Genomic DNA, 60047 nt, shown 5'->3' with positions numbered 1-60047 from the left:
GTGCTGCGTGTACCCACATATCACAGCTTGGGATGCTTTTGATGCTCGGATTACTTCCGCAGCACTGTTCAGGTGGCACAGGTGTCTTTTCCGATTCTTGAATTTCTCACCTTCTTTGTTTTTGCTCTACGGCAGGAAGGCAGGATTGACTAGGCTTGGCTCGGCTGCAGGCCTGATCCCCCAACCCCCCCACTCCCTCCTCTATCACACTCTCCTTGGAGAGCTGAAGCTCTTGTTTTAGGACAAAAATAGCACTTAATAATCAAAGATTTATGGCAATGTGTTGCTGAGAACCAGCACTATCCAGCTACATCAGCTACTAAAAGACAAGGAAACTGTTTTCAAAGGCTGACCTAGTTTGATGTCTGTCCTTAACATACGTTTGTTTTCTTTTTAATTCTTTAGTTTGACACTGGCACAGGTAGACTTGCCACCTTCCTTGAAGCTTATATTTTAGAGCAATAGTCCTTGAATTCAAAATGTAAAGCCATAAATGTTCTACACTAATAGAGGAGCCGTTGTTTATCTAATCAGTGTCCTGTAACAAAATATTGCAATGCTGAATATACCTCAAGACAAGTTCAAAGGTTAAATGTCAGACAAACATTGGGAACATGACTGAATACTTTTACATCACTATCTCTGAACATCCAGTGGTGACACATTAAAAATAACTCAATTACACTATTCCTACCCAGAAGGTAAATGCTGGAGCTTTTTCTTGACAGTTGTATGAAAAGGTTAGGTCACTGTTTTGGTGAAGAAACCAATTAGTGACTGGAACTGCTGAACTTGCCATCGGCAGCATGGAATCTAACAAAGTTTAAAGAATTAAGTGTCTCCCTCGACGGGGCCAGGGTTTGTTTCAACGCAGACCTAATCCGTCTCGGATAATGTGCTGTAGTCCCTCACCTGAACAAACAGTATAGAGTCCGAGAGGAAAGCGAGTCACAGCAATGGAATGCACACGTCCCAGCAGATGCCTTTGTACACGTCACGGAACGCCATTCATGGCATGCAGAACGATTTCAAATACCGCCTGTTGTCTTACGCGGGCCCTGCAAACACACTGATTGACGTTTTTTTTTTGCTGCTGTAATAAAACGAGGAATGACACGCTCAGTAATAATAATGTGTGCTTGTGCGTGGGAGTCTTTGAAGTGCATTGGGATGTACCATTCCATTAATGAACGTTGAGACCAACCATAACTTTATACATTTATCTCAGATACTTTGCTTCCAGATTAAACAGTCTGACTTCCATCCCATGTTATTATGGCTGATGTTTTTTTTTCCCCCTTTACTTTTATTTACATTCATATTTAATTTGAATAGGACTTTTTGCTTTGTTAAAACATCAATGTATCTGATATATACACTACTGTAGACCTGAAATGCAACACTGTTTCTTTAAAGCCAAAAGGTTTTGCATAAACCACACTTAAATCACTACCAGTCTCTACTGGGTGATTCATGTTGCACAAAACATTAGAGAGATTTGTTATGAACATTAAGGTTGGGTTGGGTTAAGAGTATCCGTTGATAGCTAACCCACAAGAAATCAGAAGCAGAGAAACTGTTGTAAACACAGCATAGAGAGAGTAAGCAGTCATTTTATGACCCTCAGCTTTCCACTGTTTGCAAGCCGGGCAAAGAATTATGTACCTGCCAACTGGGGAAGAGCTTCACCACATAATGTAGACCTGTTCCTATGAAAACAGTTACATTGGCCCATGGTAATGTACTTTATATGGTTAGTTAATTTCATTGTATATAAACACTAATGAGTGATATGTGAACCATGCCTTAACTTTGCAATAATCAAATGCTGGACAGATATTTACACACACACACACATTTCAGAAGTATTTAGAAATGGCCCATTGTTGGGTTTGAGCTGAACGTTGCCTTACTGTGTACTACAAGACTCTGGCGAAACAGGTTTTGAAGTGGTGCACTTGGTTCAATGTTTTCTGGATTCTGGATTCACCTGTGTAACAGCATGGCTTCCTGAGTAAGAAGCACCAGCCCTTGACTATTTGGTAGACAGTATTAGAACTATTAGCAGGCCAGCAATGGCAACACAATGTTTTTGGAAATACTGTGCTGTGGATCTCTTATAAACGCACACTGTCCAGTGTACCAGATTATTGGTTCGTTCCAATGTGACATCACTAGTGTTCCAAAACGTGACAGTGGTGCCATTCTGCCAATGGCTCAAGACCATTGAGATCCTTAAAAACCTGATTGTAATTATGCAGTAGAGTAGTAAAAAGAATTATGGAAACACCACGAAGCACTGCATTCCAGCTCTCATACTCCATCTCCAAGTCGTTTCTAAGCATATTAGCAGAATGTTTAAGGCCCTTGACCTGCTGCTGATTGAGAACCTGTCCAGTGAGGCATATTCAAGATAGAATACCAGTATAATATAATATTCACTTCTGCTTGGGAGCTGTCAGGGTACCATCCATTTCCACCAAATCAGCCTTCCCAGCTGGGGAGCTCCTGCCCCAATCCGATCCTCATGCATCACTGTACCGTGGCTCTGATGCCTGGCTCGTCATCCATTGTTCTACAGCTCCACTGCCCTTCTTCAGATATGCAAGGCATTTATTTGTTACTGAAACCTTCAAACAATAAAAATGCATGAATAAAACCAACAAACAAATATTTAAAACATAACTAACAAAAATTTTAATTTTTTTACTGATTTACATGCTGTGGTATTTAGAAACATGCGTAATTTGCATACATTTTTCAAAACAAACAAATAAAAATAAAACAGGTAACTATCGATTCATTCATTTATACTGTATAATACATGAAAATGCTCAGCTATCATAAAGAGTAATATTCTCATATCCACCCTCTGTTCTGTTTTCATAACCTTTTCATACAGTGCATTAAAAAAATTACCTTGGAAAGCACTTCTGATATTTTCCCTATGCTTGTGCTTTGTCTTAAACAAATGTTTGCATTAGCTAGAGGCTTAATCATGGATAGGAAGCCAGCTGATGGCCTGAAAGTGGGAATTATATAATGGCAATACCCATAATCTAAAGCAATCTATCCGTCTGATTTTCTCTGTGCTGAAAACGAGATCCTTGTTTCACATAGCATCTGTGATAAGTCTGAAAATACTTTATACATATTATATAGTTGCAAAAAAAACATTTTAACAATGCAATAAAAAAAAAAAAAAAAAAAAAAAAAAAAAAGACCTGGGCAATCTTTTAAAAAAACACGGTTCTCATGCTTTGATGTCGGGTACTTTGGGCAGTCTGTCAGTGCTCACACTGGGAAGAGGATGTTTGGTCCTCTCTGTGTGACAATTGAACTGTGGCCAAAGAGCATAACTCTAAAAAAAGCTGTTAAACTAAAAAGGAGCTTCGTTTTTTTAATATATATTTTTTTTATTAGCCCCTATGAAAACAATTCTCTCAATATTTTCCGGGCTCGTAATATACCCTTGTTTGTTTGAAGGCGTCTTGCTCCAATTCAAGCCTCCTTCTTCATCACCCTGGAGAACAGACTAGAAATGGCTCTGGGCATTTTGAAGTGTGCTTACCATCACGAGAAACATCAGACTTAATGAATACATAGAGGCTAGTGAAGGAGATTAACATTATAGCCCACAGGTGGAGAGCTATCTTATTAACAATGGAGTGTTAGAAAATTACAGCTATGTGAGCAACTTTAAACCTGTAATGTGGTGTTGCACTGATGAGACACGAGAGGTGTGCAAACCTCACTCACGTCTGTTCAATACACAGGGGTGTCACTGTTTGGCAATAAACTGACCATCTAATTAGGGTCTTGCATTGCTGTTCTGATGTTGCAGATTAATTATTGCGATGATGCTCTCCTGAGATGGGCTTGGTAAATATTAAATGCCACGCACTGCAGTTCAGGCACGATTACAGATTTAAAAATCCGATTTTCTACATTTCTGCTGTTCTATTTGAGTGCACGGAAGTAACAATAAAAAGGATGCATCTGTCAACAAAACAATGACATAAGAAAAGGAATATCAAACAAACAATGCGAACCCTTAGACAGGGTCTCAGCCCTCACTAATCTCTTTCTCTATGCAGTGCACCACCGCCCTGTGATGTGCTGGACTATAGTACCACAGGCGGAATGCTGACCACATCCAATTGTGACCAACTAGATGATCTGCATTTCCCCCTGCAATACCTGTCGAGTCTCACAGAGGGCGCTGTGTCACAAGTCTTGTTCTCCACTGCAGCATCCACAACATGGATATACCACAGTGGTCACATTTACTAATAAGCCAAAACACTGTCTGGATTTATAGTAAGAAAAGTGGGGTATTTCCCCTTTGGCATTTCTATTTCAGGACTAGACTCATCGCAAGCAAGTTGTATATTGTTAACCAGTATGTCAATTAGTTTTAATAATAACGGGAGTGGCTATATGTGACCCACGGGCTGTCTATTCAACTAGGGATCGGTAGTGCATTATGCTTTAAATAATTAGATTTTTTTTTTTTTTTTACAACCTGGTTGGGCTTAAGATTTTTTCTTTCAAATATGCAAAAATGTCACTAAGCTCATTTTCTAAACCATGGCTTTAGAGCTTGAGATATTCTCAGATTAAAAAGTTTTCAGGCTGCAGGGGGAAAACATTTGTGTTGCTGAGCCCAGGATTAGGGAGATCTGGTTGTCATGTGTTTCTTTAAGCACTATTTTACTACAGTGCTTTTATTCTTTTAGATGTCAACAGCCAATGACAACACTGGCATATTGATATTTTAGTACCTAAATAATAAATGTTATTCATTTGGAGCATTGCTGTTTTCTACCCAAGGCGGCTTGTGACGGCGGAGAAGAAAAGAGAGAACTTCTCAGTAGCGTGGCCGCATCCTGAAGCGTGACTACATCCTGGAGGGCGGTATGCAGAGTTCCTTCCCATCCAGGAAGCTGCTTTTGAAAACATGTGGCACCGGTAGTCTCCTATGGGATAGTACCCACAACAAACAGTTTTTCGGTCAAGGGGTCACATTTTTATGACCGATTCAAAGGTGAAAGCAGGAAAAGTTTTCGGTCAATTCATTTAAAAAAAGCCAGACATTGTTTACTCTATGCACCTCACTCACCTCAGCATGTTGAAATAACAACCAGCTTGCAAGCAAATCTGAATCAAAGGTTGGTTGCAGTTCATTGAAATTAAATTTTCTACATAAAGTACAATCGCAAAACCGTGTCGGGGGTTTATAGTCTTCACTCTACATTTGCATCGAGTCTGTTTGCATGTTTGAGTCGATCTGCCTGTCTATTCAAGTGTTCTTATGTAAGTAAGCATGTCTATTAGCTGTGAAAATGAGAACCCAGCCCCCCTAATGTTGAGTGTTCAGATCCTTCATGTCCATCAGCTGTTTAGTATTTAAAAAGCAAACCCAGTTACTACTAGAAACAGAAAAAACTCTACTGTACAGGGGGGGTGTCTTATTTTATTTTTTGTGTCTACTTGAACAAAACATTTCATTTGGAAGAAGATATGTTTTTGTAAAGAAAAATCTAAATCTGCTTCCAAGCACCATGTTGGTACTTGGAATACATGGGGACTTCCTGTGTCTGTGTGAGTTCCATTGAGCAATTCAAACTGACAAAATGAAGGATTGATAATAGTCTTGAGCTTGGAAATGCCAAGACTGAAATATCTCTGAAACAGACACTTCTGAAAGCCTGCCACTATGGTATATTTTAAAAGTGCACATTGCTTTCCCTTCAGCCATCTTTTCCAATGCTTTGCCCCATGTACTATATCAGGGATTTATCAGGCATGTCTGCTCTTTACCCTAAACATGAATTAGCTTTACTGCAATAAACCCCCAAACCATTTATTTTCTAGAAAATAACTTTTACCTTCCTTGACAATTCAAAGTATGCAGGTGTATTAGCAAGAATAAACCTTACTGCATTCTCACCGAGCTCAAATGGGTCAATAATGCCTCTGCCTAAGTAGCAATAAGCCCCTCTGGAGAGTAAAGCACCACCCTTGCCTCTGTCTTTACATTTCTAAGTGTACAGGTCCTGTGCTTAGCAGATAATGTTATATATCCCCATTAGGCATGATTAGATGCATTTAGGAATCGAATCCATGTATTATGAACAAAGACAAAGCTCACAGTGATGAGGACGGCTAACGATATATAACTAACTCCAGAGTGTACAGTATAACTCTTCATTTGTTTTTGTGCGTACATCACTGTGATCGTTTGATCTTGGTTTTGTTGCTCAGCAGATTTCCCTGGTAGTCAAACGCATAGAAACACAATTCACAAGCAGACACCCTGACAAAATCACCCACTCGCCCACACAGACACCTTGTTATCTCCCCACACAGAACAGGGCCACATGGCTACTGTGTCACCGTGTAGGGGAACACATCTGCTGAAGACCTACTTTAATAGACCTTGCTGCCTGTTTCTGCTCCATTAAGTCTCATTAGCAGAATAATGTAGGGGTCTGGGTTAATAGTAAAACAACAGAGGACTGAGAAAGCTGGAAAGAATGCTGAGGCAATGTTCCCAGGTTGCCATGGAAATAAGGTTGAAGTGGGACAATGCGTTTTAACTCTTTCCTCTCCGTGACCCTGGAAGAAATATGCATGGTGTGCTGCTCCCTCTGGTATAGTAACAAGTGTGTATGAGTGCCCACCAGATCCTACAGCTACTGCAATTATCTTTAAAATACAGCAACTTCTCAAAGGGCAATGAAGTGGGGATCCTCCCAAAGATTGTCATTAGAAATCACATAGTGAAACGGATCAAAGCTCTGAACATCTGACCTCTTTAGGCACAGCGGTCACAGAACAGCAATTCTCAACAGCAAGTGTCAACTTGAGAATGTGTTTGGCTGTCATTCCTTTAAATTAGAAAAGCCCAAACCTACTGATCTACTGTAGGCTAAAAGCAATAACTTTTATAATATTTTCAGAAACCTTTACACTAAAGGATGTGTAATTTATTGGTTTAATTTAGACTTTGTTAGAGCACAGTGGTCCGCTTCGCAGATTTCCTGAAACCTGTGCGTGTGCCACTTTAGGACACTTCACAACATGAGGTCACTGCTTTTAACCAACTTTCTTTCCTTGTCAGTCACTCCCAACTGGAAGACCTGTGATTTGCCAGAGTGTGACCCCTGACCTTCAAAGTTCAAAATGCAATGTTTTCAAAACTGTCAAGTTTGAGACATAATATAGGAGTCATATCACACTCATTTGCGAGGTTAGATTCACATGTTTGTGCTTTGCAAATCCTGATCTGCCTTCAGTTCCAGTAAGTAATGTTCTAATCGTATTGGTCAGCATTGGCTGTGTATGCCGACTGTCTTCGTTTGGATCTCCTTGCTACCTAGTTCCGTACACACAGAGCAGAAAACACCACATTCTGCAAGTTGAAAACAAAAAAGAGAGACGTCTTCCAATCACTACACACCCAATCATTCAATTAGCTGATTACCATAGTCAGGGGGCCTGAAGGCCTTCGTAAAATGTATTAATCCTGAAACCACAGCTAACATGCAGACAGAGCTCATTAGTACTACAGCACTGTGGAGCTCTACAACGCAAGCAAAATTAAAAAAAAAAAAAACCTTTCATTTGAAAGAATATGCATACGTAAAGCAGATAGATTCTTGACCTGACCATAACCATAACCCCTCCATCTCCTTCTAATTAGAAATTAGAGTTATCATACTTCAAGACCTATCCAAGTCCATGTATTTATTTATTTTTAGATTCCTTAACCTAGCATTAACATTCATTATGTTAGCCTCATATGAAGGACCTATCATGAACTGCTCATTGCAGCATTAAATCTGTAATAAGAAAATGGCACAATGCAAATAGCAAATATGACTTTCTTGAGCAGAGGCTGGTTAATGACACAGGACATCTGGATACAAATATCAAAGCAACCACCATTGTGTTCTTGCAACAATACAAACTATACAATGAGCTGTGTCACTAGTTGTATTGGGAACGTTATAAAAAGTCCAGTGGTGCTCTCTAACACTTTAACCTAATTGTCAAATGTGCTTAATATGGAAAAAGAGAAACAGAAGGCAGGGCAAATAACAAGATACCGATGTGTTTGTATTATTGCGCTAGAGAAGAAGTCGGTGCCAAGTTATTAAGAGATTGGACAAGTCGAATAAGGATGACATTAATAGTTTAACACTAGCCCGATGACAGCCCACTGTATTGAATTATTTTTTCAGTTTCTTTTCCCCAATCGTTCATTAAAATTAACTCAACCTGACTTGTTTCAGAGCTCCGCAAACAAACAGGAGGAAATTAGCAAGGGTCAGCTTGTGATCCCTTTTAGCAGTGATGTAACTTACTGTGGCTGCTGGTTTACTAGACGTGGTTAGATCAAGGCTTCATGATTAATCGACTTGCAAAAGGACCTGATCTGCAGGTTTAGAACTTTTAAACCTTTATAGGACTCACTCTCCCGTTTAATAAAAATAAACACTAACTGTTCTGTTTTTGAAATAATGTCCCATGTTAACATAGAATATCCCTCTGTGGCTAAATGAATGTCAACATTGGAGACTCTTAAATTTCCCTGGTTTCAGTCTAAATGCCTTTCAGAGTCATCATAGCTGATGTACAGGATATAAAATTGCTCTGTAAAATGCTAAACCATGAATGTGCGCTTAACCATTATTCTGCTGAAGATGTGGGCTTGTTTCTTTTTAGTCTGTAACAAGCAATGTTGTGTGATACACTGCTTTTCTTTTGACTGTCATTACATGACAATATTAAAAGGAATCTACATTGCAGATTATTACAGTCCATTGTATACTGCAAGGTATGCATTTCAGTACAGTGTGTTGCCTGTTTTGCAGGGACTCCTGAAACGATGTACTGTACACGTGATCTATTTTTAATTCCTGATATTTGTATTAATTAAAACTTACTGTAAACATTGCCCGTTAAACTGATAAGCTAAATCTGTGAGCGCTTTCCATTTCAAGCACTGGGTACTGTGCTTGTGGTTTTACTATATGAAGCAAGGGAGAGAGTGTTATTGACACTCGCAGAATTTCATTGCTGTTGTTAGATATCAATACAAGAGTTTAAACAATCCTCAGATCATTTATCACTCCTCAGTCACCATATTTTACTGTCAAATATCTCAGATCCCACCTGGCTGACTTCCAGTGATGGATGGCTTCAATTTGCATGCTGTGTCTTTGCTGGAGTCGCAATCTGATTTTCCTGTGGTGCAGTCAGATTTGCAGATTGAAAGATTCAGGTGCTCTGTTTCGGCAGTAAGGACACACTGTGAAGAATCTGGATTACATTACATCATTACCGATTGTGAGCAGTGATTGTGGCAGCTTGTGAGCCACAGAACGAGTTCCTTACCCGTGCCATCTCCTGCCCACATATCTACCCGAAAGTATACTTTCAATCATCTTGATATTTTATTCATGTCCCTTAACTGCAGAATGCCACAATCCTGATGAATGGTCCCCCATTGCAGCAGTGGTATTGGAGGTCTTCTATTTGGGTAGACCACTGGGCAAACGCTGTTTAGCTGGTCATGAAAAGCTGCCCCAGTTATTACAGGCTCTCACAAGTACCAATATGGACTGTGGTTCACTGAATGTTACTGTCGACTCAGAAAAAAAGACCGGAAACACAAACGTAAAAACAATGTGACGATAGAACGATGACATAAATAAAATAAATGTGCGTTTCTGCTGGGGAGGATAAGGGGGTCTGATATAAATCGCCCATTTGTTTTGCTAGCTCACCCTTGACTTTTGACTTGGAGCGTAGCCCTGCTGTGATGCGTTTTAATTAGATTCTGAAAGCTACTTCACGTAGGAAGACAGACAAACAAAGTTTATTTGAACAGGCTCTTCAAAACATGAACCCGCTATGAAATCAAAAAACAGGATAATACAATGCAGATGTACTGTGGGAAGGTTTGATGGTCAATTAATTAAAATAATAAATAGTACTGTTCTGCTGTTCCAATGAGAATGCCATTTGTAATTGAATAAGCTCCCACTTCTACATTGCCTCTTTTAATCTAATTTCTACCTGTGTGTCATTCCTGTGTGGCTCCCTGGTATAACCATGCTTTGAACTCTCTGCCTGCACTGGCTTTATCTATAGGGGGCGCTGCTAGTGAAAGTGGGAATTTAAATTCCATCAGCAAGCTAATCCATTGCTCTGTTGTTCATGCCAAACACCTGCCATAGCTGTAATATCTTAAGTGCTTCTTCATTTCCCTGACATGTGGTTAGCACACTACCAGGAGCTACCATTGTTTTTCTAATGAGATCCCAGCCACACACGCACACACACACACACACACACACACACACACACACACACACACACACACACACACACACACAAATCATTCTTTACAGGAAACACAGATGTAATATTTACAAGTGGTGATTAGAGCATTCCCCGATGAGCTTGTTGGCCTCCAATGCTACTGTCATTAAGTTTTTTGAAAAGTCAAACATCATTATCTCCACCTGGGCTGTACCTCCTCCTGGCCCAATTCACAAGAGCCATTTCAATAGTCCTTCACTTAGAACCTGCTTTCATTTTTTTTTTTTTTAAATCATATTTGCCACATAAAGCATGCTATCTTAGCACCATAAGACCAATCTCAAATTCTACCAATGCATGGAAAATACTCACTACTTGGCTGACAAAGAGCAATGCCTGTTACAGGCATTTACAAAGCATGCTGCGCTGTTCTGAAACTTAGAGGGAGCCCACACAAAAAACATGCATTTTCCAATAAACCAGAAGCCTATAAATACACCTCGGCTGCATTCCTTTCCTTGCATGTGTGTTTAGTTGCAACCAACCACCTAGGCAGCTACCCCTTAGTCTAAAGTATTGCCCAGAACAAAAAGGGAGGGGATCTAAATTACCCAATGAGGCAAAGTTTAAATGTAACTTGCACAATCAAATCATGAGTGCAATTCTCTTTCAATTAGGGGTCTAGTCCTGAACTACTGAAAGCATAGCAGACAAATGCCTCGTGAAAATGGAACGCCCTTATTTTCACATTCATAAAAGCCTAGAGCTAGGAGGCTGATGGTCCTGGAAATGGATTACTGTATGAAGCCTTTCACCTTTAGGTCACTGGCCTTTAGGCCCTGGCCAGCAGCGACCACAAGCCAATTCCCTCTAGTGGCTGTCTGGAGCTTGTGTGAAATGAGTTATGGAGGTCGCTCCACAATCACAAAGCACACTTTAATGGTCAGTACTAATTGACACTGCTGAGGACACCGCTCAAGGAAAGTCAAGGATTGGGTGGAATTGTCATTGTAGGAGGTGGATTTTCCAGATGATAATGTAAATAATCTGAAAGCAGTCTTATAAATGAAAAGTCTCAGCTTGTGCCTTCATCAGTGAACTGATAACTGTGTCTTTACAGTTTAGAAAAAGCAGGGAAAGTATTAATCTTACTATTGGTAACTACTGGTGTAATTACATGGAAAGTACATGTGCCTTGCTAATACCATATAAATACATCAGATAACAAACACACTGTTGGTTGCAAGGCTATTTCCATGCAATTATGCAGTAGCTACTGTGCAAGAGCAGGAGTAATCTGTAATTACACAGTCATTGAAATGTAATCCCACAGCTATAGCCTGTAACCTGAAGTGCCACCAAATTCTGTACATTCATTCTCATTGCTTGTAATCCTATGGTTTGTTAATGATTCAATACTACTGGTGGTTTGTGTGTGGTGGTGGTGGTGGGGGGACATTAATGCTAGCAAGGCTATTCTGAATCGGTATCTTCTCTTTACAGTGTTTTAGCATGGGATCAGGGCTTTTATGGAAATGAGCTTGCATACTTCAGAGATTGCCATGTGTCCCTTGAACGAAAATAGAAGCTGCACTCCTGAATACTCTTTGCATAATTAACCCAGTCTCTGGTATGAGTTACAGTACTAGTGTGCTTAATGTGATCATATTTACCCTTATCATAACCTAGATGGAAAAAAAAAGAATATTAAAAAAATAAATTGGTCTGATTTCTAAGAATCATCATGCCAGTTCATAAACAAATCAGCAAATACAGCCCAGACTATTTAAAGGGTTTTAAATAATTCCCTACAAACCTGCTGTGCATCTCCGTTCACACTGGCTATGCAGATCTCATGAGTGCAGTTTTGATATCTGTTGGCAGACATGGTTAAGTTAAGCTCTCTGGTTGTCTTTGTTATGCTTCGACCAAGAAAACATAAGTGAAACAGACAAGGCATGTCCCAGGCAGGCTTAATACTAGGTATAAGTGGGTCTGTGCTGAAGATAACATAAAGAACTGTACCTGAAATTTGCTGAGCAAATAGAAGTCATAAAGCAGTAAGAAGAAAAAGATCAGCACGGTGTATCAAAGAAAGAGACGCACATCCTTAAAAGAACTGACTGTGCTCTCAACACTTCAAAGGTAGGCCTATGTATCCTTGACAATGCTTACTTGAAATCTACAGTACCTGCAAGTGCATTTGATCAAAACAGTTTTCCAAGCATGAAGTCCCAGGGCATTTGGATTATGTGCAGGTCAGTGTCAGTTTCATCTCTCCACATTGAAAAACTCCACACAGATTGCGCGACATGGGAGAGTGGATTATTAGGATACTCCTGCCATATGGCAGTGGGCATGCAATCCAGCCTGCTTGCTTGCTTCCCTTTCCGTCAGTAGGCAATGCAGAACAGCGCCTAGAGATTCTTCCAATTAAGAGCCGTTCTTTATGGATTGAAATTAACAGCTAAGAGTATCAAGACACTTTCTCTGTTTTGTAACACAGCATGTTATTGTAACTATATAACCATATGTGTAATTAGTTTGTTATCAGTGTAAGGGTGGATAGGCAAGTTTCTTTTTAGCACATCCTGCACTTCCTTTCATTTTTCAATACCAGGATTGACTGACCTCCAAAGAAGTCAACAGCTGTTGATAATTTAATAGTTTTTATTTTTAAACTTACACACTTCATTAAGCTTCCTTTACATAGGCAGTTAAAAGCCCCAATTTTTTTTTCTGAAGCAATTTAAACATCTCAAAGCATCTGTTGCTAAATTGTTAATACCATGAAGAAGAAGACACATGTTTCAATCCAGATACGCTCTGTAGATCTCAAAGGCAATGTTCATTACACTAGTGGGTAACAAAAGAAAAAAAAAAAAACACACTAGTTGCTGTCATTACTTTTAAAATGGGCTGCTGATCTTGTTCAGTGGCATTCTGCTGTATGTTAAATAAATTATTAAGAATACAAAAACTAGTGGTCTTCTATATGTATGTACAGTACATAGAAAATTACGATTGTTTCTCAAGCAATGCTAATGTTCAACAGTTTAATTAGATTATGGCTTTGCAATATTCTTTCTTTAGAGGTTTGACTGTGGCATGACTGTTGCAGGGATTACAATATAAACCCTGAGAAAAACAACCCCTGAAACAGGAATCAGTGAAAGCATATTCCAAAGAGTTCTCGTCAGTTTTATCAATGGGTTGAGGTTAGGGTTTTACAGTAGCGACTGATTTGCACAAAGACTGTTCAAGAATATTTGTGGATTTTATCACATGTTTATATTTACTTTACTGGAATACAAGAAGAAATCATATTTGTGTAATTATAAATGCATTTGAATTGCAGCGACTTATTGTTCAGTGTTACTGATAATGTACTGTATTTATGAAAAGTGCGTTTAATGGCTGTAATGGCTATGACACAAGGGATATTTTTTTCCCACTACCCTTGCTGATGAAAAGAGAAAGAGAGAGACATGCTTTGCATAATTTCCATGACCTCATCTGATTTGCCAGTAAAAGCAGATTTAGGCGATGTACAGTACAGTAACAGGATGCAGGAGCAAAACGTCTGCTGAATTTCATTTCACTTTTCCCCCCTACTCTACATTTCACGCTGGCAGCTATTATGGATATTGCTTTCCATGACATGCTCAAGATGGCAACAGAAATGTATTATTCCACTGCCTCTGAATATTAATGTCAGCCTGTTTTATTTCCAAAGCGTGGACTGTCACCACTAGATCATAATCTGAACATATCTAGGGACCGATATTTTATGAGGTTTGACAAAGTAGGCAAATAATAAGTGTTGTGTTTGCAAGCTTTTTCTCATGACTTTTGGATGTCGCCACTAAACAGGCAACCTTAAATGACTTATTTTGATAAACCTACAAAACAAAAAGGCTCTAATGACTTCTCTCAGCTTTACAAGGACACCCACGGATATACAGCAGCTCCCTGCTTGTAACACAGCTGTTTGAGTTAAAGAATTGCTCCACCAACCAAGCCAGTTAATGTCGGTCCTGTCCTGTAGTGGCTGCACAGGGTGGTATATTCAGAGAAAAAAAACAAAAAAAAAACATGCACAATTTAACAGAAAAGTTCAATTGTGTTAGCCAATTAAGAAACAGAAGGTTAAAGGGTCACAGATCCACACAGACAAATATTTCATCCTAGGAGCCTCTAATAGAACATGAAGCTGCCATGCGTCTTTTAAAGAGCCCATTGTCCCTTGTGTTGGATTGTCTGCAAGGAGGTTAAGAGGGCTGATTTTAAACTTTATTTCCACAACAGTCTTCCATTTAAATGATGAAGTATTACTTTAAATATGCTTAATTTTTCCTTATTTTTTAAAGTGGGATGTTGTATTCCTATAAAATTGCCCCAGTAGTTGAATTGAGGAATCAATCATCATCAGTTTTATTTGAGTTAGTGACGTTCTATTACTTATGATTCGGCACTTTTCTTTCTGGAGACCAGTGGACTAAACTATTCTCCAACCCCAAAAGTACAGGGATACCAAACAATGTGAAGCACAGCAGACTATGCTGCACTAAAAAAAAAAAAAAAAAAAAAATGCAGCTATTGCTCAATTGGCTTCTTGAACCTAAAATCTGACTTTGAATGGAAAGTTTTACACCAGTTGCTGAGCTAGAGCCATCAACCAGAACAATAACAGTTATTCAGTCAGGCTAGTTAGCTAGGCCAGGTTTAAATCAACAAGCATATGGATTTACTAATGAATTCAATTCATACTTTACCCTAACACCAACATTAATTCACAACAGATAAGCACACATTGGCTTTAAATCACATTGATATGAATAAGTAGAAATGTTTCCTAAATCGGTGATTACTCTAATTGATTGGAGGCAGTGCATATGAGTTTTGGCTGCACGTTTAGTGGGATTCACTGGGAGTCACCAACTTTCACCTTGACCTTTGTGCTTCAAACTCTGTACAGTGCATCGGTTTGGAATACAAATGAGTCCCTCTTTTTTGTTTTATGAGTAGCATATCAGGTGGCAGTAATCTGGCACAGCCACAGGCTACTGCTCACATATGCAGACGTCCTGATAATGATCCTGGTGGGAGTAGGCAGCCAGCTGACTTGGGAAATAGGAGCTATATAGGATTCTATATAGGATATCTAGTAGGATCATCTTCCAAAATATCTTATGAGGTCAATTTTGAAGTTTATTTTGACCTAATGTCATGTAGGAGCAACGACAGGTACAAGCTCAGTAATGGATTGCTTCTTTATAAAGAAATGTGGTAGTGTAACTCTTCAGGACACAAGTGTAGTAAGGTTGCAGCACTGTGTATGGATACCCTACCGCAAGGAACTGCGTTCAAGACTGCTAGAGCTCATTCTCTAAGTTAAACACAAACGGTGTGCAGTCATGATAACGAAATCTCAAGTGCTTCAAAACTGCCAAGACCATTACAGTGCTTTTGGATGTCTGCCCTTGGATTTTAAAAGCCTCCCCAAAACATGCTTTTCTGTAGAAATGAAAGGAAACAATAAAATCGAGGGAGCTTAATGAAAAAGCTGAAATTGACATTATATAAACAGGCCTGGCCTTTTGCTGAATATCACATTGCTTGTGTTAGCAAGGGCTGGTATACAGTGGTGCATGTTTAATGTAAACCCTTTCAAAATCTATTGCTGTCTGGTCCTCACTTTTGGTTTTTCCTTTGTTCAACACTCCAAGCATTAGACTGTACTCAGACAGGGGTGCTGCCGGGGGAAAACGGGGGTACCAAGAAGGAACGTCTATACATTTCAGGCTTGGGAAATGACGGCTCTGTCGCAGCTGCATTATTGTTTTTTTAAACCATTTTCAGTGTAAGCACGAGATTTCCCAGTTTTATGTCCTTTCAATGCAGAAAACCAGAATACCCAAGAAAACTGGATGGCTCTAGCACCGACCTAAACAAAATAATAATAATAATAATAATAATAATAATAATAATGCCACTGGTACATGACCTTGTGAGAGTTTGGTACCAGGAAAACCTGATTACTTCAGAAATAAATTTCACTTTATTAAGTTTTTGTCAGAACTCTGAACTTAAAAAAATAACTTTTAAAATAACATCAAAACAAACCAGAACTCTAACTAACAAGACTAAATTCGTTGTTCCAGTAGCTGTCTGTTTCCCTCCACTGCTCAGTATTATTGGGTGAAGTTAGTGGAATAAATAGACCTGTAGAATATGGAAGTGACCCCTGTCACAGACCTCTTTACAGGTAGTTTAATTATTCCCATCCCATCAAGAGCATGCTTCAAACCCAAACTCCAGCCCTGCCTGAACTCGATGGGATATTATGAATCTGGAGTCCATAGTAACGGTCCTATGAGAGGGAGTACCAATGAATAAATTTATTGTATTACCCTGTCTCTTTTGCGCTTCGCACATCTGAAGGCCCTTTGAATTACATTCTGTTATGAATACACCTCTTTATTGCTTACTCATACCTAGTTGACCCTGAAGTGTGCAATTATTGCTTGTTATTTCCAGCAGTAATTGAATTTGACAGTGTGGGATCCCAAGAAGAACATTGCTGATGCCGTTGCTCACAGCAGCTATCTATGGGAGGCCTGTACAGTAGATGCTATGCATGAACAAAAACGGCGACAGAACACTTTCAAATAGCTATGTGTTGTAATCAGAAAGGACCAGGTATCCTTTAAAACAAGACTTTTCCTTAAATACAGCATTGCAAGTTTAGGTTAGGTTCATTTTAAAGGGGTAATGGTGCCAGTATTTGAGACTTTAAGTACTAGTTTTTTCTTGTCCTGATATATTCTATTTAATAACGTAATAAAAGAAAATACAATCATGATTCCAGTGCACGCGCTAAAGAGCGCTTATCTCGGCTGTGGCACTGTAATGAGCAAGAGGTAAACACAGGGCTCATCGTTTATTTATGAGCCAAATAGAAACTGCATTGAATGAGAAAACTGGTTGATTATTTATTTAAAGCGATTTGTTTCTGAGGCTTGAACTCATTTTTCGTTTAAATGAGACAGCTCTGTAATTTCATTATGGTAAGACCTCATTTATCTAAATGCCATTAGTGCGCGATTCTGAAGCATGCCTTGGTAGGCGACAGGAAGAGAAAACTTCAGCTAAATGCCAGTGCAAGTCTTTCTTTTTTTCTTTTTCTTTGTACTTACCATGTTTTACGGTCTCCACACAGAAAGGTTAGCAACATTGCATTGCAGTTCTTCACGTTGTCCCTCTGAATAGTTTAATGCTACAGTAATCCAAAACATGAAATGACATTTAAAAATAAGACTGCATATAGAATGCTTAAAGACAACATGGGATTAGGAAAATGTTAGCAACTTTGATGTTTGTAACATTATGTAACAGTATGTAACATTTACTAACCAATTTTGAACCACGTTTCTGCACATTTTAGAGTAAAATGCTCACCCATTCACATGTAATTGAAGATGTTGAAGGGGGTGCGAGGAATGCATCAAAGGTCATTTTACACCAAGGCGTGGCAATAATAGAAAATTTCGGTATCTAATTCACAAAACTTTTAAAAACAAAAGAAAAAGAGATACTAAAGCAAGTGCCTCTAGATGAGAACAATTTATTACAATACCAGGATATTTTGGGTATTCCTATATAATACAAAATTAATATTACTAATGGCTTCCAGGCTAAACAAAATCAAAGTCGCTTTATAAAAGGGTTATAAAAGGGTTCTTTTATGCCTGGCTTTATGCTCACCATTGAAGCCCAGACTGGTAATTGAGCCACACAGAGAGAGTACGCTACACATCCCTCGGGTTTGCTTACACAAGGCCTTTGGGTTCGTATGTTTAGACTCCTGTCACGCTGCTTTTCATCTGAGGGAAGACAAATCTCAGCTTTCCATGAATAAGGCTTTCATCAGCTGACATTACCAAGTCGCACCAGCTTAAAGAGGGGCTGTTCTCCCGGGTTTTTTTTATGCTGGATTTTAAAGCAGAATCTGTTCTGTGTTTGGAGAGAATCTCATCTCGGGTGACTTTCTTGTTTCTTGTTTCAGTTTTTGCTTTCCTGGGCACCCTGACCTCCATGCTGAGACAATGACCTTTTGTGTTTCAAACGTCAAACTGAATTGGCTGTAGCGGAGTGTTAGAAGAAAGTGTCAGGTTCTTCAGTTGACAATTCACCTGTTTCGGGTCTCTGCTCTGAGGCGATATTTGTGAGTAACACAGCCTTTTGCCATGTCTGGATAGAGGAGTGTTGAGAAGATGTTTTTTTTATATATATATGAAGGTCTTAGTTGTGATGTAATGCGTAAAACACCGTACATATAAAAAAAAAAACATTGCCTTTGGGCTTTTTAGGCATTACATCAGGCCTCTTTACAGATTGAAGGCTGGCCCATTTCTGACCATCTAACAGCAGCAATTGACAAATTAACAACACACACTTTTTGTTCCCTTTCAATTCTGGCAGCCTTGTGTCCGTGAGGGCTAGTCGGTGCACAGTAACTTCAAGGTAAAAACATACTGAATCATTTTTCATAACATTAGATGATGAAATATGTTTACGGTTGCCCTGGCACTAATCAGATTAAATGTAAATCTAAATGAAATGTACAGCACAGCATGTAGTTACTCATTTGCTACTTTGAGTTTTAAGTGCTTTTTTTCTGGACGTTTTCAAGGACAGTTACAAAGATTAAGTGGTCTTTGCAGACATCCAATACAATGTGAGCTGGGGCCACTTGAGCTCATTACACCCTTTGACCTCCTGCAGCTGAGCAGCTAGAGTCCAATAACCCCCAGGGCGCGTTAGTAAAAGATCCTGAGTCTGTCTGCTGTCTGTCCACTGCTTTGAAATGTATTAGGTGTGCGGAGATACTGTATACTGGGCTCTATCTCCCACTGTGCAGCAATGTGCATTTGATCAACTCTATAGCAACTACCTATAGCAAATAAAATAGTGTTTCTTTCTTTGGCCATGCTGCTGTGCTTCAATTCTAAAGTTTAAGATGTGAATTGTTGTTTTTTTGGCCGCTGAGCGGTTATGACCCATGCTGTTTACCTGACATGACAGAGGATCTGGGTTGAGGCCTTTGCTCCTCCACTGTGAACCTCTGTAGCAATGGAATCCACAGCATTGCCTGTCAAGCCCTGCTAAACTGCTTGATCCTGCACGTATCCAACATGAAGATACGTTTGAACTAAAGGTGTTTAGCCTGAGCTTAAACTGATCAAAACATGCAAATGCGCAGCACCCGCTGTATGAATTGTGCAATAAGGAGAATTAGGCTATTGCAGAGGAATGGTCTTATTCTCAGTTTTTTCTGCTAACTGGGATCTGTCCTGACAAGGGGACCTAAATTCAGTGATAAAAACCGGATTACCCTAAATCTTGCAGCCCACTGTTATGGATACATTAAAGGATTTTCTTTTTTAAAACGCCTCACATTCTTTCACTCAGGGGTTTGCCTGCTTACATTAATCACTCATTAACAGGAATTGCCTTTTTACTGAGAAAGAAATGATCTGCTTTGTATTATTATTATTATTATTATTATTATTATTATTATTATTATTATTATCAAATCTTGAAGTTGAGTTTATTAAAACGAAAAAAAGAAATGGAACGCTCAAAGTGCAGTGTGACGGGAATGATGTTTCAAGTAGCCATGCTGTTGAATGTTTGTGTAATAACTGGTTGGGTGTTGGTCCACAAGTCCTTAACCACATTCTCTCTGTAACAACTTAGTTTTAGCTCTATTACAGGTGGCCACCCAGCTTTGGAAATTTCATCTAAACTGTGGTAAGACTTTTCCAAGAACATGTTGCAGCTTTTCTTCTCCTTTCCTAAGTGTTCAGAAGGGCGGAGACGCTATAAAGGAGCAGAACCATAGAGATTTGTGAGATACAAAAACAAACCGAAACCCTAGTAAGCTAGAAAGCAGCAAGTGGAAAATCTTTGTTGGAAGCGGCACTGTGTTAAGGATTGAATAAATTAAAACCCGTTAATCAATATTCGGCAACATGATAGGCTGTTTTTTAACTGAAAAAATGTAAGCTACCAACCTATCTAAGATGTTGTTTTGTACCATTTCGCTGCTGGGAAATGACTTATTCCAAGGACACACAGTGATTCGGTGGTTAATCTTGTACCTAGGTGGTTTGCTGTTACAGGCAAACTTCGCTGTTTCGGTATATAATGAAACGCAGTCTACATTGTAATGATTTCCATGAACAGCAGTACACAATACAGTTCTCATTATAGGATTGTGCTGAGCCATCAAGAGGCTGTGGTTTATAAATTATACAGGAGCCTCCTATGTGGAGTTTTTACAGCCACACTTTAAAAAACTAAGAAACAAAAACCAAAGCGCTTACTCCAGAGAAATAGTTTAAGCAAGCTGCTTGCTTCTGTGAGTTGTTGGACAAAAGAGAATCATTCAGAACACACACAGTAGGATATTAAACAGGTTACACAAATGGGCCGTTAGGAACATGTAGCCTATATCAATGATCCCTTTTAGGACACTATAACAACAAAAAAAACACATGTAGACAAAGCGCAGAATAAATACCCGTTCTTTTTTTTATTAAACGTGTGCTCTCTTTTAAAACTCTTAAATTAAGTAAAAACATAATTACAGTATAACATACAGAAAATAGCACCACAAGTTTATGTAAACGCCATAATATATATATATATATATATATATATATATATATATATATATATATATATATATATATATATATATTATATTTTTTTTTTTTTTTCTCTTTTTTTTTTTGTTATAAAAAACAATTGTACAAAACAGGGAACCTTTCGAAGAACAACATTATATAACTAATATAACATACAGAAAATATATGGAGTATTTTAGCTTTATTCATAGCTTTACTTTAAATTAAGTTCCAAAAAAGAATATTATAATAATATATATCCTATCTATCTATCTATCTATCTATCTATCTATCTATCTATCTATCTATCTATCTATCTATCTATCTATCTATCTATCTATCTATCTATCTATATATATATATATATATATATATATATATATATATATATATATATATATATATATATATATGTATTTTTTATCATTTATTCTTTTCGAACACATATCGGATATGGAATTTTGTTTCTTAACAGATTTGAGAACCCATTCTTGGAGAATTTGAATGGAATTCACATTCAGTCCAACCTGCCTATGTTTACCATGGAATAAATACTATATTAAAACAGTATAGTATTAATGGCACTATTGTATTATCTTTGCTCAGCTCAAAATAATTTGAAGGCCAGTGTTTCAGCCAGTTTACTCTACATGAGCTTTCACTTGTAAAGTCTAAATAATATATATTATTGAGGGCTGTACAGAATTTGCATACCAGTAAGTGCAATATATTCATATATGTTTTGAGAATAATGCTTCATATTATGTCCTGTAGTAGTTTCCAAGGCTATTTAGTTATTTTGGTAATCTCTGTCTGAAAACATTGCTTCTGTGGAAGATCAACTGTATTTTGATCTAATCTTAATATCCCTGGCTCAGCTAAGGGAAACCAATTAGAAACCAACACATCCCAAGGGAACTAAGTATTGTAACCCCAGCATTGATACCATCAAATAGTGTTCCATTACATCCCATATATCCTAATTGTCTATGCTGGCGTTTAAATTGTCCGTTTAGTCATCCCACCCAAACAAGTGGCTGGTCATCTGGTAGAACTTCATGTTAAAAGGCCTGTAGAAGTCCCTGAGCCTCTGCACCACCTCTGGGTTTATGTTGGGATGGGTCCTGCCTTTCGTTTTGCCCAGGCAGTGGGGCTTGCTGCTGCCCTCCGCCTTCTTCAAGCACGGGAAGCCCTTGGTCTGGTTAAAGTAGAAGTGTTTGTCCGTGATGATTCTTTTGAGGCCCAGGAAGTCCTGGACCCTTCCCAGCTCTCCGGCCGGGTCGCTGATCAGCCGCTCCCCGCTCACGAAGAGGATGTGGCTCATGGGGAAGTACTGGAGCCAGTTCTCCAGGTGCTTGGCGTAGATACCGATCTGGATGGCGCTCCAGGAAGTGTCAATGAGCCCCGTAGTCCTGTTTCTGAAGGTCAGGCTCTCGAAGGTGGGAATGTCTGGCTTTTTGGATAAAGTCTGCGTGTAGTCGGAGATGGCTCTAGTGACAGGGTCCCGAACCACCACGATCAGCTTGGTGTCCCGGGACATTGCACTGATCCGGGCCGGGGCCTCGCTGGTTACAAAGTAGCTGGGGGTCTTCTCCATGGTGATCTGGCCGTCCAGGGTTTTCGGCATCAGGTCTCTGAGGGGGAGAAGAGAAGGCTGGGTTAACACAACAGGGTGTGGGGAAGAATGGGCATTGACAGGACAGGACATTGATCAAAGTGAGTTATATCAATATATTTATATAATATTGTCCTTACTTTGCCAACAACAGGCATCAAATTTAATATTTGGTATTCCTCAATGTATTTATTCATTTTGTAAGAAAATGAATAAGATTATATTCCTTTTTAATAAATCCAGTCTTGTTTACTCGATTTCTTGACAATTTTCTGATGGTTTTCCCATTGGTTTTCACGTGATCTGGTACTGATGTTGAGCCTTTGTGATGGGATCTATTATACACATGAGTACAAGAAACTAAACTGTTCTAACACTAGAGAGAAGTTCTCCACAATTAAGTCTTACATTTCAGTCCGGACACTCTGGAGGCTGTGAGTGAGGTGGTGGTGGTTGGGGAGGAGGTGATAATTTGAAAACATGGCAAGACTGAATTTGCGAAATAGGTTTATATACCTATAGGTTAATGGAAACTTGCCGGTAATAGATTTGTAGATTAACAAGTGAATTAACTAGGTACTTGTACTATATATTTGCAAACCTTGCAAGCTTTATAATATTGGCTTATATTTGTCTAAAGGGATGTAGCTGTGCACTCAATGCCCTTAGAGAACGCTATAGAGCTTGATTCATGTGGATTGTCTCCCCGGAGTTTATTCTCACAGAGACATGTTTTCTAGTCAGCATTTCTCAGCACTGTCACACGACTAAGGCGTAGCTGGGTAGAAGCAGAACAGACAGTTTAAATATACTTGAATCACCATTCAAAGCTAGGCGTTAACAAAGAGCCTTCAACTTAGCTGTGTTTTGTACCCTATTCTTCATCTTGACAGTCCCAGGGTTTATATATAATTAATCAAAGAATAATAATTATATGAGGCAACAGTGAAAAGAAAATGTCAGCGTATTATTTTTTTTTTTATCAGCTACGAGTCACAAAATAAAGAGAGAAAACAAATGTATGCGTGTATCTTGTGCATGGAACACACAAAACAATTCAAAGGTAAAAATACTTGTATAATAGTCATTCCTGAGTACAATCTTTTTTTTCTGATTATTAATACATAGTGTGTCTCTTATTATATATAATTTTTCATGGCAGCCAGAACCCAAACTGAGTAAGATGACATCTTTTATAACAACTATAAATCACATATCAGAAAACAACCAATCAGATTGAAGTATTTGCCAATATTCATCCCGTGAACACATAGTACACCACACCTAATTCAATGTTCAAAAATCAGTTTGTTTTGAGGTCCTCTCACCCAAACTGCACGAGATGACATCCTTTGTACAATAAGCAGGCAGTGTGGTCAGGTGGTTAAGTCCAGGGCTTGTAACCAGAAGGTCACCGGCTAACCCCACCTCTGCCACTGCCTGACTCACTGTGTGACCCTGAGCAAGTCACTTAACCTCCTTGTGCTCCATCCTGCGGGTGAGATGTTAAATCAATGTCCTATTGTAAGTAACTGCATATAATGCACAGTTCACAGCTTACATCTGTAATTGCGCTTTGTGATGGTGGTCCACTATGAAAGGCGCTATATAAAGATATTATTATTATTATTATTAAAAAGAAACACACAACATATTAACTTATATGAGACGGCCTACACACAAGGTATTCAATTATAATAAAAACATAAGGTGGGTATAATAGCATTTATGGAACCACCATGTAGACGAAATGTACATGATGTGGGACTATGCTGGATGAAATTAAATGTAGATGGGAGCTGTAGGGATTAGCTGAATGAGCCTCAGTAAATTATTTTATTCTTCCACATTTAGTACAGCCCAATCGTATGATCTACTAAAACCTCCCAGTAGCAGTTGATCCAAGCTATCAAGTACTGTCTCAACCATAATGACACTATTTAATGGATCATTATTTTCCCCACTCAGAGGAATAGACCCTTGAGGCCATAGGGGGCTATCTGATTATCGAAACAATAGTTGCAGTTCAATTGGGAAATCCCTTACAGCTATAGATTTGATGTCACAGATCTGTTCAATCTTGGAGATATAATTACACATCAAGGTAAACAGACCAATGTGAAATAGCCAACAGGACCTGCTTTTTGGCTGTTATATTTTTCCAGCACTATAAACAGAGAAGTGGAATTTGTAAATCTGACAGATTTGTAAAGGTTTCAAGGTATGCCTTTGTGCACCATTTTGCACAAAGCCATACCTCAAATTTGTGTAAATTGTTTTAAGTCTTTTTATATTCCCAATTATATCACAGAATTTTTTTTTTTTTTTTCATTTCTAAAAATTACAAATTTGTGACTGAAGGGAATATAAAAAAGACTTAAAACAATTTAAACAAATTTGAATTTCAATTAAAATTTGAAAATAATAATAATAAAAAGAAACTACTGCAAAAGGGAAATTTAGCTACAGTTTGTTTTCTGCATCCCTAGAGGTCCGCTGGACTTTTCCAGCAGAAAGAGACAGCAGGAAAGAGGCTAATTCAAACTGTACATACCAACTTTTCAGGACAGTGACCTGCGTCAAGTGGATAAAAGCAGCTTCTGAATGATTTACGTCAGTATTCTGCCATTTAGTTCCCCCAAAGTCTTGGGCATTAAAATCCAAACACTACAGAACATGTCTTTCAATTATTCATACAACTGCTCATAACGATTACAGCAAGGAAGTGACAAACTGACAGCACCCTTTACAATGCATGCGCCTGGGTGTCCAGCTTCAGGGTTTTTTCTGATTAAAAAAAAAAGTCTGGAATGTAGATGTGCGGCCAACTAGAATTCCAGTCAAATAACAAATAATTGTTTAATTTTAGGGTTTCACACCATAACAGATGGAATTTTTTTTTTTTTAAATGTGGATTAATGTATAGTGTAGTTATATTATTATTATATTATTATTATTATTATTATTATTATTATTATTATTATTATTATTATTATTATTATTATTATTAAATATAATTTTCTTGTACATACACATGCATAATATATTTTACATAGATGTGTGGGTTTTCTTTGTGTGCATATATATGTGCTTTTAGCATCAAAGAAAGATACTGGTATATTAAAATAAGAAAAATGATAAAGACAATTGATTTATACCAAAAAAAAACATACTGACATATTTTTGAGACAACAGCAGCCCATATAAATAATGACTTTGCATGAAGAAATATATTGCTTTTAAGCTGTAAGAGTGTAGCTAGCTATGGGAAATTGCATAGTTAATAACCTAAAGCCTGAATTGATACTGTGGAGACATTATAATGCTATAGTACTACTGCTCTGACGGCAGCCAGAGCTGCCCTTACTGGCTGTCTGTGGACCCCAGGGTACAGGGCTACATACAAAACCAAAAGCCTATACAGTCCTTACCACCCCGGTCCCTTCACTCGCTCTCTGTCTCCCTGTCATTGTCTCACATGCAGAAGCTGCTGGTTTGCTAAATGCACAGCTTCTACACCAGGTTTTCAGGACTCTCAGATGACCAGACACAGAGGTCACACAAGGTCAACATGTGCGTGGTCAGCAGATGCTCATAGTGAGCCAGAGAAGTCAAGCGTTGACCCCTGTTACACTCTTGCCCACACAGTGTCAACTGGTCATTCCAGCCCCATGCTAACTACTGCAACAAAATGAGGCTCCCTGTTCACATTGCAAGAGCTAACAATAAAGAACGGCAGTCAAATTCCTGTGACGCCTGCTTTGTATAACAGCCAGATTGTAATTGTAGATTGAGTATAAGGTTCAAACCTGATAAAATGATAAACTTAATTTTAATACTCACTTAACATGCAATTACCTGCCATTTGTTTAACTGCCTTCTTACATAGTTTAGAATTCTCTACCATTTTTGAAGATCTTGCAGGTGTTTCTGATTCATCAGTAATCATATTGAATGAAAACAGATTTCTACAAATACATGCATCCTGTATTAGATGCACAGGCCATTTTGTACATATGGTGTGTGGGTGTGTTTTTGTAAACACAGTTCTGTTTATTTGAATTTAAGTTTGGCAGGGACGAGGTAAAAATCCAACACCTACAAATACAGGTGTGGAATTTTGGCCATTCACCAAATGGGTTAATTGATTGCACGCTCCCGTTCATAGATGTTAACTTTCAATACAACCACATTTGACATCAAATTTCTCTAGGTTTAAAAGTTGCATTGTTTTTTATTAACTGATGCCAGTTGTCATCGAACAGTTTCTCGTTTCTTTCACTGTTCAAGGCAGCCAATCAAATTTGTTCTCACACCTTTAAACTGCGCAGATGAGCAAATGAAATGAAATAAAATTCATTAGAATACTATTAATCAAGCCAGACTATTTGCATGCAGGCCTTTACATCAAAAACACAGAAGCAAAAGGTTAAGGATCAACAGCCCTGGCTTATAGTTTCAAATGCATGCCATTGACACTGCTATAAATAAAAGAATGGTCATTCCGATGGCCTAATAATCCTTTAATTGGCTCAATATGTCTTTGCAGAGAAAACAGAATTGCTTCCAGCAATGAAGAATGCACTTTGCAGCCATTTTTCAGGTCACTGGCTCAAGTTCGGGTCAACATCCCAGGGGCGGGCCGCAATGATTTGGGATAATGACTGCAGGGTCTATAATGGCATGCCTGTGGGGTTGCATTATTAGCTTGTCAGTTTGTAACACTGTAATGCTTCACCTGGCCAGGACCATCACATCAACTGGCTCAAGGTATCACTGTAGGGTAATGGTGTTTGAGCACATTACTGCCTTGCTCGGGTATTTCCAGGCAGGCAGTGGTTAGTCGCCTTTGACTCACTGGAGAACAGGTGAATGTAAGCTGTGAAGACCTGTGGGTCTGTTGTGGTTGCCTCCCAGCTGTTCACACATTGCTCCACACACTGATGGCACCAATGGAGATCAATGGAAAGTGAGTGAGCATGCACTGATTCCCAACCCTTCACTCTCACAATGAGCTAATGGTTGTTATCTATAATTGTAATGAGTCATTTCTATGGTTTCTGTCATTTGATTTTTTTTTTTAAAACCACTATTCCGCGAACATTATCCCTCAAGCCTCTTAGGCCTGATTTTTTTTCTGTTTGATCGTGCTGATGAAAAACAGCGCTGTTTAATTTTTTTCGTTAAGATGTTACTGGAAAAACAAACTTGTTTCGCCCTACTCTACAGAACAGGGGTGGGGAACCTTTTTCCTATCAAGGACCACACACAACTTAAAAAAAAAACTTAATTTAGTTAAAAACAGCACAGAAATAGAGACTTTTTTTAGAATAAAACAAAACTTTAACTCACCCGCTGTTTGAGCTGTGTTAGTATAATGGATGAGGGGTTTTCCTTGGGCTTTGTGATATCAGCTGGCACTGAAGATGTTGCCCCTTGCAAATTGTCATCTGTTAATCTGGTGCGCCAGCGATTCTTTGCCTGTCTAAGCTTGGAAAAGAACCGTTAACAACAATATGTGGTACCAAATAGCGAAGCAATTTTCAGTGCACGTCTCCAAGTTAGGAAATTCATTGGCAGTGTCAGGGTTTGAGTGGTGTGTGAACGGGTGAATGTCCACAAACGTACTACAGTTCTACAGTCCTGTTTATTTAGGAAACTATCCCCTCCACCATCAATGGTATCAGAGAAGAAACAGTGGGCTTGCAGTCCCAAACAAAAAGGTTTACAAAACAATAAACAATACAGCGCATCCACTGGTGCACACAGGTTGGGGCAAGGGGTTGGGGGTGCAAGGGAAGGTTCTCCAAGTGTACGTACAGGTTGCAGTGGGGTGACAGGGCAGGTGCTCTGGGTGAAAGTGCTGGCTCCATGGTTTCAGCTTCCGTATATGTTTCCGTCACAAAGGTTATATTCCTGTAGCAATGGACACACTGCATCCTCTTTAATTCTTTTGTTTGTAGTAGCCATTTTTCAGCCAAAAAAATTAATAATACATGGAGCATGGATAAAGTTTATTTATTTTTTTTTTACAATACTCAAAGCTACGCACGATACAACTGTAACTTACAACATGGCTGCTTAGGCGTGTGGAATGTGGTGCACATGTCCTCTGAAAGGAAACTACCCTGCCTAGCAAGTGCTATTCTCATATATTTACACATTTTTTCAGTGGCACTGATGCAGAACAAACACTGAAGAAAATATAAAATATAACAACAAAAAAATAAGCACATTACAACATGAAGTACCGGAAGTGCTGGAACAGTTTTTGCCGTTCTCATTTTAGGTAGTAATGTAATGTTGTATACAGAGCAAGCTTTGCTGTGCGATATAGTACACTGGTTAAATGTATCAGCATTTTTTTCATGTAGCATGCACATTACACAGAAGAGTACCAGTCCCAGGGTTAGGAAGAGCAAGCAGTATCTTTGTAGTAAACAGCTTGTGAATTATTTACCCCCTCTTAACAGGACAAGCAGAAAAGCACAAGAGGAAAGGGTTCATCAATGGGGCTGTGTGAAAAGCCGAGAAGGATCAACCTTTTGCCTTGCGCTTCAGTGCTGAAATATGGTTCAGGTTTGTGGAAACAGGATCGTAGCATAATGCATGCTTGATCTGTTCTTCCATAACCATAGCTGTCTCCTTACTCAAACCCTTGGGATTATCCAAATGGGATTTAAGAGAGAGATTTAAGAGAGTTTTTTTCAGCTCCTGTTTTCACTATGCACGCACACCATGGTAAACTGCAGTAACGACACGTCAATTTTTTGCAATTATATAATGTTTTATGTTTTTCCCTGGTTCAGTTAGATTTTCAGCAGAAATGCTCTGTCTAAATTGATCAGATTTTTAGCCTGCCCTACTTGTTTGGTTTGGAGATGGCACAAGAAGTTCATCCCATGGACACAATCTCCGAAGGTAGATCTGAAACATATGTTATGAATCCCTCTCCAGTTTTAGCATGTTTTTTTTTTTTTTTTTATTGTCATTTAATGGGTAAACTGTTTGTTTGTAGTGTTTTTTTATTGTCATTTAATGCCTTTATATGCTCTTGAACATTAAGCTGTCTTGGTAATGCAGAAGCATATGGATGTTTTAAAAGGAAGGCAATGAATAAAATGGATAGGGAAGGGGTAAATAAAACATCTGCTCAAGAAATTAAATTCCCTTCCCTCTCTTGAGCTTCCAAACATGTTTCTATACCTTTCTCCCCATGCTGTTCATTATAACTGCTAGTAGCTATGTTTGATTTTTAGCTTTAGCTTTGCTGAGTTTGTGTGTTGTGTGTTTACTGAGCTTTCTTATGGTTTCTTAGGCTTTTCTGGAATTTTCTGTGCCATACCAATGCTTTAAATGCGGTTTTACTATGCTTTACTGCAGTTTGCTTTTCTTTATTCATTGTATACCACAGAAAACATGTAGAAACACCAATGTTATTTTCCTGCAGTTCAAATTGCACCTGCTTTTCATATGTGAGTGCTCAACATGTGCTGGACCAAGGCAAGGCTTTCAAAGTCTATGTACAGGTTATGAAAAACGCTAGTAAAAGAAGAGAAAAACTCTGCTTATCAGCTCATTTTCTGGAAGACAAACAAATTATTTACTTTGGCTGGTCCAGAGAAAACTGTTCCTGTCATCTCCAATCAATGTGTGCTTAGCTGAAAAAGGACCACAGCGATGTCATTCTAATGCATTTTATTAACGCTCTGCAAAGAGGATACAGTGCAATGCTCCTGTTGGTGTATAATCCTTTTAAGAGAGTAGTGTTATAAATTAAGCTCTAAACCATGCTTTATCTGCAGGCAGCATATGGGTTATTGCTTTGACACAAATATATTGTTTTCAAGAGGCATAATGCGAGTTATCACTTCCAATAATCAAGCAGATTCTAATGGGAACAAAACCATGTTTATATAAAACATGAACTAAAAACAATGCACTAGCCTATTGTATTGAGTATCTGGGCTCGGCACTGGCTTGCTTCAGCAAATTACAAATCTTTTGAGTATTACTAAGATCTGTATTTGTAGAGTTTGTGATCGTACATGTCTATCAGTAAGCGCTTTGGATGTCTTCGCTGAAAACAAATTCTGAAACCTTTTCTTCTTATATATTTCATGGGATGCTGCCCCTTCACAGTAATATTTGTATTTATTTTTATACTAAAATATAAAGCGCCAACAATGTTTTTCCCCTGTAAAGATGACACAAGTCGTACAGCAAACCACAGGTGCACTGTTATCTCCCTGGAGGAAATATCTAAAGGGTATGAACAAAAACAGCACTTTTAAATGTTAAAGCTTTCCCAAACTGTCTTACAGAGACCTGCTCTGAAGATCTGGAGCAACTTAATAAAGGTAATAAACCTTTCAAATGTGTTCAATGCAACATGTTCAACACCATTCGGGGGCAGGGGTGGGGGTGGGGGTATCATATAGGATACCAAGACATATCAAATCTGAAACCAAACTATCTGGAATTGATCATGAAGAAAAGACTGCTCAACTGTTTTTTTAGACCTTATTTAGAGTCAGATTCAATTAACCTCTAGTTGAGAAAAAGGACTTCAGGAAAGCCCATATAAACAGAGTGCATGTTTTTGATCGATAACCGAATCAAAATAACAAATTGCTCCACACTCTTTACTGTATTTAAACTGTCTCTGTAATTATTTCTAGTTATCCAATGGTATTATTACCCTGTTTCAAGTGCTTTGTTCTGACAGTTGGAAAAATGTCACACGGCCACGTCATTCAAGATGTGAAATAAACATCAGCTTTGCGAGGCTAAGAGAAATGTCTTTCTTCACAATTGAGGAGAAGCAGTCCTTTTGGCTTCTGAACACATTCACATTCTCATGCCTGTTTCTGTATGACACCAAAAATCTTAAAAAAAAACAAAAAAAAGCCATAAAAGCTTTTCCTGAAGAGCCCTCGAGTAACAAACCTCTCACTTCCGAACGATTTTCTGCTGCCACACCTCAGAAATCTACCAAAACTGAAAAATGTTAATGTTATACAAAACAAATGATTAGTGTGTCAAAAACACTTACAGAGCCTGCTTCTACATAACCCCATTACTCAAAGCAGGAAATATTTTATAATCCTTTATTACAAAAGATCAATAAATCGTAATCGTAAAAGATCATAATCGTGCCTAACCTATTTTTTAATATTTAACAAGCAATCTGACACATATTACTTACTGTTATATATTGAGCGTAACAGCAGTTGCTCGGTAAATGAGTGGTCGAGTTATTTATTTATTTATGTGTGTTGTTAATTACATTAGGATGTTGTACACGATTTGTATTGCAGTTCTTTCCATTATACATTATAGAAACAGCTTATTTTCAGTGACTGAAACTATTTTTGTTGTGAATCCCAGAGAAGCAACAATTAGCAATTGATTGATTAATCGATCATTGATCGGCATGGCTTTTGCGATTCTCAATTAAACATTCATCAGCTCATTGCCACGGACCAATCAGGCGTCTTCATCTTCTCAACAAACAAGCTCAGTTCCTCCGAACAACATCCTAGTTGACTTCGTCAAAACTGATTGGCAGAGGAGGTTGCAGTCCATGAAGATAACTACCGATCCTGAGGGCCTAACAAAGCAACTTTCAGAGCTGTCATGTCTGAGGTGGAAGATTTGTTTTTTGCAGCTGTTTCAAAGGGTTAGAATAAAAAGGAGAAGGAAAACAGCTTTTCAACATTCTCTCTGTAGACCTCTCCTATCTACAAGAAGGATGTCTCTTCATTTTCACATTTTTACACGCAAGCTGGGGTATTTTGTATCTTGTTATGGAAGGGCGTCCCTAGCATCTGTTTTCCTGCATTATCTGTCAGCTAACGTCCTAATTCTGTAGAGCCTATCCATTATTCACCCAGCGCTCGCACCACATTTCAGATAAGAAGGTGATTAGAACCAAGCTGTTCCAATATCACAGAGGGAAAGTAAATGGAAAATACACATGATTCACGTAAGCAATCATGGGATTATTTTTCACCTTGATGCAATGGTCTAAAAAACACATTAACGGAACGAGAGCGCTGATTAAACAGGGGATGCAGAGAGGGAGGATCAAATCTACTGTACTTCAACTGGAACTGCGTGGGGCACATTACAAAAAAAATACCAAGACATGGGTACAATCCAAAGTGAAGTGGCAGTGGGCAGAGCTGGATGGAGACACTAAAATAAAATACAAAATCTGATAAGAAAATAAAAACTGTTACTCCCAAACAAACAAATCTAAGTAGTATTAAAAAAATAAGAAAAAAGAATGTCAATACAGTAATGCCTTTATAGTTTAAAAACCATGAAATCTCTGCAAAGTAGACAGGACATTCACTTATAACAGTTTTCTGTGGCAAACAGTCCATTAAAGCATAGCAAAGCACAGGAAATCATAATGAAAACATGGTAAAGCACATACAAGCATGGGAAATCATTGGGAACCATGGCAAATTATTGGGAACCATGGGAAAGCATGGTACAAGCATGGGAAATCATGGTTAAACACAAAATTACTGTGAAAATATACCATGAGAAATTTTAAAGGGTTAAGTTGGCGTTTTAACCATGGCAAGGCAGATTCTCCTCCCTGGGTTTTAGCCCAAAGCCAGCTTCATACACCAAAGCACAGCTGGGTCCCCTTGGAGGTCTATCACCCAAGTGCTGACAAGGCCATATCCAGCATGGCTCATGAGACGAATTTCCATACAGGTTTGAACTGTTCTTATGAATGGAGGTTTCGATAAGCAGCTGCCTCCTGTCAGGCTGACAGGCTCGGTAGGGTAGCTCCACTAGGATTCTTGCGGTCAGTACCCTGAGATTGGCTTTGTTGCTTGAGAAGCTGTAATGGCCCTTTGGCAAGTTGTGGCTTTTAAAAAATGTCCCCGGGGAAGCAAGTCAATCAATAATTTTGCACAGCATATGTCTTTTTGAGAAGCACGTCAAAAGGGGAAAGCTGCTTAGGGACCAGATCAAATCAGTTTTGAATTTCTGTTCAATAGAATAGTAAAAGCTATCGTAAGCTTTTTTTATTACAAAATCACTCAGAAATAAAGAAATGAATGTGGTGATTCTGACATACAGTCAGTGCTTCTAACAGAAAGTCCCTTGTAACAGCTTCTCATAGCAAAGTGTAATACAACACAGCGAAAGCATGGTAAAGGTAAGCATTTCAAAGAATAGCGAGGTATGGTAAAGCACATGCATTAAACATGTTATTGAACTATGGTAAGTGCATAGTATAACCATGGGGAAATCATGGTAAAACTGCAAAATACCGTGGTAAACTTTCAGAGGGGCTATTATAATTTTTATTTTTTGTTATAGAAAAAAAAAAGAAAATACTTACACGAGGTCTAAAGCAAAGCTTACATTTCTCACTAAACATTGTACCTGCACCCAGAAAACCAACTGTATCTCTGTTAATGTGAACTATTTTGACAGAGGGTCCTGCCTCTTTAGACAATTTTTTCACACAGCATTTCTCTGAATGGTACACATTACCCCCAGTTGTCACCAAAAATACTTTTTTTCTTCTTCTTTTGTACATAACCACTATCAATAACCAAAAGACCTCTGCAGGCTGGCAATGCCAACCCGCCAGATCCCAGGCACTGCAAAGGGAAACCTTAAATCATGCGCCTGAGCAGTGATTTGTGTTAATAAATGTCTCTAAATTGTTTATGTAATGAAATTATGGTCGCCAGGGGGTGGTGGGCGAGGGTAGCATTAATTATGCGATAAGCAAATGAAAATAAATCAATCTGATTGAATCCACTGCCTTCCTCTGCACACAGTAAACAGTGGAGCGGAAACAGGAAGTTATTACAATGACTAGTTTGAGGGCCTATAAATCCCAATCACTCGGAGCAGCTCTTTATTGGGCTGACCCATCGCAGACCACAGGGAATAGAAAAATGCCCTTTCCACGATCCTGCTTGTGGCTTCTGATTTATTTAAGTGTTTGTAGTATTTTGAGCCTATGCCTCAAGGTTACTGTTCCGCAAGGCTAACCTTTTATCCCTGCACCCTTGATAATCCATGTTAATAGTTTATGAATGCAGCACTAGAGAGCTGCAGTATCTGTATGTGTTAGACAGCCAGCAAGTCAGCCCAGGGATCCTGTCTTTAGTTGGGCAATGATTCCAATACAAAAACCTTCCTTAAAGGCTCTGCTATTAATTTAGCTTAGTGTGGCAGCAATGGATTGTCCTCTTTGTATATTCAGGTTTTGAGTAATAACACAAAAAACACACAGTACAAAACTCATGCATTTTTGGGATAGAAATCTAATAGATTGAAGGTTATTTTGGGTAGCAATTCCAATAAGGTCCATTCATACATATCTTGTAATGGATATCACTAAAATTGAAGTATTCTGAAGAAGAAAATCTAATACAATGAGAAACCCTAACAGTCCTTCTATAAAAATATTGTGTATTCACTTCCGTGCACAGCCAGAGATGTACCTGCGTGGGTCAGTGGCAAGCCTTTTAAATGTATATACTGAACCTGAGGGGATGTGATCACAGAAGGGAACAGATTTCTTAATGGAGGGGATCCCAACTCACTGTGAATAATGCAGCTCCTCTAATAGGGCTGATTAATTATTAATCGTGGCCACTCCGCGCTTTGCGGCGATTTTCAAACTTACTGCATCAAGAAAGACCAATAATCCCCTATTTAATGATTTAAGGAATTAGCATCAGCTTCTGAGGATCTGTGGGGCAAATTTTGCCTGTCGTTGCAAATCTATGGAAGGAATGCTACTGCAGAGATTAAAGGACCTCTCTCCTTTTGGAAGTGTCGATGGGCTGATACAATAGAAAGTAGACCCTCTTGCATTACTGGTCTAGGCCTCAGAATCAGACACTGCAACGCTGCAAGGGTCTTGAATATACTGCTCCTCTTGCAGAACACCCTGCAAAGTTTACAAGCAATGCATTACATGTTCCCTTTGCTGTGTCCCGTGTAATCTGCATCACAACATTATATTTCTAAACACATATTGTCGACCTTTCTTTTTGAATTTTTGAATAATGCGTCATGGATCTGGGCAATACATTTTTCAGGATTTACTCGACTGTGTTAGAATTGCAGTGTATCCAGATCACACTCCTTTCTGCAAAAATGAGGGAAGCATGAGCTGGATATGCTGGGATGATTAGAAGAAAGAAATTTCTTACTCCTGGCAAACTGAGTAAAAGTCGAAAAAAAGTGTTTCCCAAGTTGATTTACCTATGATGTGTGAATAAAACGATATGAAAACGATGGGGAATATGTTTTAAAAACAATGCTGCGAGCAAAGGACACAGCAAAGGCAAAGCCATGTGTTTCTGGTAAACACTGCAGGTGGCTCTGGAGCACTGTCTTATAAAACAGCAGTTGCGTTCAGCTGTGAAATGCTGTCGATGCAGGGTGCTTTGTACAGCTCCAAAAAGGTTAATGCTGTAATTGTGAGACAGACCCCTTTCGGTTCAGGTGGAGAATAACCCAGCAGGCCTCCTCCACTCTGTAGATAACAATGGAACTTCATGCACGCTGAACACTAATGTTCTCTTTCCAATCTACTACAGATCTAGTACCCTTCCCCTAAGAGACTTGTCTCTACTAGTTAGTTAATTTAAAGCAATTTATCTTTCACTTAATCGAACAAAAAAAAACTTTAATTGGAATTGATTCAGTGGCACAATACTGAGGCTTGTATTTAACGAGTACCAACCTGAAACGGTGAAAATGCTCACCTTGTGTTTAATTCCCGTTTTGCATTTTAGATCACTCTTCTTGTCTGAAGGATTCCGATTGCCTCGGCAGACTGAGTATACAATCCCATTATGGGAAATGTCTCTCCCCGGACCTCATTGTTGATAAATTAGGTGCAGGTTCATTATTTCTCAATCTATCTCTCCTGCTGTTTTATTATACATCCCTGAAACATTAAAGCCAATCAGTCTGAACAGCTGCCATTAATATGCAAATCCGTCTTTCGAAAAGCATGGATCCATAAAAATAAAATTAAATAACATGAATAAACCCCACAGACTTTCACTTGAAAGGTAGCTTTGCTCAAACATGAGGCAGTCCCTCTGCTGCTGAATCAACACAGTTAAAATTTTAGAATACTTTGATTGCAAAGCCCATAATAATAATAATGATCTATCCTAACATACAATGAACTGATGAAAACAAAGGGTTTATAAATGCTGTGTATTGTAATCCTGTCATATCAATATACTCTGTAGTCAATGATGACTGACATGCAAATGATAATATTTCTTGAATAAAAACACAGTTTTACGTAAATGTAAAGAATGTCTTGATAGTGAAAATTCAGATCAATGGAATTTCACAAACAATCTACAACCCATATCAGATTACTTTTCAACATGAAATCATTCTGCACAAAGTTGCAATGAAAGACAATGGACTTCTCCGTGGACATTATCGTTTCTGGACACATGACTTTTCACACTCTTGACTCGTCAATGCTGAGCAGCAGTGAGCATGCTCAGTATTAGGATCAACACACAAAGGATCAACTTAAAGTAGTACAGTAGCTGATTACTCTGTATTATCTTATCTCACCAGCAGGGGTCAGGCTTATGTCTGATAGACTGGTTCTGCAACACATTCTATTGAGGTACAGTACACAGGTTGCATTACATACTGAACTGTGGGTTGTGCCAAGGGCAGTAATAAAATAATATTATAAGTGACAAGATATTATTATTATTATTATTACATGGGGAGAGCTGGCCAAACAAATAACCATTTTCTCTTCCAGACTGCATCCTATTAATTCAAAGCAGTCTGCAGAGCAGGACTCTGGACACACCCTTATGAAAATCCACTGAGGCGAACAATTTAGCTCATTGGAAATCATGATATAAACATGCCATATATACTCATAACCCATCATGGTTTTCCTGTGTACAATATCATGGTTTTGGCTCAGGGGTCTCTGTTATGCTGATCTCTTTTGCATAAACATGTGGAAAATTGTTATTGTCCAAAAAAAAAAAAATCCGTAATAGAACCATGATGTTTCACACAGACTGAAGCCAAGGCACCCCAGCTCCACGCCAGAGGTGTAAAAGTGTTTGACTTTGGTGAATACTTCAGTACTCTAGAATATAATTAAAATAGCATGTGCACACTAGAGCATGTTTTCATCTAGGTTTGGCTAGAGCTCCACAGACAATAAATACCCCTGCTTCAGAAAACAGACAGCATTTTGGCATCTTCCAACAGCTCTACCAGAGTCTGTTTGTCATGATGGGCTCATAGTATGTGCTCAGTAGGCTTCTGTATCTAAGACTGCACTCATTACTAACTGTGCAAGAGGGATAGACTACACCAAGGAGGCTGAATTAAAAACCTTATCCGTTTACAGTACAAATGCAGCTTTTAGGTTATTGCACAAGACCAGAACACTAATTACTGCTTCCAGAATAAGGATGACAAAGTCGGGCAGCGGGGAGAGGTGCTGAAGCTGTTCACTGCCATCCCGACATTGTTTGCTTATCAGCTCGTCCCCTCCCTGATACAGAAGATTACCATCTAAGGACCTACTCATGGATTTGCCTTCAATTCTGGAAGCTGATTGGAGACAGGAGGAGATTACAGTACCTCTATGCCAGCAGGTGTGCCCTGCTTCAACGGGATGGTCTAATAATAAACAATGACCCTTTCACTCGTGATGAACCCAAGCTAACCCAATTAGCACCCGCCATTAGAACAGTCGTTAAACACGTGGCGCAACTCCCTGGGATTCATAAGGGCAAAAAAACCCCGAAAAACGATACTTGCTTTCTCTTTTCACCCTACCAAGGGGGTTTCCAGCATGCTGACGACAGCTAGTGCCACGATGTTGTCAAAACCTGATGCTAAAGCAAAGCCCTGTCTAGGTCACATTCGTGCAGAGGTTTGCACATTCTTTGAAAAGGAAGTGAGAAACTAATGGATCCAGCAGATTCTCTTTAGAATAATATCCATGATAATCACTTTGGCACACAAAGGCGACATGCACGTGCTCTCACTCGGGTATCATGTTATTTTGTAATTGCAAGGGAGCCCCGTTTTCTTTCTAAGTGCATATCCTCTGAAGAATAGGGCCGAGGGTTGTTCAGTGTGATTCGAAAATAAATATCCCAAACCTCTAAGCCAAACAGAACTAAGGGTCTTCTTTGAGTTCGGTTCATCCTTATCACCGTTCCAGCAAATGACATGTTGTCAGAGTAATTCACAGCTAATAAAATGAAACGACAGATTAAATCAGTCCTGGCTGATAGGCACAACCTTTTTTTTTTTATCAACTGACAAAACTTAACAGGAGTTTTCTCTTCTTTTTCTTTTTTTTTTTCAAAACTTTTGAGTGAAAACTAAAGTTGCCGCAAAGCCAGTAAACTTTGATTCCCAGCGCCAGCTCTGTTTGAAACAATAGAAAATATTATCCTAGAACTCCCTGCTGGGACAGATCAAAAGGCGTCATTTGCAGCCAGCCTGTGCTGGTGGTTTGTACAGGGAGCCCTTTGTTTACCGCTGTACTGCACTGTAGGTCTCGTTGAGAAGCAGAAGGTCTACACACACACACACACACACACACACACACACACACACACACACACACACACACACACACAGACACACGCACACACACACAGTGAATGAAATCCTGTGCTGGGTTGTTATCTGTACCTGTCAGATACAGAAAGAATGACCCTGTGTTCCAGCAGAGGAGAATAACTTGAAGTGCACAGTGAGCTCAGTGTGTGTGCGTGTGTACGTGTGCGCATGTGTGTACAGGATGTGATGTCATTGGTTGTAAGCATGAACACTTAGTAGAAATTACAGTGTGATCTTTATGAGTATATTTTCAGCAGGTGAAGAACCCATTTCACCTACTTTTCAAACACGTATGATAAGAGGTTTGGCAATCAGATAATCAGTATGCTGAAACTGACAGCAATAGCCTCACTTGATGGAGTTATATTAAAAAAAACATATACAGCTTATTACAATAACATCACTATTGTAATCCTCCCGTTACAAAGTAATTACAAGGATCCTTAAAAAATGCCTTAGATGCATGTTGCTATAACACTATACTATACAGATAATAGTAATGAGCAACTGAATCCTTAAAACTCAAATAGAAATGTTCAGTGTTTGGCGTGAGGAATGTGCTAGTGGTGAGAGGGTCATTAATTGGGCTGTTCAGCTCACACAAACACAAGCTCACATGAAGAGATGAGTTTTGCACCATTTCGTATGAATCACAAGAGGTACATTCTTTATTACTATGAACCCCCTTGGTGTCGTTTTTTGGATTTCCTCAAAACTACTTCCCTGGTTTCATAAACACAGAGCCCCCTAATTGAACACCATGTCTGCATTAATCCCAGCAGGACTGAGCATAAAGAGTCGTTGTTTTCCATGCTATAAGGTGACACATTGAAAACGTTAAATACCTCTAACTAACATCTTGTTTCGAGTTGCCACTGAATCTGTGGTTCCTGGACACAGAGATGCACTGAAATATCAGTGGTCCTGGGGGACCACAGTTACATTTTTTCACACAATCTACAATTTCTGACTAACTACTAGAGTCATCCTAGACTATGGATTCCAGCCACAGCTGGAGTCTTTTTGTTTTGTCAGCACTACGGTTATCCAGGATTTACACCTGAAGAAAGCATGATGCAATCCAGATAGATTACCTGGTTCTGTAAAATGCTCTAAAAATATCAGGCTGTGACTTATCCTGGTGGAGATAAGGGGGATCAAATGTACCCCTAGAAACTAGTTTAATTAGTAACATTGTACAAAACACGCTTTACCCTCGCACATTATTCAAGTTTGTACTAAAAAAGCTGAAGCATCTAGCAGTGCTGAAAAGACAGAAAAACGAAAAAATTTACACTCGCACATCTTGTAAAATCAGAATTTGTATTCTTTTTTTTCTGTTTGTTTTTTACTGGGACAATAGCGGCTGTTTTTTTTATTTTTTATTTCAAGGTCCTGTGATGCGAGAGCCCAGGGTGCAGGGATCGGATGGGACCCCTTTCTCCAGAGGTCACATGTGCTTTCACATGAGCAATTATCCCATTAGCTGGTTTCGCTTGGACTAATCCAGCCGGCCCGACAGCATCAAACAAAAACTCCAGGGCACAACAGGTGAGGAGAAGCCTGTAACATTAGTAGGGCAGCACATAATGTGGACTTTATAGACCTTTCATTACATCAGATGAAATGTATATGCTGGGCACAGTTCAAATTGACCAAATATTTGCACAACAAAAGCTCTTTGGGGGTGAAGAAATATGTCTTACTGAAAAAAAAAAAAAACCCTTTTAAAAATGGGATTGCTTATCAGACAAAATGCAGGCAGCTATCAGATTACTGGATTTTATGTTGTTGTCACATATACGTAGGCTGTCGTTTGAAATTGTATTATATTTCAAACATCCTTAGTTGAGGTACTGTACCATTGTTTTTGTATTAAAATGGAATCTAGCTAGTTTCAAAAAGTTTTTCAGTCTTAAAGAACAGAATTTTGGAATAAGATACAGAGCCTTAGCCACCAGTTCAGTCACACCAAGTGGACCTGAGTCATTTCCTTTTTTTTTTTGGCCAGCTGTTTGGGGTCACTAAGTGAAGTTCAGGTGGTCTCTGCAAGGTTGTGAGCACTAGAAAACCACAACACCAACACAGCACAGAACGGCCCTCAGAGGATGGTCCCCTGGGGAAGGAGAAACACTGCACTTGTCTATGACTGCTTCACTGTGGAGAGAGCAGATTTCAGCATATGGGACTTTAATGAGTCTGATCTTCTAGCCCATATCAAGGATAAAAGTTGCTGAGAGAAAGATTAGAATCTCTAATGATTTGGTAAAAACCAAACAGTTTAACCATCTAAAGAGCCAAACTTCTAGATTTTGAGTTTTATTAGTGCTTGCTGAAAAGACCCAAATTTGACTCCAGGACTATTTACTGAACTTAAAACAAGTGCCGCTGTACGGGCTGTCCAGTTCAGACCGAAGTGACTATCCCCTATTATTGCAGCCTGCAGACCCGTGAACTCATTCTCCTCCAAAAAATCCTTGATCCCTTCACTCAGCACCCACTGGAAAGAAAAAAGAAGCACAAGTTGAAAGGGACATAAAAAGGCCCCACCACAAGGAGCGTTATTGGCTTTAATTAAGCAGACCCACGTAGAGGTCAGGCAACAGTTACTGCTACCAGACACGGTGTATCCTGACACAAGCTCTCCGCTGGACTGAAGCTGGACCCCACTGGCTGGTATTCCTGTGATTAAGCAGCAGCGTGGAAGACTGATCGGGAAGCTGAGAATGAAAGGGAGGGGGTGGGGGGCGATCACAGATACTGTACTTCTACAGACAGTCTAAAGCACAATCTGCCCAGGTCCGATTCCACTGAAAAAAAGTTCTGTTAAATTGGTGTTAAATTAGCAGAGTATTAGGGAAATTAAGTGGAACTTCTGTGAATCTGATCTGTTAACTTAAAACCTAATCATTTATTAAGAGAAATGGAAAATGTGATAAACACTTATCATGCTTTTTTTAAATTACTGTTTATATATATATATATATATATATATATATATATATATATATATATATATATATATATATATACCACCAATTTCTCCTCTGCAAATGTCTCAATTTCTCAATTTGCAGTTTCAGTGAACTGCATTCCAGTACAGCTTTGCAGCTGCAATCATAGTGCAGGCCATTAAATAACGCTGTGCTCTCAAAGAAATTAAATTAGCACCATACCTTTATGGATGCTGATTCTAACCACCTTGATTAAACATACTCAAATACAATTATATATAATATTTGTATATGGATACTGGTACATGCAGCAGATTTATAGCTCAATTAGTAAATAGCACACTTATCTGATTTTATGAGTACCCAGAGGTTGTTTCACTGCTTTCATTTACTGTAATTAATAAAATGTACAGATCATGCAGGTAATCGTTTTTCAGTACTGTACATGCCACGCTTGTTCACAGCTCTTTAGTGTGTAAAACACTTCTCTAGTTGTGTTAACACCATTCAAGCTATAGGGGCTGCAGTGAAAAAAATAAAACAAATAGAAAAACACAGCTATTTAAATGTGGTTTACCCAGCAGTGACAACCCCTGTTCTCATCCTCTGTCTCTAATTCTGCTGCTGGTACTGTACTGGAGTATTGTTAGAGTTCCAGCGAATGCAGCTTGTCCACATCACCAGAAAGGACAGAATGCACATTGGATTCGCTCTAGTGCCACATAAGTTCTGCATTTCCGTGTTCTGACGCACAGTAAGGGCAGAGTTTGGAAGTGCAAAATTTATGAAGCCATTTTTCCAGCAAACATCTGAATTTCAAACCCTAGGTCCAGTCTTAATTTCCACGTCTCTCCTGATACAGGAATGATACAGAGTATTGAATATTCAGACTGGAGTCAAGCTGGAGTTAAATTGCAAAATAAAAAAGATACTGGAATGCCTTGTTGCCATCTGCAATCTAATGTGTGCTGTCTTGTGCCACAACCCTATTGCATTTGTTGTAGCATGGTTCTGAAACCAAGGTAATTCACTGTACTTCACAACAGTGTTTTATATTTAATGCACAAGTTTTAGTATAGTGGTCCTTAGTTGTTGACTCATCAGAAAAATATCAGCTGTATACGTGTTTGCAGTTTAATGTTATCCGTATAAAAAAAAAAAAACATTTGAAAATAAAAACAATATTCCTTCCTTGGCTTTATCAAACCTTTAGTAAGTAATGCAAGGTGGAACAGAAGCATGTCTATTTGGCTCCTGTAATTAGGAAACTGGACAATAAACTAGGTCAGCTTCCTGATAAAAGACATTGAAGGCTAAGGTGAACAGGGGTAAACAGAAAAGAAAAGGATCACTTTTCACTGTAAAATAAATCAAACAGGACTTTGTCACACTAGGTTCAGTCGGAAATGCCAAATTAAACTTCAGGTGGGATGAAAATTCCAGCAGACGTAAGACTCAAATTTAAGTCCAGTTTAAATGCGGGTGTGAAACTCCCAGACTCTGCATGGATAGGAGGGTGTAATCCATTTTTTAAAGGAAGGGGGAGGAGACGGTGCGATTTCTCTCCCTCCCCCTGGAAAAGAGCTGGGCTGTTAACAGGTAATCAAAAGGTGAATTACTCCTAAATTACTCAGGTAGCCTCTCATTATTAACCTAATACTTCATAATAACAGTGTTATGGTGTCAGGAATGGCACATTACACTGGGAAATACAGAGATTGGACTCGGTATCCCCCCTCTGTGAGATGTGAATGAACACAAACAGGATCGATCTGAAACGAAATACACAAATCAATCTGCAGGTCCCTGAGAAAGACCCAAGTGTGCTCCCTTTACAGTTTGGGAGGGTTAACTGGCGTTTGTTACCAAGGCGCATAATTGGGTCTTCTTGGGAAACGTTTTAGGCCTTTTTTCTTTCTTTTATTAAAAAAAAAAAAAAAAAAAAAAGTAAAATTTATTTATTTATTTATTTTTTCTCTTTAGTGGCTTTTTGACAAAACATTAGCAGGAAAAAACAAGTTTGATGGCTGTGATGTATAGGCTATGTAATATGAAACAGATTATCCCATTACATTACAATAAAAGAGAAATGCTGGCAACATAAATACAGAGTTAAATGTGTTAAGTAAATACACCAACTATCAATCTAATAATATAATAATGATATGGCTATTCTGTAAAGGGAGTCTACTATTCACACTATTGTGGGTTCTAGAAAATCTCTCAGATTCATGGGCACAACATTATTGGACTCTACACTGACAGTAACTAGCTGAAGTGCATTCGTTCTGTAAGCTTTGTCGATTTGTTTATAAAGTTTAAAATAACTCTTTTCTAATGATATCATATGGGTTCCACACACCTAACAATAACAAACAATATAGTTACAATTATGTGCTATAAATTTGTCTATGGTCTCCATAAAAATAATAATAATACAAATCAATTACAAATAAAACACTATGCTGCTGTTTATTTGTTAATGTTTGTAGAAATGCTATTAAGATAGTTCTCACTTAAACCAAACCAGATTAAATGCCGGCATTTGAAAGTGGACTCTTGAAAAACGAACATTCACCAACAATACCCACATTTGAATAGCATTCACTCATTCCTCCAATGAGCTGCGGTTTCCTCGGAAGAATTTAAACTCAGCACATAATGGATTTGATTTGTATTAGCTTGTTATTTTAAAAGTTCAAAAATATTTTAATGCCTACTTTTTAGGACAGCATCAATATTGTATTTTATTACGAGTGGTGCATTAGTCATACATGCAACTGAAATTAATATTAAAAAAAAAAAAAAAAAAAAAACATTTATAAAACTACTAATTTTTTCTATTGACATTTTAGTAAAATATTACTGAGTAGGGTATAAAAACAACTGGCCTATCACCTGTGCAGCTAATGGTTATATAATGGGGGTGGGGGGGTGGTTTACATGCAACCTGAAATTATATTAAAAAAAAAAAAAAAAAAACATTTATAAAACTAATTTTTTCTATTGACATTTTAGTAAAATATTACTGGGGGGGTGGGGGGGGGGGTTTACTATACTGTATTTATTTTTTTTTTAACCAGTAAGAGGCGCTACACTAATGAACCATTTTTTTCTCGTTGAAACTTGTAAAAAGCAATTAATGAAAAGATTCACTGAAAAAAAAAAAAAAAAAATATATATATATATATATATATATATATACATATATGGTTTCTGTCAGATAAAGGTGCTTGTTTAATTCGCGCAAAGATTACCTTGTCTTTAACAGGAACTGGATCGAATCCCTTACCTGTACCAGTCCAGCCCGTTGTTGTAGTTTCTATCAAAGAAGTGCGGCTCGGCTCCCACGGCTCTGATGTCAGGGTGCACCCGGATAAACTCGAGCAGAGCCCTGGTGCCTCCCTTCTTCACCCCGATGATGAGCGCCTGGGGAAGCTTCTTGGTCCCTTCACCCAGAAGACTGATCTTACCGATGCCAGAGTTGCTCCCTGTACCTCCAGCCAGAATCAGCCTCCCTGCAAACGCGTCAAAGTTCGTGGAAGAGTCCATACGCGGGGCAGATCTAAAGTGATGTTGGTCGGCTTCTTCTTTTCCATCAGCGGGGAATCTGTTGATATTATTAGTTCTAGTAAAACCCCTGTTAAAATAGTAATTGCGTCCTGCCATACCTTGCTCCGGCTTCCTCATTATTTTTTGTACAAGTCTCTTTCTCCGAACCGACTGCCCCTGTTTGAAGTCTGAAGCCAGGTACCCAAGGTCCTCATCCGTTGCCTTGACAGGGCTAGGCATGGTGCGGCAGTCGATGAGGCAGTAGAGAAAGTACAGCGAAATAAGCAAGGAGCACAGCATGACCACGATTTTCTTGAAGATGCTCCGAGATAGAGGGTCCGAAAAGACTGAACTAAATGCCATAACAGTCGGCGGGTCGTCTCAGCAGAGGGCAATGCCATGCTAGGGAGACATTGTCGTGTCTACTTGCCATCATGACAAATAATGACAGCAAACGAAATTTAGCATTTGCTGCTGCTGCTGGGTAGGTACTGAGCGCACCGTGTGCCAAGTTGTGCCTGGATCGTTTTGAGGTAATATTTCGGGTAGCAGTAGCAATATTGCAAACAATACGTGAAAGTGACACCTAGTTCCAGCCGATTATCTTACAGAAGTTTATAATAATAATAATAATAATAATAATAATAATAATAATAATAATAATAATAGTTATGTTTTATAGAAGTTTTTCTTTCTAAAACATAGCTTTCACCAAGTAAGCTATTAGTTCAAATGTTTGCATTGTGCAGCCAGCTGTCAGCCAACTTTGAAGATATGTTTTGATTCAGTTTTGTGTCAAAGAATGATGCTTTTGTTATTTGGGGTATTTTTCATTTTTTATCATGGCTCTGTTTAGCTCCCACCGCTTTTGCAAATTTTACAATTCTGGAACTCGCACGTGTATTTTGCTTGGATCAAACTTCTCGATGACATCACGATGGGTTTGATGGCCAATAGGAAGCCTAATAACCACTGTCAGGATTCTATTCAGAGAGAGAGCGAGAGAGAGAGAGAGAGAGAGAGAGAGAGAGAGAGAGAGAGAGAGAGAGAGAGAGAGAGGAGGTTAGACGTTATGACAACAATGTGTCACATGCATCACTCTGACCGTGGCGGTCTTCAGAAGTGTCAAAATAAATTTTATACCACAGTAAAAACCTTACAAGGGAACATATAATAATAATATAATATAATAATAATATAATCTAATAATAAAATAATATAATAATATAATAATTATTAGTATACGTCTAGTGATAGATATGTTGGTGAAGCCAAACCTGGCACACAGAATAGATTAATAATATAACAGGAAAATAATGCAGCCAATTTAGTGGTATACAATAATGTCTGTGTAATTTTGGAGGGTTTCAAACATTCATTGGACAGTACTTGTGCACAAATTTCACACTGCGGTTGAGGTATAGCTCCACTTCCAGTATAAATAAAAGCAAAATTCAAGCAGCCGTCTTCGTATTTTTTTAATTTTGCAGGGTTAATAACGGCTTTATGTTTTTTACTCACAGCACCACCTCCTCGCTGTTCTTCTGCCCTTACGGTTTAACTTGTTGAAGGAAGTTCTGTACCATCATTCTGTGGGGTTTGTTGCTTTGATGTGGATGGTGGAATTAAAAATGTATCCGTATCTTGTATTTATTTTGTGTGTTTCCAACGATTTTCCCTCTGCTTTGTAATCTGTCATTCTCCCGCTGAAATAGCTCATACGTAACCCGAGAATGTTACATTACCTGAGAACACGTTCATTTCTGTACATGCTTATGGCATGCTGAAGCTAATAGATTAGCATGTCATAAGCATGCATGCAAAATAACACATTCTCTGGTTTATTTTTGGAAGACCTCTTGAAACCTATTCAAGGGGGCCAGGGACCCCCAGTTAAGAACCCCTGCCATATACTGTAACACAGGGGTCTACAAACCTGGTCCTTGAGAGCCCAAATCCTGCAGGTTTTCTAAGACTCTTTACATCATCAGTGGTTAAAGATCTCGAGCACCTGTTAATCTTGACTAATTAAGCCAATAATTGGTGCAATTAAATAACTGAGAGCTCAGTTGAAACCAGGACCAGGGTTGAATACTCCTGCTATAACATGTAACTTTTTTTAAGGCAGCTGTCATACAGTATGTCATTTCTAAAGTTTTGTGGTGCTAAAAAATGTTGCACCTTTAGACAAAAGTGATTTAAACCTTGCCCTGGAGTATAAGCTCAATTTGTGTAAATCTAAGTTGTTATTTTTGGTTTTGAATGTTTTCTATTTTCATTTCATGAAAAAAAAAAGTGCAAAAAAACTCTATGACTTTATACCACAAGATAGATCATAAATATAACAGGCTTAGATCATAATAAGCATATCATAATATAAATGTAACTCCAATATTAACTGAATGGCTTTGTAAAAACATAAATAAAATCTGTCTAAAATGAGACCGGAGAAAATATTCCCTTTAATAAAAACCTGAGTGTCATCCCTTGTAATGACAATGAAATGTACGTTTTTGTGAAAGTGCAAACAGGAAAAGCCTTTCATTTACTTTTTCCATTAGCTAAAATTCTTAATTGTTTTTATTATTATTTTCCAAAATGTACAAGCTTTTTAGGACATTATTAAAATACAGCAGTGGGGAATTAAAAGCTTTGCAAAATAACTTAATATGGGAACATCAGCTAGCCAGGATTCCTTTTAACCACTTAGCAAGTTTGATTTGGCACTGTTGCATATAAGCATCATCTCTTGTAGGCCACCAAGGAAGACACATATTCTTTCAGAAGGAAATAAAATAATAAGGGTGCATTATCTCTTTACAAGTGAACAAGAACAGACGCAAATGTTTCACATCTGCTCTTATATTTTCAGAATTAGCATGAAAAAGCAGAGGCAGTGTTTTAATGCTGTACAGCTCAGTGGCTGAGAATAGGGGATGGAGCCTGAATCACTGTGCCTTCTTGCTTGTGCCAGATGTCCCCATGTTGAGTGACAATGGAGAGCACCCGGTGCTTAACAAATCACACCCTTCTTTGCTGTAAATAAGAGACTTGGGGAGCAGCATGATAACTGCAAGGTTCCTCCCTGATCCCCGGGTCAAAAGTTTTCACATCACCCTGCAAGGCAAAGGAATCTGTTTGCCAACACAGATACAATGCTTGCATGTTAGCAGGCTGTGGAGCGTCTGGATGTGTTTTAAGTGGGTTTGATGTTTCTGCTGGACTGCTATTTGCGACACGCTTGTTGCTATGGATAACTGACTGTGCGAGGCAGAAACGTTTTTTTAGATCATTTTAGTAATACAAAATAAACACTGGACTTTTTTTTTTCCCCAGTTAGCAACATTTTGTTTTCTTAAATGAAAAATCACTTAGGGGCCGTTCGTGCACCATGTGTGTTAATTGCAAGTTCTATAATATTGGCAGTCTTTTTTTGTTTGTTTTGTTTTAATAATAAATGGTGCACATTAATAAAAAAATTGGCGCAGTGCAACAAAACAAAATATGCAAGCTACAATAGTATTGCATATATCATTATCAGCTTCTGTAGCTTTTATTATCCCCTTATCACAAGATACAGGGAGAAAAATCTTAATAGCTGTTAAAATGAATTACAGTAGACCTGTTTTCTGTCACAAACAAACTAGTTCATTGGTAGCTTTTTGGCACTTCATTAATTCGTCTTCATGGGTGGAAATATTGAAAATGTCACCTATGAGGGAGATAGTAATCTTCTCATTGCTGTATAACTATTCAGAATATGACAGCCCTACTGTTTAATCGCTCTAGAAATCCGTCTCTCTCTTCACAAACAAACCTGTTTTTATATGCTGCCATAACTGAAATGAATTACGCAGCTGCATTCAATAGATTGCATTGTAAACTAAGTAAACCATTCATGCGGCTGATCTATCGTTTACTTAATATTACATTTGTAGCTGTTTAAAGCACTCTTTACCTTTGCTGGATTAACGTTTGCTGCAGTCGACCAGTATGCTATAATAGCCACAAACCCATTACTCAAAAATGTATTCTTAATAATAGATCCGGGCTACAAACAATTGTTGCTCTTTTATTCTCTTTTTTATGGTCTGATCCAGATAAATCAAAAGCATGCTGGCATTTCATAGTCTTTGTACTTCATGTTTGTGTTTCCGTTTTAGTAGAACATCAATGCGTCCTGGATTACTGTGTAACAAGATTCAGGTTTACTGTCACACGGTTATAAATCCTGGACAGACTCTGCTGTTATAATTTATTTAACACTCCTTCCCTGCCATTTCCCTTGACTGGTAGTCATGAGAGCCGAGACACACCTATATGGATGAGTTGAATCCAAAAGTATTTATATTGCTTTTGCTTTAGCGAGCTAAACCTCTCCTGGGCCGGGGGGATGTTTAGGAATTCTTTACCACAAATGTAGCTGCTCTTACCCGTATCAATGTTATTAATAAAATCCATAATGTGCACATACTTTATTATAACAAAAAAAACTGGTTGGTGAGCTTTATTTTACTGACAGGTACATTATTATATTACATCAATTTACAAAGAGCCTGGACTCCAGAATGACCTGCTTTCTGTTAAAGCATTTTTTCACTTAATTAACATGCTGTGTTATTGAGATTTGTGGCATTAACATGATTTTATTCCATTCATTAAAATGTGTGTGCATGTTGGGGTCACTTTGTAAAATAGACCCATTGGTTTTATATTTAATTAACCTTTTGTTGGACATTTTCATTTTGTTCTTCCTTTTGTAAAAAAACAAACAAACAAAAAAAAAACTGTTGCAAATTTGAAATGCTTGATCATAGTTTCCTAAAGTTTCCAAAATACATTGAATGCAATAAAGTATGTTAGTTGTATTTATTTAATAAAATGCTTTTGTAAATATGTCTTGTTTAAATAAGACCACATAATGTTTCAGCTCCAGATGCTAGTGTCCTCATGCACACCAGAGGCACAGCAGATACAATGTGTCCGGAAGCGGGCAGGGCACAGCATTCCTTCCTCTAAGAGGCAGCAGTATCCAACAGTTCAAGCCAGTCATGCTCCTCTCTTCAAGCTCTGCCATGCCTTTTCAGTAGGGCATGGTTTAAAAAGCCATAGGATGCATGAGCACTGGTTACAGGATTGAGAGAGGCTTATGAAATGGCTGCAGTTATTAATATTACTGTGCATTCTAAAACACACAATTAGAAATGTCATTCAGTGTGCAAAATTTCATTCAATACACTCCACAACAGTTTTACTGAAACATTATTATTATTATTATTATTATTATTATTATTATTATTATTATTATTATCATTGGTGCTATTGCATTTTCAACACCAATATGTTTAAAATGAATTCAATAGGCTCTATGAACTATCTTTTAAGACTGTTCTTATTTTATGCTGATTTATTTATTACACTTTTTTGGTTTATTCATGTGATTCAACACACTCTCTAACCTTTCATTGAAACACCAGTAATGAACTTGTTAACATTTATACAATTACACTGAATGTTTGTAAGCTCCGGCACCGCTAGATATTCTCATACAGATAGCCTTAACATGCACGGGATCAGAGCATTGCTGTCCAGCGCATTTACACAGCAGCTCTGCCTGGTCCTTAGTGACCCGGTTCACCTGTCACCCGGAAACATTGCTCCAACAGACATTTGATGAATGTGGAAGTCAGCAAGATAACAGTTAATGAAGCCTAGCAGCCTTGTCTTTAGAAGCTGGACATATTCATTAAAGAGGACTATTAGACGTTGCAGTTCGCTGTCTCTCTGAGCAGACTGACATCTTTTCATACAGAAAAAAGGAGATTAATTAAAATTGCTCCAATATTCTCCCAGTTATCTGCAGATTAGCAAAGGATTAAGAGGATAGGGTTTTGATTATGCTTCATATAAATGGCTGGTGATTCATACAGAATGACAAATGGTAATTCTTTATTATTAACAGAAGTAAGCAGTTATTGCTCCTGTGAGTTGCTTTATCTTATTTGTCGACCATCTAAAATGTACGGACAATATAAAGTTCCTTCTAGGTGGGTGGCACTGGAAGGATGTATCCAAGTTTCAGGTTTAACAGAGGAGGAAATGCCCCAGAAAACAAGCTCCAGTTCACACTGATACACATTTCCCATCGATTTCAATAATGGCTTTGAATGGGGAAAGAATGAATGTTTATTAGCTATAAAAAGTGAATAAATCTTTTGACCTGGAGGTGCATTATGCGTGATCCATGGCAGATCAGAAATGTGTGAGTCTGTATTTTTTAGGATCGCCTTCCTGCATCCATAAGTAACGGCTATTGTTGAAATGTAGAACATCTAACAATGAATGATCTTCCCCCCCAGCAAAGGCTGCATTGTAGTCGGAATATTTTGCAAGCTAGTAACTGTATATTATTGCATAGAGACACCATATCAACACACAGCACATGCAGTAAAATGTTCCTTACAACTCCTAAGCAAAAGGGACAGATCAGAACAAGCTCCTTGCTTTCTGAAAGCTATTTATCACTGTCAGCGTGTAATAAAAATTACCATCCTTCTTCAATGATAAGCAGCTTTACTCCTGACTGCCTGCCATCTTTCATCTTAAAAAAGCGAAATGATTAAAATAAAATGACTGAACTTCCCAATATCTACATCAGAGATCAGGACTGGTCACACGGAAAATAAGTAATGAACACCATTTGTTAACGTCAACCCAAACTCATGTTTTTTTTTTTCCCCATGACTTCATACACAAGGCAGACATTCCTCATTTACAAAGTTGTTTTTTTTTCACCTGCTGGTCTAATTAAATATCTGCTATGGGGGTGCTGTTAGTATCGGCCAAGCGTGAAATATGCCTTGTTAACTGTGGCGTATAATTAAAGCAGTGGACATATTGTTCTAGTTGTACGACTATGTAAGGTCGTGTAAGGTATCAGCACAAACAGACTCTCTGCTTGCTTGCATGGTGCAGAGGGTGCTTTCAGTATCTAGGCAGGATCTTCAGCAAAGGTAGACAACTAGCAGTATATTATCAGTCCACTCCCACAAACTGCCACTGGAAGCCTGTCTACAGTCATAGTTCCATCTGCACCATGAAACCAGCCTGTAAAACTAAATCTCCTTCTAATATCAAAGCGGGGCTGCAGCCAGCTCCATCTGCAAACTGGAATCAGCAATCCACTCTGCAAGCACACATTATCCATCACAAGAAGTCATTTGCACTTATTTTTATACATCACTGCACTTCACAAACAGTGTTCAGAACCTTCATTTGCTTGCCTATCATTATTCATTAATTTATGGATCAGTAGGCGTGCTAGGGCAGCTTCATTATGGATCCAGCGCTGTTAATAAATACCAAAGGTGTCGCAACGGGGCAACTCAGCAATTTGCCCCTGAGATATGCAGTGCTATAAATGCACTGTTGGTTTGGTAATGGTGCCAATGTCAGATACATATTATAAAAGCTTTGAAGAGGGTTTCTTTTATAGCCAGTGATATTTTGAACTTGTCTGCAATTTAACGTAAAAGGTATTATACTGGTACACAATGTTTGTTTTAAAAACAACAAACAAACAAACAACAACAAAAAAAAATAAATTATTTGTGACATTCTAAATGGCCATTTAACCATTTATGGTCTGCAGCTCAGTGGTCTCTCCCCCCTCCAACATAGAGTCACAGACATTATAGGATTACAGTCTGGAAAAAAACAAAACCAGCTACTGTTTTCCTATACTACTGTTCTTTTTTATGTGTTTTGCAGTTTTGTGTTATTTTTTTTACAAGGGGTTAATTAAGTACTGTAACAGCCTAAATAGTTGATTCCAGACTTGTTAGAAAGTCTGTAACAAAAACAAATTTGCTTTGGATTGTTACTGTCGATTCATTGTAGATGCTACTATTAAGACACCCACCGTGCAGGTATCACAACGTCCCTAAACAATATGTTCAAATAAATGAGTTCTGCACCATATAAAAATGAGTTGGTTTTGCCAGTGCTTGCTAGTCTATTAACTAAAATGGCACGTGGCAATACTGTCCTGCAATTACTAAATTATATTGTGATCATTCCACTGTGTTATGTTAGTGAATCAGAGCTATGTTTTAAAACTGAGAGTTAGCAAATGCCTCTCTTTAAAGTGTACTGCAGCTACTAATCCTTTCCAATTACTGGTATCTTAAAATTAAGGACTATATAACGATCATACTGTAACTCATTCTTAGAAGGCCTTCTTTGTTCTTATCCAAGTTGCTGCAGTGACATTGTAGATGCTGGAACGAGTTACTGTAAAAAGGATACTGTTTTAGAAGACTGATTTGAATGTTTTTTGAAAACTTCAAAACTGTGGCATTTTTCTTTGTCAACGTGCAATTAAAAATTCAATTGAAAAATGGCAATTCAAAAACCGTCAAAATCTACCACGGTAGCAAATCTGCTGAACGTAATACCAGCCAAAATTTCCTGCTATATAGTGTGTGTGTGTGTGTGTGTGTGTGTCTATATATATATATATATATATATATATATATATATATATATATATATATATATATATATATATACTTGAATTGTTTTTTTTTCCAGTAAGCATGCTCAGAATAGTTTTAAGCACTGGATAAGGGATTTGGTTGGCATGATTGGCAATCCATGCTCTCAATCAGCACTATCTTCTCCTCAAATTGACTGTGACTTCATTTGTCCCTCTTCGCAATTATCGTTTCAGACAAAAAGCGGAAATCAATTTCTGAAAGGTTGCTGTATCGGAAGGAAAGGCACACCCTGAGTCCTTTTAGTGCTGCAATGATTATCCTCATGGACTGTAAAACACTTAATTGTGTCCATGAAGTTCAAAATGAACAACATTAACTGCATGTCATTACCAGAGGTGGCTAGAAGGATTCTTTTTTTTTTATCTACTTTCAACATGCATTATAAATATATTCCTTGGTCATTAACTAAATTTGCTGATATGTGTTCTTCAGTGGACATGTGCCTGGAGTCTCAATCTTACTAATGCACCAGGCTTCATAAGTAGAAAAGAATACACCTAGTCTTTATATCCAAGGCTTCAAGGGGAGGTTCAGTTTCTAGGAGTACCCTAGAGGGGTCTCCCTGAAATATTCCCAAAATAATACAACTGCAACAAAGCACACTCCCAACCCATAAATCTGAAACGCAGAACACTGTAAAAAAACAGGATCTCTTTATCTATTTTTTTCAAAGTCTTTAACTGGGACAGCAGTCTTATTGCAGATGACAGCACGACTGCTCTTACCTCTAGTCTTTGTGCTATAATCACAAATCTGGCTATCGACCAAAATGTCAAAGCATTTCTTATATTCCAGTTTCAATGAGCTAAACAGAGGTCATCTATTCAAAGGATGCAATAGCTGCCAATTATTGTCCATGTGCACTTGTGTAGAAAAACAGTTTAAATAGCGACTGAACCTTACTTGAAGACTCGGATCGATTGAAGTCCCACCAGGGAAGTGGAGAGAGTTAGCAGACGGGGGCTGTTGGAGGTGGATCATATTTAGGGTTAAAAAAGTCTTCTGTGAACACAACACGTTCCACTATGCAGACAAACTGACTGGAGACAATTCTCTGAAGTTAGTTTGTCTCTGCAACTGAAGCCAAATTATTTTTGCCAAATAAAAGTAACAAAAAAATTACAAAACAATACAACTTCAGCCCATCATATGATGCAGCCAAAATCACAAGCAAATCAATAATATATTGTCGGTTTGACATACATATGGGTGATCTCAGTTCTGTTCTTCATTCAATTGCTCTCCATCTTCCATACAGAGGTCTAATTGTTTACAGAAGCTCTGTGTGAAGACTAACCATATATGGCTGCCTTTGTCCAAAATACTTTTTTAAAACCTCTATTTCTCTTTAAATAAAAGACCAGGAAGTCTTCACGCACCATACATTTCAAACCATATCAAGCTGAGTTCAAGTTTAAAATGGTGAAGACAGGATTCCCCTGTTTCCACTTCACTAGACTGAATCCTGTTTTGACTGGTGTTGTGACAGCCTTCTCTCATAATTGCCCATCTCCTATTGGAGGAAATAGTATTTCTCTGTGTGGAAAGCTACCCTTACAAAATTATCTTCAATGGCAAGGCATTGGTTTTGTGCAAAGATAAAGCATGCCCGTAATGGAACCGCAACAACATGTACATAAAATACACTCTTGTAATCTATTGCTGTACCATTTGACTACCTCTATACTGCATATGTTTCAAGTCCATTGCTGGTAATGCTGTGATCTACTTATAATCGATGTATGTATTTATTTATTTAAAGATGCATGTTAAGAATAGTTTGCATTTGATCCAACTTTAGAAGATCTAACCAAGATTTTTTAGGCAACAATTATACATATAATTATAAACAATCTGCCAAAACATCTTTTTAATTTTCATTTCACCGTAAAAAAATGACAGCATTCATTAAAGTATTTTAAAGAAATAGACACTGTCAGCAACTGTTAATCCAATTTGGCTAAACTGATTTAATGCAAAACTTACTAAGATGTTCAAAATGTATTGCACCGATCAAGCAGTAATAATAATAGAGAGACATTTGTCTTTGCATTCTCTTGCATGCTTTGTGCAATAAATGTTATCTCATACACAGACAGGCTGCCTGAGCCAACTGGAAAGACATGTGAATCCAGGTTTGTGTTTGGACGATTTAGAATAAATACTCCTCTTCGGAGTCAATGACATTATAATAAGCTGCAACTGACAGCACCGGCTGCACACAAACTGTTGGTTGTTCTATGCCTCCTGGAAAGTTGCGATGCATATAAATAGTTTTGTTTGAAGAAAAAGGATATTGTTTCTTTAAGTAAACAGGGTCCCGGTGCCATACACTGCAACCTTTTGCCTTTAACTTTTCCCATCTGTCGATTGACTCAAAGAGGCTGGCTCGTTTCCTACCTGCCCTCCGATTATATCAGGGAGTTTATGTTATTTTAGGAGCTTGTTTTGTCACCTGCTGGGTTCCTTCAAAGCAAAGTACTTCTTGGATGAGAGGATTGATGTCATGTCGCCTTATGACTGGGGAACCCTTCCCAATGGAAAGCCCTTTTTTTTTTCTCAGTCACTTCAGCAATGATTGGTTTCAAAAGGTACCTTTCTTTTGGAAGCTGTATTGTTGGCTACTGTAAGACATGTGTTGTTCTTGTTTGGTTTGTATTTCTCAGCAGTTCAGCTTCCCTGCATTGCCCTGCAGACATGCCTCAAGCTGTCCAGTCTCTGCACTCCTTTTGAGCTGCTGAGTACCAATTACTGAATGCTATGATTGTTTTTCGATATGGGCTCCTCTTGAGACCTCCAAACTCATTTCAAATGCCCAAAACTCGTCATAAAAAGTAAGTAATGCTGGACTCTAATCAAGCTAAGTTATGATACTATAGCAACATTTTTTTTTTGTTTGTTTTTTTTAAATGTACAACATGTCAAATATTGGAATGAGGTGAAAAAACCACAAGCAAGTATCTGTATAATAGTATAACTGTACTTCATTAAACTCACTTTAACCTTAGATTAAATCATGTAAACATCACGCATATTTTAGGCACCTCCAGTAACAGATCAATTGGTCAATCGAACAGCTAGTATATTATTTGTCCTTTGATAAACTACACGTCCAGTGATGGGCAAGGACATTATTTATATCTTGCCTCGAATCCGGTACATCCCCGCTGTGAGCCAGTTTGCTTCCCCAGCCTCCACCTTCTTTTTGGCTTTGTCAAACATGGAGGGCAGCTATCTCACCCTCCTGCCCAAGGCTTTCCTACTGTCAGCCTCTTCACTTATCTGCAAGCTCATTTATGGGTAGGGGTACCTTGAAAGGTGAGGCCAAAGAATGTAGTATAAAATGTGTATAATGCAGTAATGTTGTCTAGGCTATGTTTTAATAAATAATCTATTGCACGGGTTTCCTGACTGAAAGATGAGTTCTTCATCTCAATAACGTACCTTACTTTCACCGCTGTGGTTTACCTTTATCTCAATAATGTATTGTACATTCACTGCTGCGGTTTACCTTTATCTCAACAGAGTACCATACTTTCAGTGCTGTGGTTTATGTCACCTAAGCAGCACTTGCATCACAGTGTCTTCATGTAGTTCAGTGTGTTTCCACTGCAAGGGCTGTGGCCTGGGGACCTCCCAACAAGCAAGCAGGGCAATGGATTACAAATGAAGGAGTGATAATGGAGTGGCTGGTGATAGGGCAGGTTGGTAGATATCAAGGCGACAGTGTTTACAGATCCTCATGAGATACAAGTCTGGTATACAGTAAATATTCTGCCATTGTTAATCCCCCAACTGCTATCTCAGGTACTAATGACAAGTGACAGCCCCATATAAACATCATTAGGAACGAAATTCTTCTCTCCAACACTCCCCTTCCCGTGAGAGATCAGGGATTCTCCATTATTTAAAGAAGATGGGAGTGATTGTTGACAGTATACAAGGATTTATCATTGTTAGTTTAATAGTAAATACTGACTTATCACTGTAGTACCTGCTGCATGCTTGTCGGGTATCTCAAGTGCTCGGTTTTGCCATTCCTGTTTAGAACACAGCATCGCTAAGTTGCTTTAAAAATAAAGCTTTTACTTTTATGCTGATAAAACATATGTGTTTAGACAGACAGATAGCGTAAGTAAAAGGTCAGCTAGGAACCTGGGACATCTAGGGTTTAGAACTCAAGACATTGGACCTTAAGCAAATTCATTAGCTTGACTGTTTCCTTTATGTAATCGGCAGACAGACATACGAGATACATGCATTTAAAATACTGTATACACACACTAAAAGAATGACATTTTACAAACATGCACTATTTTTAACACCATAACAAAACATAATCATAGACCACAATCATATTACACCCATATTGCTGTCTAAGTGATACCCTCACATCATAACAAACACACACATTACAGTGCTTTTATAATGAATATTATGCAAGTAGCGATGCACAACCAGTAAATACAGGGTGGCCTGCTAGGAGACTGGTACAGTGCCTTATCTCATTCACACATGTTTACTGTGTGTACAAGTAGTGACACTTTGTTATGCAAACAATGCCAAGTGTCACCAATGTCAGCACTCCACCAGACAAACCTGAATTATTTGCATTAACAAAGCTTCTTCTCACCTCTGGCCCCCATTAGTTACTGTCAAGTGTGGGAGAGGGGTTTAATTCTCACTTCATCAGAAATGGGGTTTATCTGGGCAGTGCGTTGTGTATTAGAAGAGGGAGCAGCATGCTTTATACATGCATTACCAATATGCATTTGTCACCAGCGCACACTATTAAAAATAAAACTGGAGCTCTGTGATAGCAGCAGCTGAACTCATTCTTCAACAAGCCTAATTAACGTTAGTGTCATCTCACTGAACCTTGTGATCATAGACAGAATTGTCTTAACCTTTTTATTTCTTTTTTGTGATGTTCATAATGTGGTGTAAATTCCACTTTGTTCTTGCAGGTGTCTTTATGCTATTGGGACAGCATTATAATCCTTGTGTATGAACTTGAAGAAAACTTAATGGAGCCATTAGATGATCATTACGTTAATGGCAACTGATGCAGAATGTAATTGTAAGATTGCAGCATTTCAGAAAATGAGTGAACACCATAGCTAATCTCTGTAATAACACGAGCAACCATATTAAAAACAAATATATTTAATATAGTTTTCTAAACATATTATTCATATAAAACTCTTTGGGAATGATAAAATATATGGAAAAAATATGTAGTATGTATGTAAAGTTATGTTAAATATATAAAAACAAATTACACAATTGATCCGTTTTCATGAATATATTTACTGTATATTTGATTAAATAATTTCATATATATGAATTATGGTTGCAACCAAGGAATAATGAGGCCCAGTAATGGAACCATGGTTTACAGAATGGTCTAGATGTTGGCTGGGTAATTCCCTGACATCACTTCCTATGGTGCTGTCAGTAACACTTTGCATAGAGCCTTACCCCACGTCTGTAAAACGTTTCCATTGCTGAAGGGCACAGTGAAAAGGACAGGACAGCCATTTGGAATCTCTTAAACCCTCTGCCAGGCAATATTAGTTTCCATTTATTTCCAAGCCTTCACAGCAAATACAGTATACAGATTAAAATGCATACTGTAGGATTTGCATGGTTAATTAGAAGCCCTTTTTCTCTCTCTACCGCTCTGCTTTGT

General features: G+C 38.3%; 1 protein-coding gene across 1 annotated transcript; it reads right to left on the bottom strand.

The window, feature by feature from the left end:
• Nucleotides 1-21564: 21564 nt before the first annotated feature.
• LOC121295464 (heparan sulfate glucosamine 3-O-sulfotransferase 3A1-like) lies at nucleotides 21565-46160 on the bottom strand. The gene is made up of 2 exons (XM_041220099.1): nucleotides 45538-46160; nucleotides 21565-22663 (listed from the first exon to the last, which is right to left on the bottom strand). The coding sequence occupies exons 1-2, from the start codon at nucleotides 46158-46160 to the stop codon at nucleotides 22042-22044; spliced, it is 1245 nt and encodes a 414-aa protein (XP_041076033.1). The 3' UTR covers nucleotides 21565-22041.
• Nucleotides 46161-60047: the final 13887 nt, after the last annotated feature.

This window comes from Polyodon spathula, chromosome 20 (assembly GCF_017654505.1).
Source record: "Polyodon spathula isolate WHYD16114869_AA chromosome 20, ASM1765450v1, whole genome shotgun sequence".
Taxonomy (NCBI): Eukaryota; Metazoa; Chordata; class Actinopteri; order Acipenseriformes; family Polyodontidae; genus Polyodon; species Polyodon spathula.
The sequence above is the reverse complement of the archived record's forward strand: the minus strand, read 5'-3'. Positions and strand labels throughout refer to the sequence as shown.

Excerpts from the sequence above, each read along its gene's own strand:
- LOC121295464 (XM_041220099.1), bottom strand. The coding sequence starts at position 46,160 with ATGGCATTTAGTTCAGTCTTTTCGGACCCTCTATCTCGGAGCATCTTC. Across the intron at positions 22,664-45,537 it reads AACGGGCTGGACTGGTACAG|AGACCTGATGCCGAAAACCC; the intron begins GTAAGGGATTCG and ends TCTCCCCCTCAG.